Below are 72,089 nucleotides of genomic sequence, written 5' to 3'. Positions count from 1 at the left end.
ACACATCGTGGTGTCAACTACCTTGAACAATGGAGATGTTATTATGGTTCCACTGTTTGGTGTACCTAATGTACTACCAAAATGATAACATTGAATATTCATACGACATTTCAGTGTCTTGGCTACACTGATTAATACTTCAGGGAAGAGAACTTCAGATTGTCTCACTTGGTGTTGTGCTTCTGTAGAAAGATATGGACTTTCAGTGAAGCTACGAGCAACCTACTATGCTACAACCATAATGCAATCCTTCCCTTTCCTATCCTAGGTCTTGTAAAATGGTAAAAAAATACTACAGTGCGTATGCACTTTATGTCATTTGTTAATATGTTTTGTACTCATTGCGTATACATTTTGTCATTGCTAGATATGTTCTGTACTACAGTGTGTATGCACTTTATGTCATTTGTTATTAGTTTTGTACTCATTGCGTATACATTTTGTCATTGCTAGGTATGTTCTGTACTACAGTGCGTATGCACTTTATGTCATTTGTTAATATGATTTGTACTCATTGCGTATACATTTTGTGATTTCTTGATGTGTTCTGTACTCAGTGCATGTGCAATCTATTTCATTTCATGTTCTGCACTTATATATATATATATATATATATATATATATATATATATATATATATGGATATACTCTGACTGTAAACTTAGTTAATTTAGAAAAATTTGTTGCTCATGGCAAGTCCAATTGACTCACCATCGCTGCCAAATTTTTGCCCCCCCAGTGGAGGGTTATGTAAGAGGTTCGAGCAGATGTAATACAGATGTAATTTTATGTAAGAGGTCCGAGCAGATGTAATTTCGATGTATTGCTCATGCGCTGCCTGCGATATGCAAGGTGTAAGAGAATCGCTGACCAGAGAGCAGTGTTGACTGTACGAACTGTGTAGCTGTAGCTGTATGTTGTTGCCAGTGTGTGTGTCTGCTCTGGCCTGGTCTGGTGTATCATGTTGGCTGGGCCGGTCGCGGTGCAGCGATGCCGGAGCCTGAGTATTATTGTATAAGGTAAAAAAAGCAGCCTCGCGCATATCTAGTAATATTATGTAAACTCCCATGTATATCTTTTAAAAATGTCCTAATAATAACAAGCATTCATTTCAATTTAAAGAATTTAATATTTTTTTCAATGCATGATCATTCCGATTGTTGCAAAAGAAAAATCATTTGCTTCCTTTCATAAATAACAAATGTATAGGCCAGCATTGCATAGAGCTGTGCCGGAAAAGAGCTATTGTAAGAGCAGATAGTTGCCGACTTTATCGAGGTGAGAATTTTTGCTTTTCATTCAGAATGATCTTACAGGGCCATGACGCAGCACTGCTGTCGTCCAAATTTTACCAGGTTACTGAATTTATTTTTTATTACGAGGTTTAGGAATTTTTCTGTTTCGAGCTTATATTAAATGAGAAAAGAATTTTGAGAGTACATTAAATGGGAACCAGTTTTGTTCTGAGGTTACACTAAAATTAGAATCATTAACCAAATAATATTTAAATTATATATATTTTTTGTGGGGAGGTTACAACCTTCTCTTCAATCATACCCTCGGTTTTAGAGCCGTTTTCCAATTCCCCTCATCAGTCTTCATTTCTGACCTCAAATTTGAAATATTTGTTTTCATTTCTCCCACCATCTGCAACATGTTTGGAATCAGGTCCTCTATAACTAATCTTTCCTGCTCTGATTTACAGTTACCCGATAAACTATTGTTTTCTGAACTACGAGTGCTCGATTACTATCTGGTCGAGAGAACCTCCGTTTCCGACGTTGAACCAGCAAACTCGCACATGTTTACACTTTCTCTGCCAGTACTTTGCTTTTTTCCACGATGACTGCTTTTGCTGTACTACTGACGCAGAAAGTGAAGGATTCTGCCGACGTTGGAGCTGCTGCCGGTGCCGACGATGAAAATCTCTACGTCGTAGTAGTAACCACACTGCTCCGCCGTTTGGGTCTCCACTGCTGAAAGTGACATTTCGTACCCAGCACACCTTTGATTGCCGTCTTGTCTCTTGAACAGTGCTGCACGCCTGATTTCTATCACCTTCGTGTATTTTCCACTGCTGGCTATTTCTAAACACGGTGCCAGCACACAAACTGTCTACAACTCTCAAATGGTTCAAATGGCTCTAAGTACTATGGGACTTATCATCTGAGTCATCAGTCCCCTGGATTTTGAACCTAATTAACCTAAGGACTTCACATACATCCTTGTCCGAGGCAGGATTCGAACTTACGACCGTAGCAGCAGCGCGGTTCCGGACTGAAGCGCCTATAACCGCTCGACCACGGCGGCCGGCTCACTTGCAGCTTTAAGACGGAATGAATCTATACTGATATATAGAAGTGTTTGAGTTGCTAACAAGGGAACCTCCCCGTCGCACCCCCCTCAGATTTAGTTATAAGTTGGCACAGTGCATAGGCCTTGAAAAAATGAACACAGTTCAATCGAGAAAAAAGGAAGAAATTGTGTGAAAGTATGAAAAAAAAGCAAATTATGCAAACTGAGTAGTCCATGTACAAGATAGGCAACATCAAGGCTAATGTAAGCTCAGGAGCGCCGTGGTCCCGTGGTTAGAGTGAGCAGCTGCGGATCGAGAGGTCCTTGGTTCAAGTCTTCCCTGGAGTGAGAAGTTTTCTTTCTTTATTTTCGCAAAGTTATGATCTGTCCGTACGTTCATTGACGTCTCTGTTCACTGTAATAAGTTTAGTGTCTGTGTTTTGCGACCGCACCGCAAAACCGTGCGATTAGTAGACGAAAGGACGTGCCTCTCCAATGGGAACTGTAAACATTTGATTGCAAGGTCATAGGTCAACCGATTCCTCCACGGGAAAACACGTCTGATATATTCTATACGACACTGGTGATGGCATGTGCGCCACACAACAGGAATATGTTGTCGACCCACCTAACTTGTACACTTGGCGAATGGGTAAAAAGATTCTTCTACCTTGCCCGATTTAGGTTTTCTTGTGGATGTGATAATCACTCCCAAAAAAGTGATGAAAACATAAGAGTTTGTCACACAAACTGCAACAAATGAATGCAACAGTTTCACAGTCACATGGTTTTCCCTGCGCTCTGTCAAAACATATGTTTTCAACGTTTTCAAATTTTTCCGTGTGTAGACCGTCAAATCCTGCATTTGTGCAAGCAAATCTGAACATGTCACGGAATTTTGGAGAGCGAAGTTGGTTATGTGTGAGTGCCTGAACTTTGATAATTGTCTGAAAATAAAAAATTAAACTTTTCATTCGAGGGAAGACTTGAACCACGGACCTTTCGTTCCGCAGCTGCTGACGCTAACCATAGGACCACGGCGCTCCTGAGTTTACGTTGTCCTTGATGTTGCTTATTTTTCACATGGACTACTCAGTTTGTATATTTTGCTTATTTTTTTCGTAGTTCCACACAACTTCTTCCCGTTTTCTCGATTGATCTGTGTTCAGTTTTTCGAGGCCTATCCATTGTGCCAACTTATAACTAAATCTGAGGGGGGTGCGATAAGGAGGTTCCGTTGTAAGAAAAACGATGCAATGTTCCTTTGGACATACCGGGTGATCAAAAAGTCAGTATAAATTTGAAAACTTAATAAACCACGGAATAATGTAGATAGAGAGGTAAAAATTGACACACATGCCTGGAATGACATGGGGTTTTATTAGAACCACCCCATATGGCTAGACGCGTGAAAGATCTCTTGCGCGCGTCGTTTGGTGATGATCGCGTGCTCAGCCGCCACTTTCGTCATGCTTGGCCTCCCAGGTCCCCAAACCTCAGTCCGTGCGATTATTAGCTTTGGGGTTACCTTAAGTCGCAAGTGTATCGTGATCGACCGACATCTCTAGGGATGTATCTCTATCGGTTCTCCCTTCTATTCCAGTCTTGTATTGTTCGTGGAAAGAAGGATCGTCGGTATGCCTCTGTGTGGGCTCTAATCTCTCTGATTTTATGGTGGACATATTGAGCATTTCCTGTAAAGAACATCATCTTTGCTTTGTCTTACTTTGTTATGGTAGCTATTGCTACTCTGATCAGATGAAGTGCCATCTGTGGGACATTTTTTGAACTTTTGTATTTTTTTGGTTCTAATAAAACCCCATGTCATTCCAAGCATGTGTGTCAATTTGTACCTCTCAATCTACATTATTACGTGATTTATTCAGTTTTCAAATTTATACTGACTTTTTGACCACCCAGTACATGCGTGTTGCCTGTCGCAATGATGGCCACTGTACAATTCCATTATTGGACGTACGGTTTATTGGGTATTGTAGAATTATTTATCGCTCAGTAAGTGTACACATTTGTGGTATTATGAGGGGTTTAGTTGTAAAGATGTTTATTAGCGCAGTTCGTAATTTTTTATAGGATGTAATGCATTGAGTTGATTAACTTAATGCTCTTGCCAGTCTTCCTGGCCTCATTTCAGGTCATTAAAGTGTTCGCTATGTCTTTATCAGCCAGCAATATACGCTGTTTAGGGTCCAGCTCTCAGCAGTCAGTGTGGCTGACCTGTGGTCGCTTCTAGACGCACTGCCGGTAAAACACGGTCGCCCGCTTGCGTTAATCTTCTCATTGTCCGTAGTTCGTCTCTGTACTGGCAGCGGAAAACGCTTCCAAACTTCTAGGTTTCTGTTCATAGTTACTCGGTCTCAAAACTCAACTCAATTCTACTCTTACGTTCCACTGCACACTCGAGGTTCTCCCAAGACACATTAACTTACTGTCTTCTATTGGATCGCATTTTCTGAGTGGAAACTATAAATGTTCAAATGTGTGTGAAATCTTATGGGACTTAACTGCTAAGGTCATCAGTCCCTAAGCTTACACACTACTTAACTTAAATTATCCTAAGGACAAACACACACACCCATGCCTGAGGGAGGACTCAAACCTCCACCGGAGAGGAAACTGTACCTCGAGCGCTCTACAGACTTGTCATTTTAGTTCCAACTAAAGGTTTCCCCCTAAACACGTTACGTTATACGATTCACATCATTTTGTCATCCACAGTGGTATGTCTAAGGCTCAGCCGTAGTCTCATACCACGTAATCACAATTTCCTTACCCATTTTTGTCCATTCCTCATTCCAACGTGAGATCCACTTCTAGTGGCCTCGTCATCAGTGGGTCATTAAGTACCACTTTCCTCAACTGTGTATGCACCATCACTATTCGTTTCTCCACCTTAATTCCTACGATAGTAATGTGTCCTAAGCATGTCTTGTTTAACGTGGAAAATAATATGGGCTAACTGTTAAGTATGTCAAAAGTTCCATAATTGGCCATTGACTTATTTTATCTTAATTCATTTAGGCATTTTAGTGATGTACAGGAAAAAAGTTTCTGGTCATTTATCAATAAGTGACATGCTTTTCGTAACTCACTTAGATGGTTTTCTCGTCATGTTATTAATTGGCCACCTTTATTTAACTCCTTTAACAGTTTGATGTAATGCTGTTTTCGTTGCGTAACAGCCTACGTTAGCAGCGCAACACAATCACTTTGATATTTATCATAAATATAACATTATCAGTGTGTGTGATAAAAGAACAGTGCAGCTTTGATGGCATAGTATCTAGGCTTAATAATGATAGTATTGCCATATGGTTCAAATCATGGAGGATTGTGTCCGCATGTCGATCATTTACTCAGTGAGTGAATCATGTTTCAGTGTCTTCCAATGTAGATGACAGGTGTAGTCAAACCTACGAATATGAACTGTAAACTGGTATGAATAAAACATTAATAGAAAGAGTTACAGGCTGCTGAATACTTAAACATTACATCAAAACAGACATTTCAAAATCGGACACAGAACCGAGCACTACTGAATGACCCTTGAGTGCGCAGACTATAGTGTGTTCACAGTTCTAACAGCAGGACGCTCCGTGAGTGAAAGGAACTTGTTTGTTTCCGAACAAGGCACAAAGCACACACCGTCGACATCTGCACTTTTGTGCAGATATTTTAAGTGAAAATCAGATGCACATACAAAATGTGAATAAGAAAACAAACGGAATGCAATTACTCTGAAGAGCAAAACAAACTGATACACGTGTATAACATCGTGTAGGGCCCCCGCGAGCACGCAGAAGTGCCTCAACACGACGTGACATGGACATGACAAATGTCTGAAGTAGTGCTGGAGGGAATTGACATCATGAACCCTGCAGGGCTGTCCATAAATCCGTAAGAGTACGAGGGGCTGGAGATCTCTTCTGAACAGCTCGATGCAAAGCAGCCCAGATTTTCTCAATAATGTTCATATCTTGCTAGTTTGGTGGCCGGCGGAAGTGTTCAAACTCAGAAGAGCATTTCTGGAGCCACTCTGTAACAATTTTGGACGTTTGGGGTGTAGCATTGTACTGCTGGAATTGCCCAAGTCCGTCGAAATGCACAATGGACATGAATGTTTGCAAGTGATCAGACAGGACGCTTACGTACGAGTCACCTGTCAGAGTCGTATCTACACGTATCAGGGGTGTCATATCACTCCAACTGCACACGCCCCACACCATTACAAAACCTCCACGAGCTTGAACAGTCCCTTGCTGACATACAGTGTCCGTGGATTCGTGAGGTTGTCTCCATATCGGTACACGTCCATCCGCTCGACACAATTTGAAACGAGACTCATCTGACAAGGCAACATCTTTCCAGTCATCAACAGTTCAATGTCGGTGTTGACAGGTCCAGGCGAGGCGTAAAGATTTGTTTCGAACGAGTGGGCCTTCGGCTCTAAAAGCCCGTATCGACGATGTTTCGTTGAATGGTTCGCTCGCTAACACTTGTTGATGGCCCAGCTTTGAAATCCACAGCAATTTTCGGAAGGGTAGCACTTCTGTCACGCTGATCGATTCTCTTCATTCGTCGTTGGTCCCATTCTTGTAGGATCTTTTTCCAGCCGCAGCGATGTCGGAGTTTTGATGTTTTACCTGATTCCGGATATTCACGCCACACTCGTGAAATGGTCGTATGGGAAAATCCCCACTTCACTGTTACCTCGGAGATGCTGCGTCCCATCGCTCGTGCACTGACTATAACACCACGTCCAAACTCACTTAAATCTTAATAATCTGCCATTGTAGCATCAGTAACCGATTTAGCAACTGCGCCAAATATTTGTTGTCTTATAGAGGCGTTGCGGACCGCAGCACCATATTCTGTTTACACATGTCTTTCTTTGAACATACATGCGTGTACCAGTTGCTTTGGCGCTTCAGTGTACTTTGTAACGAGCCCTCAGAGACAATGGGTTCTGTATCACAGTACAGTCAGAATCTACCCATGAACAGTCTCTGAAATTTTTTCGACGCACTTCGGGTTCAGTCTGTTTTCTAATTACTACAGGATTCTCATACGAAAACCTGCCTTTTCTTTCTGATTCTGGTGACTTCAGGTATCATGCACATATTACCAAAAGCATTGTCATTGGCACTTCTGTGCCTCCATTTCGACAACGTTATGTCGCTGCATTTGGCTTCGTTTCTCATGTGGTCATACTGTTATTTCCAATATATTTTGCAGGGAGGGGATAGTCTCCAACTAGAAAAAAAGTTTTCATGGGCCAAATAGCTTCCATATTGCAGCAGTGTGTAGAAAATATGTTACTTATTTTTTACTAACACATTCTTTTTCCTCCTAACACAACAAAAATTTAACGAGGTGTAGCCTGTCTCTACTCGATTCAGCCTACAATAGATTTCTGCTGGAGTTTTTGTAGCGCATGATTCTTTCATTTGACCTTCGTAACTTGTCCGATTATATCATTATTTAAGTTAACGTCTGGTTTGACGTGCCGGAGGTCATTATCTACGCCTTCTCCTTGTTGAGTTTTAGTCCATATGAACAAATTTGAATTGGCGATGCCGTTTGCAGTGCTTTTGGTCGTACTATTGTTATCTTGAAAATGGCTGCTTCACCTGAGATCGTAAGATTCTTTAACTCCGATCCGGATTGTCCTTCAGACATTGTCTCAAGTATCTTTGCAGCAGTGCTCACAGCTCTGACTACTATTGGTTACAAGGCGCCTGCATGAAAACCCGTAGCCAAAAGAAATTTTGTTGAACAACACAAATCTCGGATAGAAATTATCATATGAAGCAGAGGATTGCCTCTGCGATGTGCGAAGAGTGCACCACATATATCTTAAATTACAGCATTACACCATCCCTAAAACAGCTTCTGTTTTCACTACTAGTTGCATTGATATTGAAAGGAAGGTTTGGCTATTAGTGCCTCAGTTTTGGCGGGACAAATGAAAATTGGAATAAGCCCGCGTTTGCCGTCGATGTGGTTTTAAAGAAGAAGGTATCGCAACCTTTGAAATGATCGTAGAAAGGGCCTGAACTGGGACTGTGGAAGATACGGAAGGAATTCGGCCGAGTCCTTTTCAGGGGAATTGCCTTAAGAGAGTTTAGGGAAATAATGAGGAGATGCTTCATCTTCTCTACTCAGCTCGCAGAAGTCATTCTTCCCACGTTTTCTACGCTATGTTTTCGTCTACCAACTGTTACGCTGTTCCTCCTTTCTTCTTTTAATAGCGTTCAGTGTTGTTAAATCGTCTTCCTAACTGGATTTAGACTAGTAGCCGGCTCGAGTACACTGCGAAATTTTTTTGACTCCAGAGAGGACAAAGGCACTGTGACGGTACAAACCCCTGTTAATAGATGAATATTTCTAGTATGCAAGGATTGCTTTGTAGAGAGCGAGCGTGATACATGGAGCGCTATTCGCGGAAGCGCGTGTCGCGCCCGCGCCAGATTTGCAACGTGTCCGCTTGATGGTCTCCGCCATCGGGCGGCTACATGGCCCGCAACTTGGGGTACTGTTTGGTTTTTCGCGCATTACGCGAAAACTAAGTAACTTACGGTGAAGAGCGATGCGGCAGTGGGTTGTGTTCAGCAATATGCGCCTTCTGAAAGATTCAATCTTTATTTAAAGTCACGAGATGCAAAAGTTACAGTAATCTCAAAATGGGTTAATATCACGAATACGGAAAGATTAATAAAAATAGTAAATAATAACTTACAGAGTTGAGCGAGCACTCATTAAAAACGTTTCGTCATAGCGGATCAAGTTCCATAGTCATATGTTAGGATTCATAAATAATTAAGCTCGTAAAGAGCAATAAACAAAGTTTGAGGGAAAACTGTTTATAAAATTCAATAGAAAAATCATGACGTAAAGAACGGCCCTATATAATACTTTGGGTGGCATCACACGTATTTTAAACTAGTTAAGTTATACTATACACTTAACTTGTAATATTGTTCAGTGTTTGCAAATCATTATTAACATTTATCGCCCATAATTAATTGATAATTATAGATATGAAGATTTTGAGCAGCGCAATGTGTAGATCACTATAGATTACGTCTAAAAACTGTGCTATATGCAGTTCTATGTTAAAACTTTGCAGCACAGATGTAAACAAACAAATCTGCGCTAAGTGGCGAAACTTTGCAAAAAACTAAGACTTGATTTACGGGCGATAGGATAATCCTAGAAATTAATGTAACATAGTGAATAAGATGTACTTTTTGCGCGGTTCCGATGGTGTACTTATTTCTATCGAGGGACTTATGTATCAACATTTGTAACCTTAACTGGTGAGATTGGTACTTGCGTAACCAGGGGGAGGCTGACGTCCGAGCCTATCGAGCGGCCATCTTGGCTAGGGGTCAGTAGTTGGTCAGTCGTTTTGGAGAGTGGATGGCGAGCAAGCCACTTGAGGGTGGCCCATGTGGTCGTTTGAGAATTCTTTTTCGCGGCGATTTATTTCAACAAAGAGTATTGTTTAATAGTGCAAGTGTGCAAGCATATATTTGGTGAACTGGAAGTGCTACGATTATTTGTGTGAGTACGGTTTACGAGGTATACATCGTCGTAAGTGAATATGTGGCGAACTGTGTTTTCGCGTCAAAACTGTTAGAACAAAGAGGACAGTGGGACTTGTGGTTCTGTTCGGACTGATTGAGTAATTTTCGTTTATAGCAGCCTACATTACTGCTGTTGGGGGCTCGGAGTCAAATTATTATTAAAGTAAAACTGTAAACCGTCTCACCAGTGCTAATTTCACGGTGTGAAAGAAAAGGACAACGCCAATAAATATTGATTGAACTGTGTCGTGAAAAACTGATTTTGCTATAATAATCGCCTAATTTTTGTTCCCTAGTATTAACTGTACTCATGTCTGAGTGAATGATTAATTCAAAAACTATAACTAATGCGCGGGTGTGGAACAGTGTACTCATGCACCAAGTGTGGAGCCAAAATTTGCAATAACATTTTTCAACCAACATTTGTATATGCACATTCGTGTGAACTCTTCAACCGCACTTCTTTATTTTTACCGCCCGTCGCAACACTAACGACGAACACAGCCGCAAACACGTCGCGAAAAGCGTCGGAAGCAGAGTAGGCAACAGGGATGGCGTTTGAGACAGAGTGGACGCGCCAGCTTAAACACTCAACTGCAATAAATGATAGAACGGCTCTACAGCATTCCCGTTAAAAGGAACGTTTGGCCATTATTGCCTCAGTTCTTGCGAGACGAACTGCACAGCCTACTATAATTCCCATAAAGCTGTGGCACATGCTGAGTAGTATTATTTTGTATACAACACCTCTTTTTGTAATCTGAAACGAGGAATTATTCCAACAGTTTCCTAGAAATCTCTATGTTTCATCGACAAGTAGACCATCAGAGGCAAAGCGCTGGTGCAGCAGGACAGGCGACACAGGCTTATCTGAAGAAACATCCTGCGTTCATACGAAATTATTTAGGGGAACCATGGAAATATAAACCTGTAGGACAGAACACAGATTGATTCTCATTCTTCTCGAATACTGTATACATGGGCAAGTGTGGCAACATGCGATAAAAGCATGTTTGAACATAAATGAAGATGCCAGCCAAGCCTGCAGGTAGCGCTGTTGTATTCGACCATGAATGGTAACTGTGCCATGTCCTCAATACGTTTCAAGTGTCAGTCGTGATCAGAATAGCGTTCCGTCTAGCTGTGAATGCAATACGTTGGAGCTAATTAAATTAGAACGTGGCATCTTGGTACTCGAATGATGGACGCTTCTGTAACCAACACAGCCGAATTGTTTGGTGTTTCTAGAGGCACAGTACCAGAGGTTTGTACCACACACAGCGTAAGTGGAAAAGCATCATCCAGTAAATCACAACGACCCCTTGCGATGTCGGGGACTGGAATAGACCCGCGGCCCTTCCTTGCCTGTTTAAGAGGCGACTAATATGAATTTTTTTTGGGGTACGTTTCTCACCTTGGTCTAGACTGTTCTTCAGACTTTTGAAAGTTTTCGGTGTTTTCATTTTTTTAACGCTTTTTCACTCAATTTTTTTGGCTTTTTAAATTTTGGTTCTCTTTTTGGGTTTTACCTCCACTTTCCAAATTTTCCCGAAAAGCGGGCCGTTTGGGGAAGGTCGCCTTACTGTGGTGTTCGCTGTTACCTTTTGCATCTACCAGTCAAGTAAATCTACCTCTGCACCCAAAATCTAGTGAGAAAGCCAGTCCGACTTGGTGGGGCTGTCATGTATCCTTCCAGTGGTAGCCCCATAACAACGCAAATATTGCACTGCCGCCGCCTAAAGTGTGACCTCCCTGTGTCAGCCAAGGAGTAGGTGCCTGTCACTTTGGGGTACTGAGACTCCAGGCAACGGCTACTGTGTTAGGTGCCCATAACATTGACTGGGTGGCGCCCAAAAGGAGAGCCTTCAATCGCAGTGAGTGGCATCGGGTCAGATGATCCGCAATGAAACGGATGAAACTTATTGGTGACCGTGCCAACACAGCCATCTCATCAGTCAGGAACAGTGATTGTAATGCAGAAGTTTACACTTCTGCGACATTTCCGTCATTGACCAAGCATCAAAACGGGAGGCAGGCAAGAAGAAATGGAAATGGGTAGTTTGCCGACTTCTTGGTTTGTTCCCGCACTGATGGTGGCTTCTTCGCTTGAACAAACCCTATTTCTTTCGTTGAAAATATTGAAGATCTGTTTGGGGAGGTTGCGACAATAGAGAAGAGGAGAAATAGATCTCTGCTGATCAAAACGTCACACGCTAACCAATCACTGGCACTTCAGGCCTGCGTGAAGTTAGTATATACGGGGTGTTACAAAAAGGTACGGCCAAACTTTCACGAAACATTCCTCACACACAAATAAAGAAAATATGTTATGTAGACATGTGACCGGAAACGCTTAATTTCCATGTTAGAGCTCATTTTAGTTTCGTCAGTATGTACTGTACCTCCTCGATTCACCGCCATGATTTCATACGGGATACTCTACCTGTGCTGCTAGAACATGTGCCTTTACAAGTACGACACAACATGTGGTTCATGCACGATGGAGCTCTTGCACATTTCAGTCGAAGTGTTCGTACGCTTCTCAACAACAGATTCGGTGACCGATGGCTTGGTAGAGGCGGACCAATTCCATGGTCTCCACGCTCTCCTGAGCTCAACCCTCTTGACTTTCATTTATGGGGGCATTTGAAAGCTCTTGTCTACGCAACCCCGGTATCAAATGTAGAGACTCTTCGTGCTCGTATTGTGGACGGCTGTGATACAATACGCCATTCTCCAGGGCTGCATCAGCGCATCAGGGATTCCATGCGGCGGAGGGTGGATGCATGTATCCTCGCTAACGGAGGACATTTTAAATAATTTCTGTAACAAAGTGTTTGAAGTCACGCTGGTACGTTCTGTTGCTGTGTGTTTCCATTCCATGATTAATGTGATTTGAAGAGAAGTAATAAAATGAGCTCTAACATGGAAAGTAAGCGTTTCCGGACACATGTGCACATAACATATTTTCTTTCTTTGTGTGTGAGGAATGTTTCCTGAAAGTCTGGCCGTACCTTTTGTAACACCCTGTATATATACCAGTCACCATTTCTCCTCAGAACAAGCTCAATAGAATTCAATTCGAATTCGGTACCTAATGCCACAAACTGGTGACATGCTGCGTAATAATCTGGTGTGGCATGGAGCCCATTTTGTTCACTGCACCCAGAAGGACCTAAGGATAATAAAGTGCAAATTGGAGCTTTTATCCATCCTAGCAATCGATGGCAACATTTTACCTGAGAAGGTTAAGGTCATGGTTTATAGTTGTGATTTCACGCCTTACTTTCCTCCCCTGATGAGATGTTTCAAGCTCCAAAGGTATTCCTGCTGATCTAATGAGGTTATATCTAGAGCATGTGGTCAGGCATCTCATGGGGGCAGTCTTTGTGACCAATCCCTCAATGTGTCAACTGTCAAGAACTGCACGCTCCTCGTTCACACAATGCTCAGCGTTAAATAGGGACAATAAAATTCAAGAGTGTAAAACACTCGACCGCCTCTTATCAAGACGCAATGAAAAAATTTGAAAGACTTCATCCAACTAATTTGGCCTCCAATTTTGCTACTATCGTCTCACAGTCCACACTTCACACGATGACATAGTCTTGCATGACACCTCCTGGCACTAGTTGTATTCCAGGGCATGCCCCACAGTTGGGGGAGGGAACGTCAGCTCCCTCATCCTCTATACCTATAGCACTGGTGGTCCCCAAACCACCGGTGCGACCACAGATGCCTAGTCATTCTCTGCCCGTCAGGGATGAGGACACCTGTCAGTGTGGCTCTCTCTCAAGACAAGGAGCAGTAGCCACAGGCTGCGGGCCGAAGAGAAGTATGGTGTTCGTCTTCCACGGAAGATAACATGATGAAAGCTTCACAGAGATCAATGTCTCAGTAGGATAAACAGAAAGATAAACTTCTTGCTGTGTCTTTGGATGTTCCACTTCCCAGCCCTGCATCAGTCGAGTCTACGCTCATGGATGATGGATAACGCAATCAAGTCGACTATGACCTGGTAGAGAAGTAATCACACCTATCTTTTCCATTCACCTCTTTCTCAGACTTGTCTCCAACGCTCCTTGAATGGAAATGTAGTGGCTGTTATCGCCAATTGACCGAACTGCGTCAGTTAGTGGCTACTTAGTCGGTAATTGGCATAGCGCTTCAGGAAACACGGTTTACAGCAGCACACCTCCCTACTGTACCAATCGCATGTGTCGAGAGAACGTGCAGTGGAATCTGTACCCTCATGCACTCTGATATTTTCAATGAGCAGGTCCCCCATACCAACGTACCAGAAGCCGTGGTCGTTAGGGTCTACCCGTCAGTTTGGATGACAATACGTAATACGTCTACCAGACGGACCTTTCCTTTGTCGTTAGCTATTCGATTTAGTCGCACAGCTCTCTGCCCCATTCCTCTTACTTGGGAGACGTCAATGCCCACAATCCTCTGTGGGGCGGCGATACCATGTCTCACAGAGGCCGAATACAACATCTCCTTTCAGAACAGGACGTCTGCCTACTCAACACTGGAGCTGGGATCCATTTCATTGTGTCCCACACAACGTTTTCTGCTATTGGTCTCGCAGTCTGCAGCCATAGTATCTTATCCCTGATTCAGTGGCGCATCCATGGCGATTTTTCGATAGCGACCATTTTCCTATTGTTCTCTCCCTCTCTACTCGCAGACATCTAGAATATGCTCCACCTTGGTCGCTTCGGAAAGCTGATTGGCAGGCTTTGTCCTCTGCAGTTACTTTTGCAGCCAGTTGTGTGACGGACATCGACAAACTGGTACAGAATACTATTGATGCTGTTATTTATGCCGCAGCAGCAACGATACCCTATTCCTCCGGCTCATCCCGCCGACCGCCAGTACCATGATGGTCTCAAGATATAGCCACAGCTATCGGGGAACGCCGCAGGGCACTTCAACGGCACAAGCGCCATCCCTCCATTGATATATTAATGGCATTCAAGATACAGCGGGCGAAAGAAAAGGTAGCAAGAGTATTGGGAGCAATATGTCTCAACAACGATCTTACACCCTACTATCCCAAGTATGTACTAAAGTGTGTGCATTTGCGGCCATCCACCACCCACGACGCTTTCTGGCATCCTTTGAAATGGTAACATCTGCGCTGATTCCATGGTACTTGCGAATGTTTTGCGGCACACTTCGCTAAATTGCAGTAATTACGAACCTCGTTTACTGCTCACTAACATATAATGTGCCTTTTATTGAAAGGGAGCTTCACAGCGCTTTGGCAGAGGACCGCGATACGGCCCCTGGACCCAACAAAATCCACAACCAAATGTTAAAACATCTTCATATGCAACTGCGTAAAATACATCCTCTGACTTTTTAATCGCATTTGGCGGTGGGGAGAAATTCCCTCTCAGTAACGGGAAGGTATTATTATTCCTGTCCTGAAACTTTGAAACGACCCACTAATTTTAACTACCTGCCTACCAATCTCTCTTACGAATAGGCTACGTAAGCTATTCAAACGAATGGTCAAGCGCCGTCTTTGCTAGTGCCTTGAAGCCAGAGAGCATATGTCATGATTCCAAAGCTGCTTTCTGGCTTTCCGGTCCACCACAGATCACCTTGTTCATTTGGAATCGGTAGAGCGCAATGCCTTTGCGCATCAACATCATCTGATTGCTGTATTCTTTGACCTGCAGTAGGCATACGATACCACCTGCCGACATTACATCCTATCTACACAGCATGAGTTGGGTTTCCAGAACAGTTTATCCTTTTTTTTATCCAGAAATTCCTACTATCAGATTTTTTCGGGTCCGAATTGGTTCATCTCTCAGTACCAAATATGTACAGGACATTGGAGTACCTCTGGGATCGGTTCTGAGTGTAATGCTGTTTGCTATCGCCATCAATGGTATCGTAACTGCAATGTGCCCCACAATCTCTCCGTCTCTGTGGATGGATTATCTTTGCCTGTGCTATGTTTCTGTACCACTGAGGTAGTGAGATAGATGCCTATGTCAGGCACTTGAGTGTGATTTGCAGAGTATCCATGTAGGTGTAAGGGTGAGAGCGTGTCGCAGATCGCCCAGCAGGGCATACTCAACAAGAACATGCGCTATCGTCAATAGTCTACCGTAGCTGCAGTGAGGAGGATCCTCTTGACGCAGAACGAACTCGTCGGCGACTCTTGTGTGGCCGATGAGTAGTTGGCACAACACAGTGGTATCTTTCCGAGAGGCCTAGCGAGATGTATTCCACACCTCAGTGGACCCTTTAACCGCTCTCTATTTGTTTTGGGCCGTATTAGCCTGCCATTCCAATTCTCAGAGTCTCAAAATATTTCATCTAAGTTGTAATCTTAAGTCTATGCCCCGTATCCCGACGACAAGTTGATCTGCTGCAGTTGTATCTTTAGCTAAACGGTCGGGAAGTTCATTACCTGGAATGGCTATGTGGCTCAGTATCAAGATGAAGGCACTGTCTTTCCAGCCAGTAGGTCCTGGATGTTTATGACCAAAGATTTTTGGGATAGCACAGTGTAATCTTACCCACCCACACATCACCAGTAGTTTTTCAGTATCTTCAAAATAATTGCTTTGATTCACACACTTCCAGAGGAGTAAGATGTACAAATAACTTTTTCCATTTATCTTCATTTCTCGTTGTGGGATGCAGTTCGTCAGGTCTAAGGGTACAATCTTAAGGCTGCTTATTTTTTATTATGTAACATTCTTCTATGTCACACTGACTTTACACTCTCCGCTTCCATAAAACAGAAACTTACGTTGTTATTTCCAAACATTAAAACACGTTCGATTCCATCAGATGCATGCCCATTACTCTTACTCATTCTGCGGTACTAACAATATACCTGAGAGTTTAGCCGGCCGCTGTGGCTGAGCGGTTCTAGGCGTTTCAGTCTGGAACCGCGCTGCTGGTATGATCGCAGGTTCGAATCCTGCGTCGGGCATGGATGTGTGTGATGTCCTTAGGTTAGTTTGGTTTAAGTAGTTCTAAGTCTAGAGGACTGATGATCTCAGATGTTAAGTCCCATAGTGCTTAGAGCCATTTGAACCATTTTAACCAGAGTGTTTACACAACAAAAGTGTTTACAAACCTTCTTGAGAAAATAAAAATTTTCACCAAGTTATATCATTATTTTGTAAATGAATCCAGAATTAAATTTAATAGTTAACGCCAGATTGCGTAATTAATAATAGGAATTTTTAAGAGTGCCAGGTATTTTAAGTATTTCTAAAAGAAGAATAACTTTAGATATACATACAGAGTTAGTACATATCCATTATAAGAAATTAATTTCTATTTACACTTTTTAGCCTGAAATATAATACATCATATACAAAATCATATGAAATTCTTTTAGTGAAACAGTGGAGATAATGTACACCTATTTGAGATTCGAAAATATTCCTGGTATCGGCTATTTATATTAAAGAAAGGTAATGTTAGAGGAGGATGTCCCATTACAACGGGGTTATGCCTTTTAAGTAACTCGTGGAAACGCTACAGATCAGGAAGTTGGTCGTGGCCTCGGATTTGACGTACTGCAAAGCCCGAGAGATGACAACCAATTCTGCAGTGTGTAGTCTGCGCGCACTTGGCACAGAGTGCTTCTCGTGTCTCCTTGCAGGTGCAAAAGCGTAACCGATTCTGTTATTGACTTTCGATTCACCTGTGTATATGCGTACAGAGTTAAAATAATCGTGAAGGACTCAAAGAAATAGGTGTCAGAAAAGGGTAGGTTCAGCATCCTTCTTGGGGCCAGAAAAGTGGTCCACCAGTCTCACAGGGCAGGGTACAGCTCACGGGGGGTGTCGAGGGGGAACTATAGGAACGCAGACTAACGGACGGTGTTGGAGGTCCTTCAGTAGAATATCAGTCGGGATCCCAGCTAGTCTTCCCAGTTTTGGGCGACGCACAAACAATGTGAACTGCTCGTCGTGGAACAGAGTTGAGTGACATGGGTGGTTAGGCACCTGACAAATAGGCACTTTCGAGAAGGTGCTATCGTTTAACCCAAAGTGGTGGGATACTAGCTGTCAACAGGGCTTGTACGGAAGGCCCCCATTGCCAATTGCACGCCATTGTGGTGAACAGAATCCAGCATGCTCAGTACGGACGATACTGCCGACCCATAGGCAGCACATCCATAGTCCATGTGCTATAAAATCATCGCTTTGTGATCTCAGAAGAACTGTGCGGTTTGCGTCCCACGAAGAGTGGCTAAGAAAACTGAAAACATTCAGCTTCTTCGTGGCACGCGTTGAGCCGGCGAACATGCGGCAGCCAGGTTAGCTTGTGATCAAATAAAATACCTAAGCATTCGAAAGTTTCAACGACTTCAAGTAACTGGTCACCAAGATAAATTTCTGGATGCTGGTGCACAGTCTGGAGTCGACAAAAATGCATAACTATGAAATCAGTTTTTAGTTAATAACTTAGACATATACAAATTCCCGAAACAGGAAAAAACTGATGCTGAAGCCATAAAAAGTGTACTATGGACCAATGGAAGAACGTGATTTGGTAGGCTTGCTGTTGCACACTGTTTCCAACTTCTTGCCGAATTTACATCCCAAGACTGAAACATGGTGGGGATTCGGTGATGCATTGGGGAGCCATATCGCTGTATTCCATGGGCGCCATGGTTGCTCTGAACGGTCGCATTACTGCCAATAATTGTGTGACCCTCTTGGCTCATCGCGTCCAATATTTGTTCTCCAATAGCGAAGCTGTTTTCCAAGGCAGTAGAGTCCCTATACACGCAGCTCGCATTGTCCAGGACTGGTTTAGTCATCACGAGGATGAATTAACGTTTGTCTCCTGTCCATCAGTCACCAGATCCCAATATTATTCTGCATTTTTACTATGGTTTCAGAGAAGGATTCGTGACTGCTAATAAGCTCTATCATAGTTACCTGAACCAGCATCATTTTTCAGGATGAAAGGTATACGATTTCCTTGAAAACCATAACGTAGTTATATTTATCCATTTCGAAACGGCTGAAAGTTGTCTTGAATGCCAACTGTTTTCCTTCACCAATCAAGCATGGTAAAAATTTGTGTCTGTGGGGATTCCACATTTTATGCCCCCCCTCCCGCCCCCATTATGTCCAAGGGCTCCATTTCGTGCTGTCTAGATATCATGAGGAAGCGCACAGTTTTGAAATATGGCTAAAGAGCTGGTTCAGATTCCGACACCATAATCCCAAGAAAGGAGCACCTCGTGATCCAGCTGTTTCATTTAAAGAGTATAAAGAAAAAAGTATCCAGCAGAAGCACCACGGAGAGGCTACGAGTCAGCCTCATCACAAAGGATTTGTGCAAGTGATACAAATCCTAAAACGAAATACATGGTTTTAGCCATAAATTAGACTTGTTAGACGAACCTTGAAACTTAACCGCCCCGTTTTATGACTTGTAAGTTACCTTCTGCCTCATCCCTCATGATGAATATTAGTTGCTTTTGTTAAAAGAAAAGAAAAAATTCCTTGGCGTCTCTATTTATGTGCTGCTCCATGACTCTGCTGTCAATATCTTTATTCTTGGCTTGTGTGTAACTTCTGTGTTTTTTCTTACAGTAAATGTGTTTTTTTTCGTATCCAGGGTGTAATTACAAAGCTAATAAAATGTTTCATTGCCTTTAAATAGTATTTTTCATCAGGTTATGGGCCCAGTACACGTGTAAAGGCAAACAACACAGTTTAATTAAAACAATATTTGAAATGAGCGTATGTCTGTAAAGAAACATGACTGCTAGCGGCGATTATAAGGTCAGCATTGATAAGCTTGAAGGACCTGACGACTGGGCCAAATGGAAATGGCATATTTCTATGGTGCTACGTTCATATGGACTAGAAGATATTATTAACGGTACACGTGAACGTGTAGAGTTGCCGCAAGATGCGACAAGTGAACAAAAAGAAGCGTATGTGGAATGGCTCAAGGACGACGCAAAGGCAGCAAGTCTTATAGCAAGTGCGCTAAGTAAACCTGTTGCAGAACTCGTCTTAACGTGCAAGAATGCTAAAGAAATCTGGGACAAATTACGCGCACGATTTGAACGTAGCAGTACTCAGCGTTTGAATATGTTGATTGAAACATTTTTCCGTGTTAAACGTGATGAATCGGAAGATATTAGTTCACATGTGGCCAAACTGCAAAAGTTATTTGTGGACCTGAACGATGAATTATCAAAACATGAAGAAAATACGCTATCTGAAAGAATCTTAAATGGTCGAATTTTGTCTACACTGGGAAAGACTACGACAATTTTAAGGATCTCTGGGATACGATACCGACAGAAAAGCAAAGCTTGAATTTATTGATTGAAAAACTCTGTACTATTGAACTGCGTGAACAAGACGTTAATGGAAGTGCAGCTTTTGTCGTTTCTAAAACAAGAAAACGGCAAACAAGTAATCAGCAAGTAAAGATGACGAAGTCACAATTAAAACAGAAGTTTCCGTGTAATAAATGCAAACAATTAGGTCATTGGGCAGCAGAGTGTCCACAGAACACTCGTGACAGCAATAAAAGAAAAGAGAAGAAGCGAGACAGTGAACACGCTGCATTTACTTCATACGCTATGGGTGTGTATACCAGTAATCACAGTGACCCAAATAAATGGTATTGCGACAGTGGCGCTACAAATCATATCACTCCCAACAAACAGTATTTTGTTTCGTATAGTGAATTTGATGTTCCTCAAGTAATTTCATTGGGAAAACAAAATGTGAAAATGTGTGCGTACGGTCAAGGAACAGTTTACATCCAAATCCGACGAAACAATAAATGGTGCAATGCTAGAATGGACAATGTTTTATACGTCCCTGATGCAAGTGCTAATCTGTTCTCTGTGAGAGCCATTGCCTGCAGAGGCTACAGTACTAATTTTACTTATAATAATGTCTGTGTTCGAAAACAAGTCAGTGGCAATATTGTTATGACAGGTTATGTGAAAAATGGACTTCATGTGTTGAACATGCGTGTTGTTAGAAATGCAAAAATGAATCATATGAGCTTGATGACTTCATCCGAAACATTGCAAGTGTACCATGAAAGGTTTGGTCATCAGAATAAACAACATGTGAAGAATATTTTAAAAGGAATGAACATTAATGTGGAAGATGCCAAGAGTGAATTTTGTGACGGCTGTGCGGTTGGAAAGATGCATAGGCTGCCATTCAAAACACGAACAATACGCGCTACCAGTACTGGTGAATTAATCCACGCGGATGTAAATGGACCAATGAGCACGAAATCTTTTGGAGGCAAGCATTATTATGTATGTTTCAAAGACATTTTAGTAAATTTCGTCGAATTTTCTTTTTAAGATACAAAAGTGATGTGTGTACTGTGCTTAAGCAGTTTTTAAACGAAGCACGAACTAATGGACATGTTGTCAAACAATTTAGATGTGATGGTGGCAAAGAATTTAACAATTATAATGTCAGTGAACTGCTTGCAGACAGGGGAATAGAGCTACTGATTCCTCCTCCTTACACTCCTGAACAAAATGGTGTGGCTGAACGGGAAAATAGGACCATTGTTGAAGCTGCCCGGTCAATGCTAAATCCGAGTAAATTACCTAAAGGGTTGTGGGCAGAGGCATGTAACACAGCAGTCTACCTAATAAATCGTACTGGAAAATCTTCAGTTGAAAATAAAACCCCTTATGAACTATGGTAGGACGACTTGATCATCTCAGAATTTTTGGTACAGGCTGCTATGTTCACATTAACAAACAATTCCGTTCCAAGTTTGATGATAAGGCAGTTTTTGGACGACTTGTTGGATATGTTAATGACAAAGATGGGTTCAGAGTTTGGATTCCATCTAAAAAAAAAGTGGTGTTGAGTCACGATGTAAAATTTAAGCCAGAAATTGTTTGTGATTTACATAGTGATCATGTTGAATTTGAAGTCCCTCGGGAAGAATTTAATGATCCGAATTCATCTAAAGATGACCAATGTAAATCTCCTAGGCTGTACAATTCTGGAGGAAGCCAAACTCAAGAAAAAATTGGCACTCTCTATTCTAGAGAAAGTCAAGAGTCGAGTGAATCTGAAGAAAATAAAGAATTAACAGAATTTCTAAAAGCAGAAGCTGCTGAATCTTCTAATGAAGAGAAACAGAAGAATAAAAGACAACGAAGAAAACCAACCTGGATGGAAAGTGGTGAATTTTGTATGGCAACAAAAGTTGATGCACTTGGATCAAAGATCCAAACTGTTTTTCAGAAATATGCAGTCAAACGAGAAGGAAGAATGGATGCAAGCTATTAGTGAAGAACTTCAATCACTTAAGGAAAACAATACCTGGGTGCTGGTTGACCGTCCGAAGAATGCCAAAGTATTGCAAAACCGCTGGGTTCTACGGCGAAAGGTCGCAGTCAATGGAGGTACTCGCTTTAAAGCCAGATTGGTTGCAAAAGGCTGTATTCAGAAAGCAGGAATTGATTATGACGTCGCCTTTAGACCTGTGGCACGTTATGACACCATACGAACTCTGTTGGCTGTAGCTGCTTCAAAGAAAATGCTGCTAGAACAATTCGATGTAAAGACAGCTTTTTTGAATGGAATACTTGAAGATGAAGTATATATGGAACAACCAGAAGGTTTCGAAGATGGTACAGGCCGAGTATGTTTCTTAAAAAAAGGTCTTTATGGGTTGAAGCAAGCGCCACATTGCTGGAACAAACGTTTTGTTGAGTTCATGAAGAAAGCTGGTTTTTCAAACAGTGATGCAGACCCATGCCTATTTTATCGTAGACAAAATGGAAATAGCCTTTATGTGGCAATCTACGTTGATGATGGCCTGATTGTCGGCAGTAACAAGAAAGAAATTGCTGTTTTTATGGATGTTTTACAACATGAATTCGAAATAACAACTGGCAGTCTTGACAATTTTCTTGGCATAAAAATAAAGCAATATGAAGATGGAGCAATAATGATAAGTCAAGAGAAATACACAGAAGAAATTCTGCAAAGATTTCGAATGGCAGAATGCAATACAATCTCAACTCCTATTGGACGTGAGGACAATAATCAAAACGAAGAAGTTTCGTCATCTGTACCCTACCGTGAAGCAATTGGTTGTCTCATGTACCTTTCAACAGTAACTTCACTTTTGCAGTCAATAAAGCTGCCCGAGCTATGGAGAAACCAACCACTGAAGACTGGAATAGAGTAAAGCGCATTTTCCGGTATTTGAAAGGGACCTTAAATTTTTGGAATTGTATATAATAAAAAAGAAGAGTTAAAGATTTTCGCTGATGCAGATTTCGCAGGTGATAACCGGACAAGGCGCTCAACAACTGGAATTCTTGCAAAGTACTCAGGTGGTGCAGTGTCATGGACAAGTCAGTTGCAGAAAATAGTGGCCACATCCACAACCGAGGCGGAAATAATTGCAGCTAGTGAAGGAGCAAAAGAGTTAGTTTGGTTACGTCGTCTGCTATCAGAATTAGTGAAAATGTCGGGGCAGCCTCCAGTTCTTCAGATTGACAATGCTAGTGAATTGAAGTTGGCAAAAAATCCAGAATATCATCGACGTTCTAAACATATAGAGGTCCGAAATTTCTATGTTCGTGAAAGATATCTGAACGGTGAGATTTTCTTGGAACACATTGATGGACACAATCAGTTGGCAGATATTTTGACGAAACCTCTTGAACGAGTTCGATTTAATTTTCTATGTTCAGAAATTGGCATGCAAGAGACAAAGCAATAATTTCATGATTTTTTCTTTTGGAGGAAGTGTTAAAAGAAAAAAAAAATTCCTTGGCGTCTCTATTTATGTGCTGCTACATGACTCTGCTGTTAATATCTTTATTCTTGGCTTGTGTGTAACTTCTGTGTTTTTTCTTACAGTAAATGTGTTTTTTTTCGTATCCAGGGTGTAATTACAAAGCTAATAAAATGTTTTCTTGCCTTTAAATAATATTTTTCATCAGCTTTAAACAGTTAATAATGATTCAACACAATACTAGCGATTAAACTTTTCCCATAATTCCCATTTATTGTTTTAGGCACACGAAGATCTGTTTTCTACTTAGTAACTTAGACATATAACGCAGGTCAACATCTTACATAGGCTATAAGCAGGCCAGCAAAATTTGATTCGTGGCTGTTCACAACTAAAGAGATGTTTAAATAACATACCTTTGACTATATTTATCTTCATGATTGAACATGTCGAGTAATGAACTGAAATTCTGACTGATAAGAGGCGCACACACACTAAAATAGTAGTTTCGCCTCTTGAACGCTAGTTGCCGACTGACATAGAAGTTTGCGAATTGAATGTCGGATAACAGCTCATTCCTTCTTTAATCCATGAAGCGTGTTTAAGAACCACAAGGGCTAAATACTCGTATTACAACAGGTTAAAATACGAAGTTATTACGTTTTAGATATCAACATAGAAGACTGAAACACTATAGGCATGTATATTTACATTAATCACAGACGTTGTGGTTAACAAGTGGTTGGACGTACTCTAAATTAGTACAAATAATAATTCTATATTTTGATGTGAAAGTTTTTGCCTGCCAAGAATTTTCTGGAAACTTGAATTTAATAATTTAAATATTTCGCAAATTAATACATTATTCAAGGAAAATTATACTTTTTTTAGATAGAAAAAATCAGGGCTACTAAATCATACACTGAGTACGGGAAGAATTACGTTTTAAGGTTCGAATATTGTAGAATAGTATTATTGTGCATGTGAATAACTTTTGAAACATACAATTTTCAGAGAAGGTAATGCGTCCTTTGGAAAGATGGGAATAACGGATTTTAAACGAGTTATGTACATCCTAAATAAACAGTTATTAGCTGTTATGAATTTTGTTGTGCGCGATAATTACGTTACTGTAACATTGTGAATATCTGTTAAACTGAAATGTTCCAATACAAAATATTTGTAGCTTTATCATCGGTAGTCTAAAACGTACATTGTGTACAATCAAGCTTAGCAAAAGATGGTGTAATAAGCATTTAACATTGTTGTGTAATAATGATATTATGCGTTATGTTTGGACAATATGTCACAAAAGAAAAAGTGTTTATTAAAGGACTGGGATTATGTCTACATACTTGTGAACAGTCTACCATAATAGTTTTTATATTTGGGTGGAACTTTTTCATGTCTGGAAGAAGCTGCTGTATATTATCTTCCCTCATCAGTCAATAGCGCCACAAGGCGTTTCGATGTAGTTATGGTACAGGTGAACTATGAATTTGTACATTGACGGGGCGCTGAATCCCAGTCGAAGGAAGTGAACTCTCAGTAGTCATATCAGTGGCATTTACCGGCGTCGTTTTAGCCCACTTACGAAAGGAAATAGAACAGTTCTCTGAAACTACTGCCCGTACGACTACAAGTAACACGTTTTGCTCATCTCTGACGTCGACGGGTCCCTGGCGCGAAAATAGTCGTAAGGAAGAAACGTTGAGAGAGATTCCGTACAAGCTGTAACAGGGTGTAAGGACATCTTGAATTCCAGAAAGTCTGTTAAAAGCACCGACTGAAATGCCTGTTGCACGACAGAAAGAAAGATTATGGAAAGTACAGTTCAGACCCAAAGCAAAATGGAACTTCCACGCTGCCTTACTGCAGCCTTAACCTCGAAATTTCCAGAAGTTTAATAAATGAGGTTCGCTCCACACACTAACGTTCTATGTATCTCCTGGTGTAAATTAACGTGGTGGGAGCCTCTCTCTAACTGCTGAGATGACACATGTGCAGCGAACAGTCGCGTCGTGTTTCTTTAGTGGTAGACAGGAGTCACATCTGAGATACATTGCACGCGCCTGCCTCATGCGAGGGGTCTGCGAAGCCAGCAGTCTGGTAGTCCATTTCTCAATACTGTTACCGCAGATTGTCGTGAATGTGTCGCTTATCCATAAGTCGCTTTACCAGAGTAATATTACACAACCTGTAGTGCCAGAGAGTTTCTGCAGTACGTAATCCATTCATTCTGTATCGTAGTATTGTGTAGAATGCAAGGAAATCGATCCTCCAGTTTTCGTATTTCTGAGTAATATACATGCGTCTTCCTCCGTGCCGGCCGCGGTGGTCTCGCGGTTCTAGGCGCTCAGTCCGGAACCGCGAGAGTGCTACGGTCGCAGGTTCGAATCCTGCCTCGGGCATGGATGTGTGTGATGTCCTTAGGTTAGTTAGGTTTAAGTAGTTCTAATTTCTAGGGGACTGATGACCGCAGCTGTTAAGTCCCATAGTGCTCAGAGCCATTTGAACCATTTTTTTCTTCCTCCGTGAGTGTGCTGTAGCTACGAACGTTACACAGAACGATAACACGGAGTACTTAAAAGATCATTAGTTGGACCTTCCCCATACCCACTGAAAACACGACGACTGTTTCCTCAGTTTGTTTTACGAGAATGCAAGTTGGTACATCAGATATATCGGAACGAAAACTGCAGTTATTACTGGAAAGCGGAACGTGCCTGAATCTCGAATCTGTTACGTAACTTGTATTGATACGTACACCAAGGCTTACTGCAAAACGGTTACACAACACTCCGGCAGCTGTGACTATTTTATTGTACTGTGTGTTCATATTGGTGTGAATGTAGTGGTGCGTTACTGGCAGAAAAAGTTTACGAAGAGTGAATATGAACAATAGTCCAATAATCCTTCATCAATTCCGAGCGAGATAGCGCAGTAGTTAGGACACTGGTATCGCATTTGGGAGGACGACGGTTCAAATCAGCGTCCGGCCATCCAGAAGTAGGTTTCCCGTGATTTTCCTAAATCACTCCAGGCAAATGCTGGGATGGTTCCTTTGAAAGGGCACTGCCGATTTCCTTCCCCATTCTTGACACAGTCTGAGCTTTTGCTCTGTGCTACGGTCGCAGGGTCGAATCCTGCCTCGGGCATGGACGTGTGTGATGTCTTTAGGTTAGCTAGGTTTAAGTAGTTCTAAGTTCTAGGGGACTGATGACCACAGATGTTAACCCCATAGTGCTCAGAGCCATTTCAACCATTTTTTTTGCTCCGTGTTTAATCACTTCGATGTCGATGAGACGTTAAACCCAGTCTTCCTTCCTGCTTCCTTCCTCAATGAATTCCCTGCAATGAACGCTGATTCTACAACGCACCTCAAACGTGCATTTTTAACTATAGTCTTCTTTACAGATGGTCTTGGCATTTGTTTTAAGTTCAATAGTCTTTTGTTCAGCATCAATATTTGGGTTGCAAATCTTTCATGATCATTTTATTGCTCCTGATTTCTTCCGACAATTAGAATAAAATACCAACGATTGGTCAGAAATGAAGTGCTTCATTTACTTGTAATTTACGTCCTGACATCATCTAACGGATATGATTCACGCACAATAATGGTCCATCTCATTTTAAACGTTTGGTGATTTTTTATAACCAGTTTTCAAATCGATATTTATCGAGGGGAATTCCTGCATAGCCTGCCCTACCTATTTCAGATTTTAATACATTGGATCTTTACTCGTAGGGTCATTAAAATCCTTGGTATATTAGCTTCTTTACCTAATATTGATGTTCTGATAGAGTGTATCTAAAACTGATTTCACCAAATAAGATGCACTCCAGGAATTTTCATTACCGGTGGGCAAAGCGTGTAATATAGGCTCAGGGCGAGCCTCGAAGGAGGAGTAGGTCACTTCCAGCAATTTTTGTAAACGTATGTTGGTGAATTATTAGAAACCTTTACGACTCACTAAGGAACGATTTTCGAACCTAAGTTCATATGGACTTTTTATTCTGTTGTGGTTCAGAAACACATTCCATACATTTACGGACATCAATTTTTAAACACATTGTATAATTATCCTGATGAAGGTCACGTGCAGTATTGGTCAGAATGCTGATTCAACATTTTACAATAAGACACAGTCTACAAATCAGATGAAATCTGTGGAAACTGACTTTGATATATCCATGTATTAATATCTGCGTGAGTCGATCACATTGTGAGAACAGTCGTTATAACACAAACTGAATGTTGTACATCAAAAGAACCCATTGCAGGCGTCCACATGATAGAACTACAAAAATCATACATACATGGGAAGATGATAATGACTGACTACCTCTGCTAGAATATTGCCAACACCTCTTCGAGGGAGTCCAGGATTGTTTACACATATCAAGTAGTATAGTACTGACAATGAACAGAGGTGTACTTAGGGTTAACTACGAAAGTCACCATGTCCACTGTATGTTCAGTTTATATTTTCATTCTCGTTAGTGTTTCCTTCGTCGTAACTTCTCTTCGGATTGTAGTGAACGTTCATACTATCGGCAAGGAAAATCGTGTTCTAGTCGCCAAGCCCACATTGTAATCCAGACGGAAGACCGTGATGCAGCGATCGTCCGGTATCACAGGCTTCCCTAGCTTGTCCACCGATTATACCTCACGGTCCATCGCTTGCACTTTTTCCTTTCCCATCTCTCAGCCGAAAGTCAAGGATACTGCCGACGTTGGAGCTGTCGTCGATGCTGACGCTGAAGTTCTCTATGTCGTAGTAGTAACCATAGTTGCTGCCGAAGCCTGCACCGCCGTTTGAGAGTCCTCTGCTGAAGCTGCCGTTACGTACCCAGCACACCTTTGGGTTGCCATCTTCTCTCTCGAACACTACTCTAAGCCTAATTTCTGTCGCATTCATGTATTTTCCACTGCTGATGATTTTTAAAATCGGTGCCCCCGCTGAACCACGAATTCCTACTTGCAACTTTAAGATGAAATGAATTTATACGACACTGCAGTGTCGATATTGTTAAGAAGAACATTGCGATGTTCTTTCAGACGTGCATGCATGTTACTTGTCACGATGATGGCTATTGTGCAATGGCATTATCGGACATATGGTTTATTGGGTATCATATACTAATTTATCACTCAGTAAATGTAAATATTTGTGGCACAATAAAGGGCTTTATTGCTAATATGTTTATGAATGCAGTTTGTAAAAATTACCAACATATGGTTCAAATGGCTCTGAGCACTATGGGACTTAACTACTGAGGTCATCAGTCCCCTAGAACTTAGAACTACTTAAACCTAACTAACCTAAGGACATCACACAACACCCAGCCATCACGAGGCAGAGAAAATCCCTGACCCCGCCGGGAATCGAACCCGGGAACCCGGGCGTGGGAAGCGAGAACGCTACCGCACGACCACGAGATGCGGGCAACCAACACATGAATCTGAAAACATGAACTGTAAACCAGTATGAATAAAACATTAATAGAAAGACTTACAAGCTGCTGAGTACTTCAATATTATATCAGAATAGTCAAATATTTCAAAATCTGTATTTACTGCAAGTTTGTTTGACAAGTTGAGAAGTTTTATTTTCACCTCACATGTGCTGATAATTTCTCCAGAATCAGAAGACCCATCAGGCAGTAATAAATGTTAACTGCGACAATGTAGATACATTAGTTGTCGAAGCCTGCACTGTCTACGTGGCACTGGCTTTCAGGTGACTGAGTTCCTTGCCCTTTAAGAACAATGGAGATACTTGGCAAAAAATCCTTAACCCCAGAACCCTAAAGATGGAAAAAATGTTACACTGCTACTACACTAGAGTCAAGTTAACTGCTTCACATTTTATTCACAGGCAGTCATAATTTACAGGTTACACACTAGTTAACTGCAACTGTTGGAGCTCCAGTGGTACTTTGCATAAGAGATTAACTACGTTACATAAGAAATTAACTAGAAAACATCCTTTTTATACACTACAGCAATCTTAAATTTTTTGTGGATTGGGATATAGAGTTAAAATCAGCCGTTACCAGGCATTCCTTCGACTATGATGTTTTACATGAACTTGAGCAGTGAAAGAAGATATATTTACAAATGACTACTTATGAATTATGAGTAACAAAAATACAGTATACAGGCTGTTACAAAAAGGTACGGCCAAACTTTCAGGAAACATTACTCACACACAAATAAAGAAAAGATGTTCTGTGGACATGTGTCCGAAAACGCTTAATTTCCATGTTAGAGCTCATTTTAGTTTCGTCAGTATGTACTGTACTTCCTCGATTCACCGCCAGTTGGCCCAATTGAAGGAAGGTAATGTTGACTTCGGTGCTTGTGTTGACATGCGACTCTTTGCTCTACAGTACTAGCATCAAGCACATCAGTAAGTAGCATCAACAGGTTAGTGTTCATCACGAACGTGGTTTTGCAGACAGTGCAATGTTTACAAATGCGGAGTTGGCAGATGCCCATTTGATGTATGGATTAGCACGGGGCAATAGCCGTGGCGCGGTACGTTTGTATCGAGACAGATTTCCAGAACGAAGGTGTCCCGACAGGAAGACGTTCGAAGCAATTGATCGGCGTCTTAGGGAGCACGATATATTCCAGCGTATGACTCGCGACTTGGAAAGACCTAAAACGACGAGGACACCTGCAATGGACGTGGCAATTCTTCGTGCAGTTGACGATAACCCTAATGTCAGCGTCAGAGAAGTTGCTGCTGTACAAGGTAACGTTGACCACGTCACTGTATGGAGAGTGCTACGGGAGAACCAGTTGTTTCCGTACCATGTGCCCGCATCTCGTGGTCGTGCGGTAGCGTTCTCGCTTCCCACGCCCGGGTTCCCGGGTTCGATTCCCGGCGAGGTCAGGGATTTTCTCTGCCTCGTGATGGCTGGGTGTTGTGTGATGTCCTTAGGTTAGTTAGGTTTAAGTAGTTCTAAGTTCTAGGGGACTGATGACCATAGATGTTAAGTCCCATAGTGCTCAGAGCCATTCTCCTCCGTACCATGTACAGCGTGTGCAGGCACTATCAGCAGCTGATTGGCCTCCACGGGTACACTTCTGCGAATGGTTCATCCAACAATGTGTCAATCCTCATTTCAGTGCAACGGATGAGGCTTCATTCCAACGTGATCAAATTGTAACTTTTCACAATCAACATGTGTGGGCTGACGAGAATCCGCACGCAGTTGTGCAATCACGTCATCAACATAGATTCTCTGTGAACATTTGGGCAGGCATTGTTGGTGATGATTGGGCCCCATGTTCTTCCACCTACGCTCAATGGAGCAAGTTATCATGATTTCATACCGGATACTCTACCTGTGCTGCTAGAACATGTGCCTTTACAAGTACGACACAACATGTGGTTCATGCACGATGGAGCTCCTGCACATTTCAGTCGAAGTGTTCGTACGCTTCCCAACAACAGATTCGGTGAGCGATGGATTGGTAGAGGCGGACCAATTCCATGGGCTCCACGCTCTCCTGACCTCAACCCTCTTGACTTTCATTTATGGGGGCATTTGAAAGCTCTTGTCTACGCAACCCCGGTACCAAATGTAGAGACTCTTCGTGCTTGTATTGTGGACGACTGTGATACAATACGCCATTCTCCAGGGCTGCATCAGCGCATCAGGGATTCCATGCGACGGAGGGTGGATGCATATATCCTCGCTAACGGAGGACATTTTGAACATTTCCTGTAACAAAGTGTTTGAAGTCACGCTGGTGCGTTCTGTTGCTGTGTGTTTCCATTCCATGATTAATGTGATTTGAAGAGAAGTAATAAAATGAGCTCTAACATGGAAAGTAAGCGTTTTCGGACACATGTCCACGTAACATATTTTCTTTATTTGTGTGTGAGGAATGTTTCCTGAAAGTTTGGCAGTACCTTTTTGTAACACCCTGTATAAATTATGATAGAGATTAGTGCCGCGATGTACAAGGGCAACGAAGTAGATTACAATTAGTAAAATTCTCTGAACACACAGCATGGTTTTAACGCTCAAAATTACTTTGCCTGATTGAGAACGCATCCACACATGCCACCACCAAATAGTATCACAGGAAATAAGAGAATGTACATTCTGGCAATGACCCAAAAAGTTGTGTAGCCTACATTATTAGTAAAGTATCGCAAATAAACATCTTTTCTGAGATCATGAGCTACAAAAATATGATCAAAGCAATCCAGTCTTTGGTGATGTCAAACCTGAGTCTGAACAACTAGATCAAACTAAATTCTTGAAACTGGAACTTGATGAGGCAGAAGAAACAAGGACAACTTAGCTGTATTACTGAATAGAATAGTGTGTTGTGCCAGGTGATACAGCAATAATTTCGGCGCTACAGTATTCATTTACATTGAACCACTTGTTCCTCTAGATTACTGCTTTCAAGCTCTGGCGTCTGAGTTGGCACTAAAACTCCTGTTTTGGAGTTATCAGAAATTTAACAAATTTTATTTTTCACAGAATTCATTTCATAAAATGTTACAGATAAACATCTCTGTCATAATCATCATCTCAGTCCACTCAACACATGTAGATAACATAGCAAATGTATTTCATTTTTCTTCCTCTAGTGGTAATTTGTTGTAAATGTTGTGTGTTGTAGGCAAAAATCTACAAAAAAGAAAAGTTTAAGAATGAAATTAGATATAACGATACCAATGAGCGGAAATTTAATAATGGAGCTATGAATTTCTTAAAGGAAATGGTGAGAAACAGCGCGACAGGAGATCATACTTTGAGTTAACATCTCTTCATTTGCAATATCGCTGAGGCGAAAATTAGTATCTTGAGAGTTGATAGACTCTTCTGTATGCATCCACTCAAACGATGCACATGACGACAGGCCAACATGATGTGTTGTATGGTATAATGTGGTGTGGTGTGTGACGTGTGTGTGACGTTAAGGTCTAATGTTGTCAAGTATCCAGGTGAGGAAGGACGAGACACGGGTGTAGACAGTGGGAGCGTCCACTTTGATGCACGCTGTGGGGCCAAACGAGACAACGCCGATGAGGAAACCCCTGGGCGGTTGGCCCTCGAAGGCCATGAGTGGGCTGCCACTTCTGCCGTAGCAGGAGTTGTTGCCTTCCTTGCTGCCGGCGCATATGTGAGATGGCATGATGTGCTGGTTCCAGCGCGAGTACCTCTGCTGGCAAGTCTGCTCGTCCACCACCGGCTGTTGTATATACAGCTTCACTGGGGTGATATAACTTGTAAACCAACATGTACTTTTTAACCAAAACATGGACATATAAGAGACTTCCTTGAGACACTGAAACGTCTTTTGATAAATCAACACGAATTTAAAAGCATCACTTATGCGAAACTCAGCTGGCCCTGTTCCCACACAATATCCTGTGAACCGTAGCTGAAGGGCAACAGGGAGATTCCATATTCCAGGAATTCCTGAAAGCATCTGATACAGTGCCCAACTGCACACCATTAAAGAACGTCCAAGCAAACAGAATTGGTTCCTAGATACGTGAGTGGCTCAGATACTTACATAATATAACCTAGCACAGGGTCCTGGATGTGAGTGTTCGTCAAAGACAAGGTTACTGTCAAGAGAGCCCACTGGAAATTGCGACAGGACCAGACTGAATAACACAATGAGCAGGTGTCTGGGGCTGTTCACAGATAATGCTGTAGCATAAGGGAAAGTGTCGACATCGAGTGACTGTTGGGCGATTCAGGATAAGTGAGACAGAATGTCTATTTGGTGTCTCGAATTGTACCTGGTTCTAATTGTAGGAAAAATGTGAGTTAATGTGGATAAGTAAGAAAAACAAACCTGTAGTATCAGTGGTGTGCTGCTTAAAGCAGTTACGTCGATTAAATGTCTGGGCGTTGCAAAACGGCATGAAATAGAATAGAGACCTCACGTCAGTAGCAGGGAAGGCGAATGGTCCTTTTTGCTTTACTGGGAAAATTAGATGAAAGCGTAACTGATCTACAAAGGAGACCGAGAATACAATATTTGTGTGACCGATTCTTGAGTATTGCTTGAGTATTTGGGATCTACATCAGGTCAAATTAAAGAAAACATATTCAAGCAATTCAGCGTTCTGCTAGATTTGTTACCAGGAGGTTCGATAAAGATGCGTTACAGACATGCTCTGTGAACTCATACACCAATCCATGGTGGGCAGACGATGTTCCTTTCACGAAGCACCATTCAGACAGTTTGGAGACCCGGCATTTGCTGCTGACTTCAGTTCTAGTCTACTGAAGTCAGTTTAGATTTCGAATACGGACCGCGAAGAGAAAATGAGAAGTCATGGCTCGTATGAAGGCACAGACAGTCGTTTCTCCATTGCTCCATTTGTGAAAGGAACAGGAAAGCGAACGACTACTAGCGGTACAAGATAACCTACGCCATGCACTTTACAATCACAGGCAACTGCCTAGAAGCAGTACTGTGTAGTTTCCACTAAATAATCAGATGTGCTGTCACAGAACCTTTCAAACGTCCTCGCAGATTCTTAATAAGATTTCAGTTTGGTGTAAGGATTATCAATTTGCTTTAAATGTGCGACTGAGAAAGCATAAAATGTATATCTCTGCACAGTAATATCATTGAGTCACAACAACAACCAGTCATCTTAAAACTGGGTGTAACAGTTTGTGGGGTCTACAAAAGAAATTAGTTATAAATAACTCACTCGACCCTTCTTCCATTACTGTTCAACAATACTGCATCCACAGGAAATAGAACAGAGGATACTGGACGTATACAAAGAAGGGTAGCACGTAACGGGACAGGTCTGTTTGGCCTAGGCAGTGAATGTTGAGAATGCCGAAAAACCTCAACTGACAGGCGCTTGAAGATAAACAACTCTCCCGCTAAAGTTTGCTAACGTAGTTTCAAGAATCCGTATTAACTGAGAAATCTGAGAATACGCTACAGCCTCCTACGTACCGTTACCGTTGCACAGGAAAGGCAAGTTTAGCTCAACTATAGACCGCACAGAGCTACGTAGCCAGTCATCCTTCCTGAGCTCCAACACAGATGGAGAGGGAGGAAACGTTAATTGGAGGTACAATGCAAAATACCTTTGTTATATGCTTTACAGTGGTTTCCGGAGTATAGATGCAGAGGCAGACATTAACGCTCCGTTCAGACGTAACTTAGTGTTCCGGCAACTCTCTGTTATACTATGCCTGAGAAATTAGTTGTCATTACACTCTTCTACTATCAACATTAATCTGCATTCGAAGGACGTGGTACAGTTTGAGTTGTGTCATTGGAAAGCTTGATTTAACACAGGACCGTGATTCAAAAACTGTAATATACTTCTAAAAGTTGCTGTGGTGTTGTGAGGAGCGAATATACAGACAGGGTGTAACGAAACGACACCAACCACCTTCGACAGGTTGTGAAGTGTGTCTTGAGGAGTGCTTTGGGGATAAGAAACCATGCCTGGAGCGTGTAATGTCGCTACAGAACAGGGATGAACACCTCGCGCTGTCCCACCTATTCTGCAGCTATTGTATGTTTGTGCCCTAACAGACCTAAACGGAACTTAAAATTTTATCTTTGTGGTGATCCACAGCTTCCACAAGCTTAGTAATCGTAAACATGGCCCGTTGCAGGCTGTAATGCGATGTTTATTTAATCGTGCGGTTAGCTAATTTCGATTGAACGTCATTGTCAAGCACATTTGTAACATCTGTGTTTCATATTATTTTCAAATCACACTTAATTACAAGTAAGAAATAGTCATATTCCGTCATTTTACGAAAGGATCCGTACTACAGGGACACCTTCTAACATCGTATTCAGAAGTTCTCTCTATGTACAACAACATGTTGTTGCACATAGAGCAAACTTCTGAATACGATGTTAAAATAAAGGGAAAATGGCTACTTCGTACTTGTAATTAAGACAGATTTGAAAATGACATGAAATACAAATATTACAATTGTTCTTGACAATGACGCTTAGTCGAAATTAGCTTATCCCACGATTAAATGAACATCTCATTGCAGCCTACTATGGACCAAGTTTACGTTTACTTAATGGGATTCCTCACGATGGGACTGTCAGTATTGAAGTCGTCGGATTGCAACAATCGCGCCTACGCCCGTCACAATACTGTAGAGCATAAGAATTCTCCTTTGTAGTCGAAAGGGACGTTTAGAAGTAGCCGTTGTCCCCTATGGTTTGGATGCTCTTTACTCTATAGCATCGTTAGATGACTTTCCGGACATGGGTCCCTGTCCTCCGTTAGTTCTCCAAGACAGCAGGAATCAGTCTTTAGGGAAATTTATATATCTTGCTGATTTTTAATAATACAATAATAAAACGGAAGAAACTGGTTAGTAGTTGATTTTCTTTTATTTAGTCCTGAACTAATCAAATGTTCTTGCGACCCTTTGCATGCATGAAGAATACTTTCTCTTGAACAGCAGTAACGACATTGCATAAAACATACAGTGGCGATGTTTAGCAAAAATCTTAAGCTACGAACTACTTAGATTAATGTGTGTGTTACTTATAGCTGTGTCACAAACAACTTTGGAAAGACAAGGTGATTTCCACGGTATTAAATAAAGTGCACCTACGCAACCAAACCAGCACATCGGTGTTTCTGATTAAGTGTGCACAGAGTGTGACATCGTAGATTGTACCACCCCACTAGCTGTTTCGATTGCCTCATCTTCCTTGGAAGAACTGACTTTAGGTAATAATGTGACGTATAACCATTGCTTTACACCCACAATGTACCAGTCACATGGAAAAATTTCGAAATTTATGGTAAGTTCTGATGGGACCAAACTGCTGAGGTCACCGGTCCCTAGGCTTACACACTACTTAATATGACTTAAACTAACTTACGCTAAGGACAACACACACACCCATGCCAGAGAGTGGACTCGAACCTCCGACGGGATAGCTGCGCGAACCGTGGCAAGGCGCCAAAGACCGCGCAGCTACTCCACGTCGCAACTCACGTGGAAAGCAGTGGTTCTGTGTGACTGAGCTTCATCTGCTACGTACTCTGACATTAATATATTATGTATCATACTGCACAGCATAGAAGAACTGTTACCTAAACGTAAGAACGACAAGAGACAGAGTGCAACCAACTAAGCTTAAAAAGAAATACAAAAAGTCTCAGTGCACGAAAAGGCTATTCCTGACGATGTGTAGAAGTTACCACAAATGCTTCAATTACTTTACGAAACAGCTTGATTATAAAAAAACTCTTCCAGACTTTTTGTTTTATTGTCCAAGTGATTTCGGGTCCAGTGAAAAGATGTACAAAGCCTTGCTGAAAAACAATGCCTCCGAACTTATAATTCGAAAGCTTTCGAAATAAACCAAAGATTATTAACATCACACATTTTTGTTCTTGATGTCTACATATTTGCAGCCCTCAGCCGCTACAGGGCTCTGAAGTGTAAGGCGTAACATGAGGGGGGGGGGGGGTAGCGAAACTGTGTCAGTGCGTGATAAACAGCTCAGAAAACTGGAAGGACGAATTCGAACTATTCTTTTACACAAGGCCCTTCAGCATGACAAAGCCACGCCACGCACGAGCACTGCGACATATGCAACAGTCAGACGCCTTGGCTTCAGTTTCACTGATCGTCTTCCATACAGTTCCGACTTGACACCATCTGATTTTCATTTGTTTAGAAATCGTAAAGAACGCCTTCCAGGGTTTCACTTGATAAATCCGCGCAAGCAAAGGTTGTGACTCCATCAAAAACTTAAATATTCTACCGTGACTGGGTCAACAAACTGGTCTCTTGTTGGGCGAAATGTGTTCGTCGCCAGAGCACTAAATTGACAAATAAATATATAGACTTGAAGAATAAAGATGTAATATGTTAATAACATTTTTTATTTAAATAGATTGAAGAGTTTTCACATAAAAATTCAGAGACATTATTTATCTGCACTCCCTCTAATTTCACCGCACTGTCTACCAAAGACTTGCTGCTGTCTTCAGTCTAAAGATTAGTTTGATGCAGCTCTCCTTGTTACTCTATCCTGTGCAAGCCTCTTCATCTCTGAATAACTACTGCAAACCAGATTCCTTTGAGCCTGCTTATCGTATTCATCTCTTGGTCTTCCTCTTCAATTTTTGCTCACCACACTACCCTCCAGTACTAAATTATGTTACCTTCATTTCTCAGAATGTGTCCTATCAACAAATCCTATCTTTTCGTCAAGCTATGCCACACTTTTCTTTTCTTACCAATTCTTTTAAGTTATTCCTCGATTTTTATATTATGAAGCCATCTAAACTTCATCATTCTTCTGTAGCACGACATTCATACATTTCTATTCTCTTCTTGTCCAAACCGTTGATCTTCCATATTTCACTTCCATACTACTCTCCAGATAAATACCTTCAGAAAAGACTTCCTAACAGTTAAAATTGTTTTAGATGTTCACAAGTCTCTTCTTCAGAAAAGCTTTTCTTGCCACTTCCATTCTACATTTTATATCTTTTCACTCCCCAGATAGTAAAACAAATTTACTACTCTTACTGTCTCATTTCCAGATCTAGTCCCTTCAGCTTCAACTTATATCCTCCTTTTAAAACACTGCCACGCTCCATCCAATTGCTCTGTCTCAGAATGACAATATCATCAGATAACCTGAAATTCCTTATTTCTCTCTCTGAACTTTAGTTCGCTCTCCAAATTTCTCCTTGGATTCATTTACTGCTTGCTCAGTGTACAGACTGAAAAACGCTTGGAAACACACAACAACCATGTCTCAGTTCCTTCTGAAGCAATGCTTCCCTTTCATGCCCCTCAACTCATAACTGCCATCTCCTTTCTGTACCTGTGTATGGCTCCCCGCTCCCTGTATTTTAGTCCTGCCATCTTCCGAATTTTAAACTGTGTATTCCATTCGACATTGTCAAAAGCTTTCTCCAAATCTGCAAATGTTATGAACGTAGGTTCACCTCTCCTTAACCTGTATTCGAAGGTAAGACACAGGGTCAGTATGGTCTCGCGTGTTCCTAATTCTTCTCCAGATTCTGAACTGATTTATCTACTCTGAGGTTAACTTCTACTAGTTTCTCAGGTTTTTTTGTAAAAAAAAAAAAAAAAAAAAAAAAAAAAAAAAAAAAAAAAAAAAAAAAAAAAAAAAAAAAGACGGCCTGAGCACTATGGGACTTAGCATTGGAGGTCATCAGTCACCTAGAACTTAGAACTACTTAAACCTAACTAACCTAAGGACATCACACACATCCATGCCCGAGGCAGGATTCGAACCTGCGACCGTAGCGGTCGCGCGGTTCCAAACTGAAGCGCCTAGAGCCACTCGGCACACCGGCCGGCCTTTTTGTAAAAATTCCTGTTAATGTTTTGCAGTCGTAACTTATTAAACTGATAGTTTGATAACATTCACACCTGTCAGTACTTCCTTCCTTTGGAACTGAAGTTATTACATTCTTCTTGAAGTCAAAGCGTTTCGCCTGTGTCATATATCATACACACAAGATGGGATAGTCTTTGGAAAGCCAGCCTTGACAAAACTATCAGCAGTTCTGACAGAGTGTCATCTACTCCAGGGGCCTTGTTTTGGCCTAGGTCTTTCACTGCTCTCTTACTTTCTCGCAGCATCTTGCCTCCTGTCTTGTCGTCTAGTTCCTCTTCCCTTTTTGTTATACCGCCCTGAAGTCATTTTCCTTGTACAACCCTCTATATACTGCTTCCAACATTGAGCTTTCCCTTCTTTGCTTATCACTGTTTTTTCCGTCCGCCCCCGGTAACTGAGTGGTCAGTGCGACAGAATGTTAATCCTAAGGGCCCGGGTCCGATTCCCGGCGGGGTCGGAGGTTTTCTCCGCTCAGGGACTGGGTGTTGTGTTCTCCTAATCATCAACATTTCATCCCTATCGACGCGCAAGTCGACGAAGTGGGGTCAAATCGAAAGACTTGCAACCGGCGAACGGTCTACCCGACGGGAGGCCTTAGTCACACGATATTTACTGGTTTCCATCTGAGATCTAGATATTCATACATCTGCTTTTCTCTTCTCCAACGTCTCATTAATTTTCCTATAAGCAGTGTCTGTCTTTCCCCCATTTATATGTACTTCTACATCCTTACATTTGTCCTCAAACCATTCTTGCTTACACATTTGGCAATTCTGTCAATTTCATTTTTAGGCTTTTTATTCCCTTTCGTCTGCTTCGTTCCCTGCCTTTCTGTATTTTCTCCTTGTGCTGGCGTAAGCTGTCGCCAGCACACCGGTCAGCAAAATTTTTGCGCGAAGATCGATAGTAGGCGCTGGATGAAGCACGTCTATCAGGGGAGAGGCCAAGGACACACACAACTGCAAGTATCACAACGCCCTCTCGACAGCAAGTATTTAGACCACCGCCGCTGACTGGAGGGCTTCTGGCACTAACTCACTGTACTGGCTCACTGGCTTAGCCACTGACGCACTGACTCGCTCTCTGGTTTGGCATCTGTCAGTCCACTTGCGGAGCGGGTATAGTTATTGCAGTCTACAACAGTACATAGTGTCAGATTATAGACAGATTGCCTATATTGTCTGAAAGAGGACTATTACGGATGAGCTTGTACCACAACACTACACTCTATTAAAGTTAAGTAGCAGCTATCTGTTCATGTAAATAAAGAACGTGTTAATACACATGTGCATTTGTGTTGCAGAAAGAGGATACCGACCACTCATAATAGCATCCTCTCCCTTTCTTCCTACAGTAGAAGACTTTAAAGTAGCGACGAGGATACTACAGTGGCAATGAGATTACTACAGTGGCGTCGAGGATAATTCAGTGACGATCGAAATAATCAACTTGGACGATGAGTTTGCTTGCTTCTCTTGTGTTATAGCTTGCTGAGGTGCTCGTTTCTATTTGCTGACTCGTTGTTTTCTTGCATGTATTCCAATGGGAGAACCGATGAACTGATGTAATTTCTCTTTTCAGAGCCTTTGCTTGCTTTTTGCTGTAACGTATTTTTGTGAATCATGAATTCCCCGCCCATCCCACCTCTGCCCTCACGCCACAGCCGCAGGCGGCCCATGTGGTGGATGTAACATAAGCTTTTCAGTTTCAGAACCAACTACTGACGACGGTACAGCGACTACTGGCTGCACAAACTGCGTCGGCAGCACAACCGACCAACAAGCCAGCCCAACAAGTGCCGCCGACCAGCATACCACTGTTGGATGCAGAAGAGGAATGGCACGAATACCTGACCCATTTCCAAGCACATTGTCAAGTTCACTGTGTTCAATACTTCCTTTCGATAGCGGGATCTGCAGTGTTCAGCTTAATACAAAAGCTGTTCCCAACTACGTCTCCCGACGAATTCACCTACGATCAAGTGATCGTTGCATTAACTCAGTGTTATGACCAGCAAGTCCAAGTAGATGCAGCTAGATATCAATTATTTCGTTTGCAGAAAAAGCCGGAACAGATGTACCGTCAGTGGTACACAAAATTAACGGGGATGACTAGAAAGTGTAAATTTAAGTGTGGTTATAGCAACTTTTACAGTAATCTCATGATACGGGATGCAATAATATTCAGCATCCCAGATAGAAGAATATGGGAAGAGATCTTTAAGTACTCTGATTCATCACTTCCCAAAGTATTGCAGATCTTAGTGCAATGTTTAACCAGGCCCCGATTTGTCAGGTCGAGTCGACCCTTGCTCGATCGCGGCCACTTGACGTCACAGTGTCGCGCATGCGCAGAAAACCAATCCCGTCCGCCACAAACAGACGCAATCGCCAGGGCAACGAGTGCACATTGACTTTGCAGGGCCGTTTTGGGACATTCATTGGCTCATAGTGGTAGACCCTTTTAGCAATTTCCCATTTACTGTGCCTATGGCTCCCACCATATCACGTAGCACCATTGTGTTCCATATTCTGCATAGAAGGTTTACCAGAAGCACAAGTGTTGGTCAATGGACCACAGTTCACTTCGCGCGATTTTGCACAGTTTTGTGAACAGAAAGTGCTCCAGCTCTTTCTCTCCTTTTAACGCTCCCACCCACGAGACGGACTATCACCGGCGAAACTTCTGTATGGGCGCCACCAGCGGACGCTGTTCCACTTGCTACACTCACCGTAGCATCTGGCGGTGCCAATTGCCCACAACTATCGCTTTGCGCCGCGCGATCTTGTTTTTCTCAGGGCTTATGGCAACTGTGGGCGCTGGGAAGGAGGCATGATCCAGGTACATACTGACTCTGTTATATACTTGATTGCAGGTTCCGATGGTTTGCTGAACCGCCACCAGAACCAAAGTCGTGGGTGTCATTTGCCTCGTGATTCTGCTGCATTTCTTCCCCCAGATTCATGGCCTTATGGTCCCATACGGCCTTCGTACGCATTTTTGTTATAGAAAGAGGATACCAGCCACCCATAGTAACATCCACTCCCTTGCTTCCTATGGTACAAGACTCTCGACAAGGATACTACACTCCTTACATCAATTACATTCAATATCTCCTGTGATAGCCAAGCATTTCAACTAGGTCACGTCTTTCACCTATCTGAAACTCTACTGCCTTCACTACCTCTCTCAAAGTTATCCATCGTCTTTTACTATATTTTTTTCCCTCTTTCAGTCAATCGTTGCCTAATGCTCCACCTCAAACCCTCAACAACCTCTGGTTATTTCAACTTATCCAGGTCCCATCACCTTAATTGTCTACCTTTTATTAAGTTCTTTAGTTTTAATCTCCAATTCGTAAACAATAGATATTTTTCAGATACCACATCAGTCAGTGCAAATGATGAACAGTTTAAAATGTGATTCCATAATCTCTCTTTAATTAATCCGAAACCTTCCAGGTCTCCAGGTCCCTTCCACATACACAATCTTCATTCAGGATTCATAAACCAAGTGTTAGTAACGACTAATTTATGCTCTGAGCTAAATCCTACCAGGTTGCTTCCTCTTTCAACATACAGCCCAGCCAGTTTCACCCACTCTTTTTCCCTTTCTTATTCCTACTAGCAAATTCTAGTTCCCCATGACTATTGAGTTTTTCTCTCCCTAACCTATCTGAATAATTTCTTTTATCTCTTCATACATTCTTTCAATCTAGTCATTATTTGCAGCGCTAGTTGGCATGTAATCTTTTACTGCTGAGGTGGGTCACAGCTCTATGTATTCACGGTGTCATTCATGGTAGCTTACCCACATTCATATTGTCGTAATATTTTTTTATGATCCTGTTCTCACCTGACCAGAAGTCCTGTCCAGTCTGTCACTGAACTTATCTAACTTCAACTTACCTGTTTTCATTTCCAGATTTTCTAACTTACTTTCCTATTAGCTTACAGGATCTATCATTCCAAGCTCCGATCCTCAGAATTCCAGTTTTGTTTTTCCTGATGACTAAATCCTCCTGAGTAGTCCGCACCTGGGGATCCAATAGGAGACTGTTTTATCTCCTGAATATATTACCCAAGTGGATGCCATCATAATTCAATCATGCAGTGGAACTGAATGCTTCCAGAAAAAAAAAATTTAGGCTGCAGTTTCTCCTTGCTTTTAGCCATTCACTGTACCAGCACAGAAAGACCATGTTGGTTGATTTTACGAAAAAAGATCAATATATCATTAAGACAGATATCAATGCAACTATTGGAAATGCTGCTGCTCCCTCTTCAGCAACTATACATTTGTCTGGTCCCTCAGCAGGCAACTCTTAATTGTGGTTGCACCTTTGTTATCGCTGTTTGCAAGGCTGAGGTGCACAAAACACCCACCACAGCAAGGTTCGTAGTTCATGCGGGTGCCCAATATTATGAAACAAAAATGATGTATTAATGAAAGTTGAAATAGATTTGTTACACTAATGTGGAAATTACTAAAGAGTGTACGTAAGTTAGCTGAATAGTTCTGCAAAGGATTTTTCCTGATAGGAGGCCAACAGAGTGCACTCAGCCTTGTAAAATGTAGTGGTTCTGGTTCAGAATTACTTGCGCTGGAGAGATGTGTTAACCAAAACAATTTTCTCGACAGCCAGATAATGCTGATGGATAACAAAACAGTGTTACGAAATGTACGAATTAAATTTCATCATTTGCACAGTCAGTCAACCTGCATGTGAGGTCATAAAATGCGTATAATGCAATGTCCACAAATTGGTTAACGCGCACTCGGCCTGACAATTTAGGTTCGAATTTTCTAATTGGATTTAGACATTTTAGGATTTTATTGCAAAACAGTGTAAGTAGGAGCCATTCAGATCACATGGAGAGTATGTAAATAGCACCAAATTCAGTGAACGACTAATGACACACATATAAATTGTGAACTAACCTTAACTCTCACTTCGCTTTGTACCTTTCATGTTATGGAAGGGAAGTTAAATATAACAGCAGCCGGGAAAATGGTTTTCACTGACTTCTACATAATCTAATTTTTGTTCAGAATACATCTCTGGCCATCATCCTCTGAAAATACACCACATAAATTTCTTTAAGGGCAGTTAAATCTTCTTGGTAACTCTTTTCACAGCATATAATCTCTTAAACAGATGTAATACTACCTATGAGAAAAGTTATTCTATCTGCGAAGAGCTATGATGTAATCATGCACAACGTACAAAGAATGTATTAAAATTCTGAGCAAATAAACTTTCATATTATAACATGTCTTGTTAATATCTATCAAACACTTCACAAGAACAATGAAAGATTAGTTGTGCCTGTTTCACCACCAAGAAGTCTTTTATGTCAAACACAGTGATGGTCATTATATAAGACTGCATTTCAAGATGGTTGCACAATTGGATTTATCATACTAGGATCAATAAAATCAGTCATGAACTAAGTTGAATAGAGCTCATTAAAAAGGAATATCAGTGAATAACCAGAAGCTTTAAAAATACCATCACCATTGCAGTTCTAAATCTCATGTATTCTGATGATCGAGCTTTACTTCACGGACCAGAAATTTCATAAAAATAATTTTCTATTTACCCTATGCTGACAACAATAACTTACAATATACTCATATTATGTTGTCCATTTTACCCATAAGGATGATGTCAGTAGGAAAAAGAGAGAAAGATGTTCTGAGGGGTTGAGAACCGTTTTAAAATTTGGAGCATTTGTTGCCAATCTTCAGAATGGCGCCATACCGTACGTTTTGTTTTGTTATTATTTCAGTCAATAAATAATGTCTGAGCGAGGTGAGTAGCTAACCCAAAATAAGAGTGCCGAGGTTTACTCAAGATGACGCTACACAATAATATTGTTTCCAGAATCAGATTTTCACTCTGCAGCGGAGTGTGCGCTGATATGAAACTTCCTGGCAGATTAAAACTGTGTGCCGGACCGAGACTCGAACTCGGGACCTTTACCTTTCGCGGGCAAGTGCTCTACCATCTGAGCTACCCAAGCACGACTCGCGTCCCGTCCTCACAGCTTTACTTCTGCCAGTACCTCGTCTTCTACCATCCAAACTTCACAGAAGCTCTCCTGGAGCAGTGGCAGAAGTAAAGCTGTGAGGACGGGGCGTGAATCGTGCTTGGGTAGCTCAGATGGTAAAGCACTTGCCCGCGAAAGGCAAAGGTCCTGAGTTCGAGTCTCGGTCCGGCACACAGTTTTAATCTGCCAGGAAGTTTCAATAATATTGTTCGTTTATTGAGAATACATTTTCCACAGCAGTTGACAAATGGAGGCGCTTACCTTCTCTGGTGTCACCCCATCCAGACACAACAAGATTCTTCCCAACGAATGTCGCGTGCCTCATCTCAGGAGCCACCGGCAAACAGATTGGTGTGATAAAAGCTGGAATTTTAAGAAATGTGTCACTAAGAATATTAAATTAACAAAGTTGTTAGCAAATATTCCAGCTATAGACATCCTTACTGTATACAACAATTCTAAATTTTATCGATACTGGATACAAAAAATAATTGACAATTTTTATACATTAGAAAATGAAAAAGAGGGAATACATAAGGTGAAAACGAAAGCTGCTGACACCTAGTGAATTATGGGCTTCCCAACCCCAGTTCGGAACTATAAACAGAGAAAATTGAATTCATAGGCAGCTTTGAGGAGAGGACATCAACGGAAAAGTTTTAAATGTATAAAAGAAAGAAAATTATTTACAATACTTCCCCTCCATTGACTGATTTGGATTGGCAATAAAGTGTCTAGAAAGAATTTTAGGATGGTACAGCATACCTGCATACCCATTTGATGGAGACACACAAAAAACCAAACTTAAAAAACTGCATAAATTTGCAAGGGTGGGACAAAAATATGGAAAGACCGGGATAAATGCGTGTTTTATCATAAATGCAGACGCTAGCCAAGCCAGCGGGCTGCGACGCTATGGTTGACCGCAGGAGGCACCTGTGCAACTTCCTTACAATGCTACAACTGTCAGTCGTACGCTGAACAGTGTTCTGTACGGTTGTGAGTACATCATGTGAGAGCTAGGTGGATTCGCATGCGGACAGATCGTTATTGTGGGTGCTTCCATAACTAAGTAGAGGCGAAATGTTTGGTTTTTCAAGAGGCACCTTATACAAAAAGTGGAGAAACATCATTCTCTAAGTCACAAAACGGGCGAAAGTGTGTGTTGAGTGACAGTGGCGGACGGTCATTGAAGAGGACTATGACAGAAGATAAGAGAACGACAGTCATAAATATCATTGTAGAACTGAATGTCGCCCTTATGAACTCTGTCGGTAGGTCAGCTAGAATTCCAAAACCATGTATCAATGATGAAAATGTCTAACAGGAAAACGTTGTGCTGAAACCATAAACCCTGGACTATAGAGGAATGGAATAAAGCTATTTGGTGGGATGCTTCTTAGATCACATCGTTTCCAACTTTTGGCCGAATTTACGTCCCAGAGTGGAACATGGCTCGAGTTCGGTGATGATTTAGGCACCAGTCTCGTTCTGTTCGACGGGTCCCGTGATTACTCTGCAAGGTTGCGTTACTGCGAAGGATTATGTGATTATTCTGGCTGATCAGGTCCTCCCCATAGTACACGTTTCTTCCCCGAAAATTATGCTGTGTTCCACGACGAAAGGGCTCCTGTTCACACAGCTCACATCGCCAAGGACTGGTTTTGTGAAACGTCACATGTGTCCTGGCCGCCTGAGTCATCAGCTCTCGGTATTATGGAGCCTTTGTGTTACAGTTTACACAGAGGGGTGCGTGATCTGTATCCAGCTCTGGCATCGTTACCTGAACTTGACATTGTTTTGCAGGAAGAACAGTGTAAGAGTCCTTGAAAACCACACAGGACCTGTATGTATCCATTCCAAGTAATCTGGAAGGTATTTCGAATGCCACCTGTTTTCCTACATCGAATAGGCGTGGTAATGTGGGGTATTTTTGGTATTTCTATATTTCTGTTCCATCCCCTGTATTTCGCAATACATACTGACATGGCTAAAAGCAAAATTTTATTCGTGTAACTTCTTGACATTTCTCTGGACAGAGTTTCATGCAGACTTCCTAACACTTCTAGGTCCATCCACAATGTTAACAGTGGTTCATCGTCAATAGTTTGCTCAAATTATCAAAACACATTGTTTTGGTTACTATTGTACACAATGAGTTGCTTATGGGGTCAGTGAATGGAGCCGTCTCAATTTCAACTCGTGTGATAGTCATTTCAGGGTGTATCTCTTTCTGCAGCTAGTACTGGCAATGGGCTTGGTGGCCGTGTTTATGTCTGACACACTGTACCAGTCTGACACGGTAAATTACACTTCTCTTTTCGACAGTGCTACTAAAGAGGCGTTGTGAGGACGAGTAGCCAGCAGAAAAACACTCACGCGAATAGGGAGCGTCGCGGTCAAGTCTGAGCAGCGCGATGTCGTTGGAGAGCTTAGGGGTGTACTCCGGGTGCGGAATGGACTGCTCGATTCCGAAGTCCTGTGCCGGAGGCACGCAGAAGTCGCCGTCGCAGTCCACGTCTGTGCGCTGGTCCCACTCGCCCAGCCGTACACTCACCCTGACATGGAGAAAAAAAACATTGGCCACTGCCATCATTCAGAGAGAAATACTTTTTACCAGACATAGTGTCCCGAGTTTTGCCATCTTCTGCTAAGTATGGAATTCGTTTGCTGTTACCGCTGGTGCCTATGTACTACTTCTCGTGTCAAATTTACCATCTTACAGTCCTATATTGGAACAAATAAGCCCTCGGTCACAAATATTAAGTCAAAATTGACCTGGTTTCGACGCTACCATGAGCGTCGTCGTCAGAATTAGACTAACTGTACTAAAACATATTAGGTATATAGTACATTAATAAAATTAAAGTTTGTACTGACTCGAAAAGATGCAGTACTTACAAGTCACATATTAAAAAAGACTAAGTTTTGTTGTAACCCTTGTTCACAATACGAGCAGCCCTTAGCGGCTCGCCATCTCACAACTGTTCATGACGTCGCCTTTCCAGCTTAGATCTTTTTTAATATGTGACTTGTAAGTACTGCATCTTTTCGAGTCAGTACAAACTTTAATTTTATTAATGACCTATATACCTAATATGTTTTAGTAAAGTTAGTCTAATTCTGAAGACGACGCTTATAGTAGCGTCGAAACCAGGTCAATTTTGACTCAATATTTGTGACCGAGGCTTATTTGTTCCAATATAATTCTGACACGGCCACTGAACCTTAGCAGCTATGTTCAAAGTTTTATCTTACAGTCCTTTTGAAAGTTCTCTTTACCGTTATGTGTAGTCTTCTAGTTAAAAAAGTTATCAGTCATGAGAAAACTGAACTACTCACAAGGCAATTTTACATAACCTACTATTTCTTTAGAGATGTCGCGCAATACTCTTTTCTTAGTTTGGTAATAGATACGTATACAGGCAAAGCTCGATGATTATATTGGTTTCCGTCCCCAAGATATTTTTAAGCGAAGTTCTGTAAGAAATGGTAGACGACATCTCTTCAGGCGCGCGGAATGGCCTCGCGGTCTAGGCGCCATGTCACGGAATGCGCGGCCCCTTCCGCCGGAGGTTCGAGTCCTCCCTCGGGCATGCGTGTGTGTGTGTGTGTGTGTGTGTGTGTGTGTGTGTGTGTGTGTTGTTCTTAGTGTACGTTAGTTTAACACTCCGTTGCTCGTGCGGATGACACTCGTCATCCAGATGACTTTCCCGCTCAATTTTGTCTGACAGTGCTGGATTCAGGTCGCGCTATTTCCAGTATCTTTCTGTTAACTCTGCGGCTGTTAACTACAATCAATGTTGTCTTTCAGTTACGAAAGATACATTGTTTATGAAATATTATTATAGTCTGGAAGACACTTGTCATCCGCGTGAGCCTTGCTGTCACAATCTGAAACAAAGTAAGTCTGTATTACTTTATTGCTTGCTGCCTAGTATTCTCTTTATTTTTAAATTTCTGAAGAAATTTCAAAGGCAAAAAACCTCGGACAGAGTTTAGTAGAGATCGTAATGCATGGGTGGAATGGTTCAATGAGCTGAGTGATGAAGATGCTCATAGTGATAGCGCTGACTCAGAGACTGAGGATTATGTTCATGAAAACGGTCATGATTCAGGAACAGAACAAGAAGTGTCAGAAAATGATGAATATGAATCACAGGAAGAAGTAGCTCAAGAGGATGCATTTGTTTAGGAAAAGTTGGAATAACTAAACGGAGGAAAAATAAATATCCTACCAGTGTCAGAAGCAGATCCAGGCATTTGCCTGGACCAAAACATCAAACTCCTATAAAAAAGATAGAAATAGAAATTCTGAATTTGTTCTGGGATGAAAACATAATAAGCATTATCGGCAATATGCACTAATATATACAATAATTAAGTTCGTGGTAAATTCTCTGGGGAAAGGGACGCTAAAGAAACAGATGCGATAGAGATCAGAGCTTTCATTGGTTTGTTATATCGATGTGGATCTTTGAGATTTTCTAGGAAGAGTATATCGAAATTGTGGGATAACTCAAAGGGAAACTGACTTGAATCGTGTTATTTAGGCGCAAGGGAAAACCGATTCAGGTTTCTGTTGAGATGTCTGAGGTTTGATAATATTGGTTCAAATGGCTCTGAGCGCTATGGACTTAACAGCTGTGGTCATCAGTCCCCTAGAACCTAGAACTACTTAAACCTAACTAACCTAAGGACATCACACACATCCATGGCCGAGGCAGGATTCGAACCTGCGACCGTAGCAGTCGCACGGTTCCGGACTGCGCGCCTAGAACCGCGAGACCACCGCGGCCGGCAATAATATTCGTGGTAGAGGTGTTCACAGAGAGATTGACACGTTGGCTGCTATCAGATAAGTACTTGAACTATTCACGAACAATTGCCAAAAATATTTTTCACCTAGTGAATGTCTTACTGTTGACGAAAAGCTTTTGGCATTTAGAGGAAACTGTCTGTTCAGGCAAGGCAATATATTCCTAGCAAACCAGCAAAGTATGAGTTAAAAGTGTTTGAATTGGTTGATGTAAAACAGCTTACACTTTGAATTTAGAACCGTACGTCGGTAAGCAACAAGAGGGACCATGTAATACCAGTAATTCAGCTGAAGATATTGTTCTTCGAATGGTCAAACTGTTTCAAACGTTAGAATATATCATACTCTGTACAAATATTAAATGTATTATATTTAGATTTAATAAAAAATTATAAAACCAGTCATAAAGACCGTTCAAAGTGCACAAATAGACCGCTTGCTTTGTGGGTGACACCAGTCATCCGCGCAAGTTATGATGTCACGAATTTTCGCGCGAGTAACGGAGGGTTACGTAGTGTGTAAGTCTAGGGACTGATGACCTCAGCAGTTTGGTCCCTTAGGAATTCACACACATGTGAACATTTGACATCTCTTTACAAAACGACACAAACTACAAGCTACTAGTAATGTGTGTCTAAAGGGTTGGAACACAAAAATTTCAGAATTCCTTAAAGTGTGTCTCGCATTGGAAAAGAATTTCTTAAGCTTTGGTCTTATTTACATGTCAACCTGTTAGTGAAATGAAACAATTGTCCGCATTGTTAGCCGGGAGTCCTCACCTGGGGAAGTTCAGCAGCTAAGTTACAAATCTCCTCAGTTGGCACCACAATGGGCAACTTGTGTGTCGATGATGACGAAATGATGAGGCGAACAAAGCAATATCTAGTCCACTAGCGCAGAAAATCTCCTACCTGGCTTGGAATCGAGCTCTCGCCGATTGTATGGCAGTCAAATCCACTGGCCACTTAGCTAAGAGGGTGGTATCACTGAACAAGATCTTGGGGTATTCTGATGAAGCTGTTTCAAGAATATCTGTATAGCTACCTGTGTCACTGCTGGTTCATAAAGTTTTTTTTTTTTTTCGAATGATGTACTTACTAATTTGGGTATAAAATACACTCAAGTTTCAGATTAATATATCAGCAAGTTCTTTGTAAAAGACAGAAGATGCTCTTAAGGATCTAGTTCAGAGAACTTAAATAACAGCAAATAAGTTTACAATGCATTATGATATTAGTATACACGTTTCCTAAGTAGCTGTTTCCAGCTGTGTTTTTTGGACCATATAACACGCATCTTGCGCCTGCACGATGCCATGGCTGAAAAATTTGGAAATTTGTGGTAAGTTCCTATGGGACCACACTGCTGAGGTCCTCGGTCCCTGGGCTTACACACTACTTGATCTAACTTAAACTTACGCTAAGGACAACACACACACCAGTGCCTGAGGGAGGACTCGAACCTCCGACGGGAGGCTTAAATGATTTGCACGCTGTTACTAGTCAGACGCCCAGGCGCGCCACAACACTGTCTCACTGTAGACTAAAACAGCTCAGAATTACACTTGGACTGGCCAGACAGGCTGTGATGGAGGCTCCAAGAGCAATCACCAGTAGATCACAGCGACTCTGAAAATCCGAGAATAACCTCTCATAGAAGATATATTTTAAGAGATCTTTGACGTTACAAATATTTAGTAGGCTTGACGCACAACTCTATTAAGAATTGTACATTTAGTCATCTTACAGAAGGTACACCCAGCCTGATTACGAGTGTATCTTACCGCTAATTGGCATTTAAAACGTTTCCAATTGACCAGCCATTTATGAAAGCATCGAATCAAGTGTCTTTATCACCATAGGCGCTTGCAACTTGATGCACAAGACAAAGCATTGGAAAAATCGAGAATAAAGGGCTACCACTGCAAAATTTTTGCATATACAGTTTTACCCTCTCTAACGGCATGTAGGAGACTATACAGGGTGAACATTAATAAACCGACAAATTGCACGGACGGATTTCTCACTGTAAATGGAGGAAAAAGGAAAGTACAAACAGAAATGGACGACGTGAGTGCAATGACAACGAATCGTCCCAGAATGCAATACAGAGCTTCATCGCATCCATGTCAGAACAGATGTTCAAATTGGCCTCCATGGAATGCAATAGTAGGGGTTTTGATGGAGGACACACATAATCGTACTCTGGCTTACACCATATTGGCTGAACACTTGTCTGGAGCTTGTACTACAGTTCGTCTCAATATACTGTACAGCCCTGTCCTCCAAATGTCGTGTACGTACAATTCGCCGATCCCTGCACGTTCATCTCTCTGAAAGTCCAAAAAGGACTTGAAATGATGTGTGATGCAGTTGGTGTCTGTGAGGGTACTCGTTCTGGTATAGCTGTACTACCTCTCTTCCATTTCCATTTGCTTCACCATCTCGGCTTGTTCCCGACATGAATACCAGACCATTCCATGCTGAATCAATCACACAGCCTACAACACACGACGAACACGTGGCACGTGGTCAGTTGAACTTTAATTCGTCAGCGTCATCTACCACGGCAACGATGCATTTCTGGACACATGTTCATCTGACCTTTTTTCCTCCATTTCCTGTCAGAAATCCGTCCCCGCAGTTTGCCGGTTTTATTAATCCGAAGGGGCATTCATCGCCCCTTTGAGGAAGTATGGCGGCTACCTGCACCTCAACTAACTAGTCGGTGACCCTACACCCGACTGGTTAGTGATTGTTGATGGATTTGATTTTCACATAGGAATGATAAATTTCCAGCAGCTTCACATGGAAATCGCTTCATTGCATAACCGTCATGTCCAGCCCTAGCATTAAAAGAGCATACAGCGTTTCAAGCAGTCAGAGAATCCTCATGGCATTCAGCAGATGCCCCGCCTTAAAAAGAACTTTCGTACGACACGTAGTCAACGGCATTGTCACATCTAATGTAGCAACCCCACCAAGAGTTCAAATGTTTATCTCTCTTTGGTAAGCTTACGGACTCCCAATGACGCCACACGGCTGGGAATGAGAATAGTGAGGAGTACTCACAGCTTGTAGCGGTTGAGGTTCTTGTGGATGACGCACTGCGCCACGGTCAGCACGTAGCGCCTGGTGACGAGCGCGCCGTCGCACAGCAACACGGGGGGGCCGTCGTCTGAAAATGCTCAGCCTCACAGCCAGTGACAACACTAAACCAGCACAACTTTTAGAAATTATTTTATTAGGAGATTGAAATCATGACATGGCAGTTTACTGTTTATGACGCAACCATTAACGATATCTTAGAGAGACTTGACTCTCTAATTAATATACATTAATGTATAGCAGAAAGTCTGACATTCTTCATTATGGCTATACACCAAAACTTACCTTCTAGCTTTAGTGCTAAGTACTAAGTGGCTCAGTGCCCAGTTCATAATTACGAATCCAAAAGTCTCTAATTAGATCTTTAATCAGTTCTGAGAGTTTTATCTGTCACTTATCCTTCCTTTAGCCTCAAGCTATGATTGTTAATGTGAAATAATGCCGAGTTTCAGCGTTTCTAGGAGTCAATGTTGAATTTACGTTCCTCTGTAACTGGTCGGTCAAGTCTGTTCGAAGCTCTGGAGGAAATCAACAGGATACTGCGGTGGTGGTGGTAAGTTCCTACGGGACTGCTGAGGTCATCAGTCCCTAGACTTAACCGCTACTTAATTTAACTTAAACTATCTTACGCTAAGGACAACACGCACACCCATGCCCGAAGGACGATTCGAACCTCCGAAGGGGAGGAGCCGCGCGAACCGTGGCAAGACGCCTGAGACCTCGAGGCTACCCCGCGTGCCACAGGATACTGCCTCCAATAGGACTGTTCCTAGTAAAACACTGTGGTTCTGAAACCATCCTACAGACTGATAACATTTCTTTCTTTACTGTTGCGTTGTTTCATTACTTGCTCGGTTACAGCTAGTACTATCGAGAACACAAATACTCTGCTTGGGAAAGGCAGTTAGAGGTGCACATAATTACTCATGATTTCTGTAAGCTCAACTAATCCCATCTGGGAGAACGTAGTAGCAATATCGGATCAAGATCGTATCTCACACTCTCTCTCATTAAAATCATTACACTGAATAATGTGAAAAGCGTATCACTAAAAAAGTATGTTTATGAAGCAGTAACACTGCTCTGGCTGAGATTGAACTACTTTTATTGGTAAACTACTGGTCGTATTCAACTATACAGCCATTATTAAGTGGTAGATGAAGGCCATGAGTACCGGCCAAAATCTCGACTTACGGTTATCAGGCTACAGGATAAATGTGAGCTTCTTCGACAAATAGCTGCCCATAACGTCATACAACCAGAAATCATAGCAAACACGAAGTATATAAAACCAATGTACTTCATCTGACCAAGCTGTACTGAAATAAAACGACTGGAGTTGCTCATAGGTCAGCCCCCTGGACTCACATTCAGAAGGACGCTGGTTGAAATACCCGTCCAGCCATCCAGATTTAGCAAATGCTGGGATTGTTCCTTTGAAACGTGCGCAGGATATTTCCTAGCACGTCCCATCTTAATCAGCGCTTGTGTTTGTGTCTACTTACGTCGTTGTTGACTCAACGCCAAACACTAATTATCTTTTTGTCGTGCAATAGAAAATGTGAAGAGTACTACCGTAGTTCACTATGTTAGTGAGAGGGAAAATGGAGACAACGCAATGACTATGAGAGTGACAGCAGCCAAAGTAACATCAGTGACGTGAATATCAAAATCAACAGAAGCTTTGTTCACATGTTCAGTGACGGGAGAGATTCCACTGCTGCGGCAGTCTTCTTATTCCAGGAAAATTATTATTTGTGAATTGAGATGATAGACCGAATCGTTGCTTCCGAGAACTTCCTGTGCATTCTGGTTTCGTTCTGCCACATCCCAAAGATGTAAAAGCAGTTCTTTATTATGAAATTCCTAAGCTGAAAGTTATTAACTTACATTGGTCTTGACTGAAGATAGGAAGCACAATAACTGGTGAAGTAGTCATGCATTAATCTTTTACGACAAACGTAGTATAAATGTGTAACTATTGCCATGAATCAGTGAGCTGTTGGGATTTTAAACCGAAATTCGTACTCACCAAATAAAACTAAATTTCTTGACTGGAATACTTTTGCTAAGGTTTTATTTGTATGTTTTGTTTATAACCGAGCAACCGTTGTAGGTTTTAAAAAAAATGTTGTGTCCTATTGGAGACAACTTCCTATAGTTGCCTTCTACTATCCGCAGGTTTAAAGTAGGATAGCGTTGGGACACTCACATTTCCTTGTCACGTTAAGACTGAATGATAAATGAAGCTACTGACCACTTCCTCAGTGATTATAGTAGGAGTTGTCTATTTTAAACGATGTTCTTTTATTTAATGTGTATCAGTTGGCTGAATACGTCGTGATAACCTTATGAAAAGGCAAAGAAATTTACATCCGCTACCAGCATCAGTAAGTTCCTGATGACGAAAATAGAGGAAATCGTATGAAGCTTAAGATTTGCTGGCAGGGGAGGCATGCCAGCCCCAGATCGAATACACCCAGAGGATTACCGACGAGGGTCAGTGTGGTCACCTGTCTGGCTAGGAATTTTTGGTAGATTCTCACATCCCACTAGATGAATTCCAGGGTGGTACCCAAGTTACGCCTAAGTTACACAAATCACGGACATTTCTTAAGCTTTTGCTCACTTTCACATGAATAATAAATACGACATGTAGATACTTGGGGTGCAAATAAGTAGTGGAGAAAGGGGGATTCTGGGACACTCTGCATTGTTGGCAGATGTATCCAAGATGACGGCGATGACATCATCCAAGATGGCGTCATGTAGTCTTGGCAACAGCACATGACAATATCCAAGATGGTGGCCATGACATCATTCAAGATGGCGGAGTTTGGCTGGAAGTTTGAATTTTTGAGGGAAAGTGCCATGACCCCCTCCCCCAGAAAATTGGCGCTAAGTTCAAATTCCAATGGGATAATGCATCACACCACAGTTATCTCTACTAAGCAAAGAAAATCGTGGGAAGGTAGCTCACTCGGCCTGCCTCCACTAACGTATGTCACCCGCCCGCCACTTCCTGCTATGAACTGGCGCTAAACTTGAATTTTGGTAGGAAGATACGCAACTTGTGGTTTCGCCGCTACTCTAAGAAAATGGCGTGAAGGAGAGGACATTTTTACTAACCTCAGTTGCTCGATCACCACCTCCTCCTAAGTATTTGTGGGAAAAAAGGATTTGGAGATAAGTCTTTATTTAAACAATTTCATGCAGGTGTGTTCTCCATGAGGTCCAGAGCCCAACTCACTTAGTACACATCACCAACACCAGAGGGCGTTCTCATCTGTAATGTAATCCAAGATGGCAGCAAACAGAGTGTTCACCATGACGTGTGGAATCCAACTTACTTAGTACACAGAGCCACCACCAGAGGGTGCTACCGTTACATCAGGTGATGACGCAATTACCGTTATCCAAGATGGCGTCAAATAGTGTGTTCACAACAAAGTCTGGACTGAGTACACAGTACCACCAGCAGAGTGCACTGTCCTCCATTTCATATCGTAATCCAGGATGGTGTGGGTAAATACCAGGAAAACGACTCTTCTTGTGCTGGACATATGTTTTTATTTTGCAGGCAGTGTCTCCACCATGAGATCTAGACTCAAACTGGCCTAGTACACAATACTGTCACCAGAGGGTGCTGTTGTCCGTTTCCTGATGTAATCCAAGATGGTGAGAGAAAATGGCGGGAAAATGACTCTGGACACAAGTCTTAATTTTGCAGACAGTCTGTCCACCACAAGGTGTAGACTCCAACTGAATTAGTACACAGTAGTTCCACCAGTTGGTGCTGTCAGCCCTCCTGTGATGTAATCCAAGATGGTGGTCTGTAGGGGGAAAATGGAGCCAAAATGACTCAGCCTGCGCTGAGCTGCTGTTTAGTGTAAGGAAGGACTGCACACTATTTATTCTGGAACATTTTATTTAGGGATGGAGTACATTTATCACACTCCAGAATGAGATTTTCACTCTGCAGCGGAGTGTGCGCTGATATGAAACTTCCTGGCAGATTAAAACTGTGTGCCGGACTGAGACTCGAACTCAGGACCTTTGCCTTTCGCGGGCAAGTGCTCTACCAACTGAGCTACCCAATCACGACTCACGCCCCATCCTCACAGCTTTACTTCTGCCAGTACCTCGTCTCCTACCTTCCAAACTTTACAGAAGCTCTCCTGCGAAGCTTGCAGAACTAGCACTCCTGAAAGAAAGGATAATGCGGAGACATGGCTTAGCCACAGCCTGTGGGATGTTTCCAGAATGAGATTTTTACTCTGCAGCGGAGTGTGCGCTGATATGAAACTTCCTGGCAGAAGTAAAGCTGTGAGGACGGGGCGTGAGTCGTACTTGGGAAGCTCAGTTGGTAGAGCACTTGCCCGCGAAAGGCAAAGGTCCCGAGTTCGAGTCTTGGTCTGGCACGCAGTTTTAATCTGCCAGGAAATATTTATCACACTGTTTCAAACCACTAGACCTCACCTAGGTGCTGATGATGACGCGATCGGGCGGGAGTGAAGACTTATTTACAGAGCATAGACCCTACAAGCTGGGTCACATGCACATCTGGTCCACGCAGCCGACATATAGGGTGGGCGCGCAGATGCTCCAGGGGACATGCTCAGATGCGATCCGCTGCCAGATGCAGGGGAAATTTGTCTCTATTTCCGAGTATACAACCACGGTTATACCGATGTCACAGAACTGCAAGGTGCATACACGTACACTTCATACTCAAGACACCTGAAGACAGCACTTGTCTTTACTGCTGATGACAGACTAGCACAGGCTGCCTTCCCCCTAGTATTTGTGGCGGACCAAGTGTTATGTGTTCGGCCATGCATACCTGCCCCAGCATGGTTCACACCTCACCTTGCCGCGAAACGTCTGCGTGGCAACTCGCCATCTAAAATGTTCTCAATGTTGTTCTTATGTTACATGGCTTTGTAAAAAATAGCTGCCAAGTCGACCTCGCAGGAATTGTATAGTGTCCCAGAAATAGTTAACACTCGCTTTCTTGAAGTCTCAGCTTGTATGCACGAAAATTCTTACCCTAACAGAACCTGTTTACTAAAATAACCCCGAATACAGGCTTTCTCGATGACCTAACATGATTGCCTTCCTGCTCTCAACATACACAAATGATCTCACCACTATGTAGAGGCTCCTATATCCCAGAGCAAAGGATGTGGATGAATCGAACTTTATGATTGGCTCTTATCGAATTTACGCACTGAATTACTGATGCCGCCGGTATCGAAGCACAATCCACCTTTTCTTCAGAAATAAAATTATTTTGCAGAGGTCGCTAAATTGCATCAACAGTTAAACCCGCGAACTTGTCTACAGATCATCAAATACATACAAGACGTACAAGAATATTGGAAGCCAGGAAGATATTTACCTGTGTAACTACAATTAAATATTACTATTGCTGCTACAGTGTGACACTGATGAATGTACAGGTAATGTCTCCTATTGACAACTGGGCTTCTGGAACGAATCTCAGTACCTATAGCGCATATAATTTTCCACTTGAAATTCTCTTTCATAACCTCACAGTTATCAATGTGCTGAATCTATTCATCCCTCATGATAGGACACACAGTCATCCTTTCTAGTAATGCCATAACAAACTGTAGTAACTTTACAATGCAATATATACACATTTTACACAATGTAAGCCACAGTAACTTTAGAATACAATATATACACATTTTACACAAACAGTGCAGTTACCTTTTGTATCTGTACAGCACCCAAAAAATTGTGGTATGCATACACACACACCAGCTATATGTCATGATGCTCCCCAGTCCTAGGGAAGCACCGTCAGCCTTTTCTTTCTTTCTACAGATGAGACTTTCAGCAGCAATAAACTATTTTGCACTGAACAATATTGCACCAACAACTAAACCTCGCAAAGTGTCATGGATATCGTCAAATACGGGAAGACTCTTACTCATTTACACTGCTCTCCCACCAAGGACAGGAGCTTGAATATTAGAGTGTGAAACCGATCTCAAATCCATCAATATATCACCGTCTACCTTGTCGATGTAATAAACATACAATTCAGATCCTCCACCATACAAAATCATCCCTTTTACATCATTTGTACATATACCGTGGAGACGGACAGTTTCGTATATATACTCCTCTCAGCACTTGGGCATCTACGTCCGACAGGTGCCCATGGCACTTCAGAACTGGAATACATCACATAAATCAAAGTTGTTTAGAGGAATGTGTCAAATTTCATCACACATGAGATGGAAGTCCTCTGATGACCGACAGGTTAACCATTAACAATCGAAAGTAGACAGTGCTTTAAACCGCATACAGAACAAGGGGCTGTATATGAGTAGAGTGCAGGCCATGTCACATGACAGATGCACATGGACAGAACACTGGAAAAAAATTGACCTTCACCAACTTCTCCTTCTTTAGAATCATTCAGTCAACCATTAAATCATACCTCATTACAGCTCTATCTCAATCGATCACCCCGTCCACTCCATGTTAACCTTTAACGGAGATGCAAGTAAGTTTAGAGGTGAATGGTTCTCTGTCCTCCTGAAAAGCTTCAAATACTCACGTGTATCACTGGTACCTCAACAGACATACACCATAATACTGCCTCATCGGAAAAACAATTGACTACCCCCCTGATTCCCTTCGTTTCGATGTTGACCTTTTCCCGGATCCCTCCTGTTGCCGCATACTTGTTCCCATGCATAAATTGTTTGGCAGTTTAACAGACCTCTTCCTATGATTTCCACTGTATATAAGCTGTCCTACTCCTTTGTCCACATGGTGACTTCAGGTACTACAGGAGATTCAAATTTATGGTCCGAGGTCGTTAACAGGTACAAACAGTTTGGTACTTAACTCATATCGATGGCTGCGTTGTTGTCTTCGTGAAGTCTAGAGGTGATTCCACTGCGATGTTCCCGCGGTTTTCTTTGTGTTTGGATGAGACTAACTGGTTTGTAGGGTGATGTGGTATTTTGATTTTTAGAGAGCAAACGTTACATTAGTTTTGCAAATCACTATTTAATTCATTTATTCACATTTAACACTTCTACAATAATATGCAATAAGACATTGTTTTACACCACATCTGTATTCCCACCTCACGCTTTCTCTCCAAAGTCCTTTAACCACCTCTCCCAAAGATCGACCTCCTTTCCGCATGTCCAAAGATAACTGTCTCTTAGTCGTTAAACTCGCAGTCAAAGGCTATATTTACATAAAACATTACACGTAAAGAAATTACTGACATACACGAAAATTACTGACATACACGATCTTACGTTCTGTTACAATACCCCCCCCCCACACACACACACAAGTCCGTGCATGGCATGCATGGGATTGTGTGTCACTATGGAATAAAATATGTCTAATACACACATCATAATAAAATTTCCAGTTCCGAAAGTTAGTAATAAAATTGGTTCCCAAGTGATCTTAGTTATATATATATACACTTTCCATGATATACAATTTGAAAGTTACATTGGCTGTATTGAGCAATAAGTGTAATGAGCTTATAACTAGCAATAAAATATGGCACCTTATATTTAATTGATCATGGTAGCTGAACAGCCGTGTTAAGATGGGTACCTAATTATATAGTATATGCATAAACTCAAGTTTACTTCAATACTGACTTAATGCATCTTAGTTAACCTCATTCTTCTGATTGTCAGTGGTTTCTTTAGAATATATTAAGTGAACTGTGGAATGCAGGCATCTCTCACAATCTTTTAATATAAGTGCTTCAATAAAATACCTTATGGCATGGATTGTGCCCAAAACAACCATTAAATCTAAAGAAATCATTATTCTAAAATACACAGGTTCTTTTAACCACATACATAAAATAGACATAATTCAAAATATTGTAATACTTATACACAATGTTAAATGGTTGTCTCTTAGGGAAAATTCATGTATACAAGATGAATGGAATCACATGGTGAATCCAGTGCAAATTCAATTATGTGCGATCAGCACTGTATTTTCAGAGTCAGTTTGGTTTACATATTTATGATTTAATGTTTCCTTTATAATGAGATAGCTGAGACGTTCCATATGATTGCGACTATAATTGCAGTATCCTCACATTGTACATCTATTTCAGCTTTATAGGTCAAATTATGACAAACTCTACACTTAAATTGTGTAAGATTGTTAGTATTTATACCTTAACTTTACATCATTATTAAGCAGCATTTCATTTTTATTTACTCTCCTGTGCTCAAATAGTATATTGCCATGAATAGAAATTATTCCAATTTGTGTAACAGGGTATGGGATAAATTCCTAACAGCTCTTCATTCACTTTAACATTAAATTATCAAAACTATTACAAAATATTCTCCCACAACATAAACTTCAAAATTAGTGTCACATAACCTTCAATCCATCACAAGTGTTTCAAAAGTAATACACCAACATCTGTTTCCATAATGCTCTAAACCTCAATACATTCTTAATTTGCATGATTAAATTTCATGACTACCCACTATATTTTTAACACACTATAACATACCTGGTCTTTCAAAGTACACTCTCATAATCTGACAAGTACCTCCAGTTTGCTTTATCCATTAAATAACGTTCCATCTGACATAGCTTACAAATGACAAGGTTTTGTCTTCTTACACACAATCACTATTCATATCTTATTACTTTAAAAGTGTCCACATCATTAACTTTGGTTTCTGTTAAGAGACATTACTATGACACTGTAGACTGGTTCGTAGCCACACACACTGATCTCGTACCAAATTTAATGAATGGGTATACTAGAGAACAAAGAGAAATTAGTACAGACATAATTCACATTAACACAAAATCTACTTCATACTTTTAGCTGACATAGTCCCACACTTTGACATGAAGTTTTCCTTGAATGATAAAACAATAAAGTGATGTAGTTGGGCCAGTCAACTAGTTCTTTCCGAGCAGCATTTTACTTATTAAAGACTCTTTTATGGGTCATGTTTGTAGAGTTTTAACTCTGTAACATTGCGCAGTCCAAATAACTTCTTGGATTTTGGGTAGATTAGCCTATAGGCGTTAGGGTGTGGGTTTTCCTTGATTTCAAAGGGGCCTATATAGATGTCAAAAAATTTCTTTATTTCAGAACTCATCAATCTAGATTTTTCCTGTGTTTTTACTAAAACCAGATCTCCTGTCCTGAACTGTACTCCTTTACTTCTTGCATCATGTCTCCGTTTTCTTACCTCTCCTTGTCTTTTCATAGTGTTCCTAACAGCTGTCTCTCTTTCCTGGGGTGTCATAGTTTGACAAGGTGGGAAATCAACATTCTCAGAAATCAAATTTGCAGGTCGTCTATTAAACATTACTTCGTAAGGTGAAAAACCAGTGGATGAATGCTGTAGGCTGTTCATTATATCCTCAAAGGCAGTAACATTTTCAATCCAATTAACATGATTTTTACTACAGTATGTTCTGCAGAGCCTTCCAATTTCCCTCATGTACCTTTCTGCTGGGTTACTTGATGGGTGACAAACCGAAATCAAGATATGTTTTATTCCTGTATCTTCAATAAAAATTTTCCATAATTTAGATGTAAACTGTGACCCATTATCAGACATGATGGCCTGGGGAATACCAACATTTGTGAAATAATGATTCGTCAGCTTGATGATAATTTGTTTACTGGTTGCTCTCTTTAATGTATACAATTTTATAAATTTAGAGAAAACGTCAACTATAACGAAGATGTAACTATACCCTCCCCTTGACCTTGGTAGTGGTCCATATAGATCAATAGCTGTTAATTCAAGGTTTTTATTTGGTAAAATGTTTTGCATCAATCCTTTAGATGTTTGGTTGCTCACTTTTACTCTCTGACAACGATCACAGGTTTCAAGTTTTTTCTTCACTCTCCTACTGATATTATAGAAGTATACATTTTCCTGTATCTTCTGTATACATTTTGTTGCCCCGCAGTGTCCGAAGCTTTCGTGTATGTAACTGATTAACGTGTCAATACATTGCTCAGGCCAACATAGTTTCCAATTGTCTAAGTCAGGTCTAGGTCTCCTAAACAAAATCCCTTTTTGTACTTTATAATACTGATCTACCTTTTCTCCTCCCTTTTTCCCTATATAACTTTTAACCAACTTCCAATTTTCATCATGGTTTTGGTTTCTACGAATATCATTACAGATTTTCAGTATTTCAGCTTCATCTTTTACACCCTTTAAGTACATAAGTTTGAACTCTTTCTCCTCTTTTCCATAAGTATTTTCAACATCTGCACCTACTGGTAGTCTGGAAAGGGCATCTGCAATGACATTATGTTTACCCAGAATAAATTTGATCTCGTAGTCAAACTGTTGAAGGAATAAAACCCACCTTGTTATACGGTCATGATAGAGTCTGCACTCCTGAATGTACGATAGAGCTTTATGGTCAGAGAAAACAATTACCTTGTGCCCTAAAAGATAACTTTTAAACTTATTAAATGCCCAGTGGATGGCAAGTAGTTCCTTCTCTGTGACTGTATATGATTTTTCATACTTTTGTAAAACCCGGCTAGCAAAAGCAATAGAATGGTGTTCTAATTTTCCTTCTACTTCTATGTTTTGAAACAAGTGTGCCCCTAAACCTGTCTCACTACTATCTGTCATTATACAGAATGGTATTGACATAACAGGTCTATACAACATTTGACTTTGGGACAGTTGTTGTTTTATTTCCACGAACCCATCCTGACATTCTTGTGTCCAATCCCAAACAGTATTCTTTTTTATTAAGTTACATAAGCAGTTTGCATTTAAAGCTTGGGTACTAAGAAATTTTCTATAGAATCCAGTGAGACCAAAAAAGGACTTGAGTTGTTTTTTGTTCTTGGGAGTAGGGAAGTTTACAATGGCCTCAAGTTTATCCTTACCAGGTAAGATTCCCTTTTCTGAAATATTATGCCCCAAAAGTTTCAGTTCATTAACTCCAAAACAACATTTTTCCAATTTTACGGTCATTCTCCCTTCCCTCAATTTTGAACAGACTTGTCTCAGAAGGTTTAGATGATCTTCCCAGGTTTTTCCAGTTACAAGAATGTCATCTACATATACTATTAATTTTGAAGACAATTCACCACCTAATACAAAATCCAGTGCTCTGATAAATTCAGCCACCGATACATTCAATCCAAAAGGGACAACACAATATTGGTAACTTTTGCCACCATACAAAAAGGCAGTATACTTCCTAGAATCAAGTTCAAGTGGTATTTGGTGAAAACCAGATGTCAAGTCTAGGCTACTCATAAATTTTACATTATCAAATTTGTGCAGGAGTTCATCCATATTGTCAGGATGGTCATTTTCTCTAATCAAAAACTTATTAAGGTGCCTAGAGTCAAGTACAAGTCTAACCCCACCATTTCTCTTAGACACAACTACTAATGGGTTGTTGTAAGCACTTCTACTCCTTTCTATAATCCCCCAAGTTTCCATTTTTTGGATTTCCCTTTCTACATCTTTTTTCCTGGAGAATGGAATGCCATATGGTTTTAGGAAGAAAGGATGATGATCTCTGAGTTGAAGTCTGCACTGATAGTCTTTTACCTTCCCTGGTCTCTCACTGAATGTATCCTGAAATTCCCATAACACTTCTCTTAACTGATTTTTCTGACTTTCACTTAGATTTACAGCTTCCTTCAATTTTACTTCGACTAATTCTTCGAAATTTTGTTCATTTATAAGATCAAAGGATGTGTTATCACTTATGGCTTGATTATCTACCTTGCTTACAACAGCTTTGATATGGTTGCAAGAATTACTACAGTTAAGGATGTACATTTCTGTTTTCAGAATACTATTTTTCTCAGGTTCAGAAATTATAACAGTCTTATCTTCCCAAGAGAAGCTTACACCCACTTTTAAGACCCAATCCATGCCAAAAATGATATTTTCTTCTAACCTTGGGACCACAAGGCAACCCTGCTCAAACTCCACATTTTCAATTTGAAACGTTAACAATACTTGACTCTTAACTACCTTACTTTGCCTACCAGTGGCACCTCTGATTTTTACCCCTACAACCGGCATTTCTACAAAGTTCTTACCATCTCTAATTTTATCTCTACATTTTTCTGAAATTGCGCATATGGGGCTTCCTGTATCAATAAGACAGTGCCCTTCCCACTGATTTACTCTTATTTTAATGTATGGACAGCCTAATTCCTTTTCATCTGCCTTCCCCTCGGGGACTTCATATAATAAATCTTTTTCAATTTCTTTATAATTTCCATCTCCTTCCTCCCTTTCAGTCTTCATCAGGTTTACCTGATTTTCAGATTCTAAGTTACTAGTGTCAAGTTTACACTTTGGCTGCACACAAAATATCTCCTTACTGTTTATGTACCTTTCGCTCAGACTCTTTCTTTTACCCTCCCACCAGCGTGGGCATAAAACTCTACTAATTATACTTAGACGATACCAAAACACTTTGCTACTACAACTCTCATTATACTGGTTCCACAGGATTTCTAAGAATTGGCTTCCTTTATTTTCAATAATATCACGCAAATCTAATTCTTTCACAATATTTTCACTTTTGTTATCACCACTTTGATTAACCATGAGCTCATCAGGAAAGGCATGTAGCAATTGATTTTCAGCTGTCACTTCATTATTCTTATCATATTCCTGTACTTCGTCACCACAACTATCATCAAGTTCCAACACTTCATTATTTATTTCAATAAAAACATTGTACTCACTTACTGGTTTGCTTACCATACTTTTCACATCAAAAATACTAACATCATCACTACTATGGTATACTTTACTGCCAGTTTCATCTATTTCTCTCTGTTTTTCACTTTCTATGGTTGATTCTTTTTCCTGTTGCTTAGGTTTATCATCAGCTGATTCACTATTACCTTCTTGTGTGAACAACCCCCCCAATTCTGAACTAAAACATTTGTTACTCTCTTCATTATTAGCTTGCTCTCCCCTTTTTGCCCACCTGTAAAAATCATTTAACATCTCCTCATCCAGAATTGAGTCAGAACTTTGGTCTCTCCATTGTTTATTTTGTGGTGGTCTACTGTGCCACATAGCATCCCAAAATTTTTTATCAAAATTTATATAATTCACTTGGTATTCCTGGTTTTTAACCTGTTTGTTAATGGTACAGTTATTTACAGTATTGGGTTTTGTGTGAAAGTTAGTGGTCCTATTATGTTTAAATCGGTTCGCCCCAAAGCTGTGGACCTTCATTGAGGCGGTCCGGAGTTTTCCGGATGTCTACCTCTATTGTCACTCCTCCAATTTGTATTCATTCTGTTGTTACCTTCCCATCTGTTGTTCCTAGTTACACCATTGCTTTCCCAGTTACTCCCTCTCCAATTAGCATTGTACTCTCTTGTTCTATCATATTGGTGTTCATTCCGAAAATCTCTATCGTCCCTTCTAGGGTTCTCTCCACGGTAATCAGAATTCCACCTCCCACTGTAATGGTTTCCGTTACTAAACTGTTGCACATTTCTCTCCATTGCCCTGTCTAATTTGTCTATATATTTTAGAAACTGGTCTAAATAGTCGTCAGGTCCATGCACTAATTCCCACTGTATTCTTTCAGGTAACCTCCTTTTAAGGGCATCAATTTGCGTCATTTCGTCGAAGGGTTTATCTAGATGCACCAATTTCCTAAGTTGATCCCTGCAAAAGTCTTTCATTGAGTGGTTTCTGCCCCTGAAGCTAGGCCCATTTAAAAATTCACTTTTTATTCTACCCTGTTCAGTCTCAGACCAAAACTTATTTAAGAAACTCTTCTTAAAATCATCAAACGTTTTCCACTCATCAAAATGTTGGTTTGCCCAAGACAAAGCTTCTCCCTCAAGAAATTTTTTAACAAATTTAATCTTTAGATTATCAGACATGCCAGTAACAAGGTTGTCAGAGCAGTGTTGTAAAAAATCTACAGGGTGTAAATTATCACAAGGAAAACTTTTTACAGGTGAATTACTCCACACACTTCCACCATTCATACATAAATTTCTAGACACAAAATTATCTTGCATTTCAGTGAATCTCTTGTCTATTACACTTAAATTACATGTTACAGACTCTTGTATCTTATTTAATTCAGCATCTAAGGAGTTAACTTTTGATTCTGTATCTAGACTTAATTTGTCTACCCTCTCCTCCACAGTTCTTTGAGCTGCAGTTAACCTTTCAATCTCTTTCCCTTGACTTGAGCTAACTGTGGCTAACTTATTTTCTAAGGTCACAAACTTATTCTCTATAGCTTCAATTTTGGAGTTCACGCCCTTCAAACTTTCTCCTAATTGAAGTTTTAAATTTGAGATCTCTTCTTTCAGTACATCCCCGTTGCTTTTCATTTTTGCTTCCAGCGATTCACTGGATGCATTTATTTTCGATTCTAGGAATTCACTATTTGAGTTCATTGCCCTTGTTAATTCGGACTGCATTTGTCCCATTCTGGCAAAGAGTAAACTTACCCAGTACTGTTGATCCGGTTTTCTTTCGGTTTGTGAGTCATCTGGATCGTCACTTACACCACACACGTTCGAGTCTAACATTTCTCCAACTTCCTTTTTAATTTCTTCTGATAGCGTCATGATGACACCGCGTGTTTGGATACAGTTTTGACGAAAAGTTTAAAACAAAGCAGAATTGTACTTATCTTTTCACACCACGACGTCGATCACAGGTCCACCTCTCCGATAAGCCAGCACTTTGTTGGTTCTCACACTACTTTTTCTGGTCCAGGAAACGTGTACAATGTTATTCACGTTTTACGAATTATAAAGTTTGTAATGTTCCGCAAACGAAGCGCAATTAGTCCCATCGCATTTAACTGTAATATCCCGGACGAGCCCCCAAGTTTAACAGACCTCTTCCTATGATTTCCACTGTGTATAAGTTGTCCTACTCCTTTGTCCACATGGTGACTTCAGGTACTACAGAAGATTCAAATTTATAGTCCGAGGTCGTTAACGAGTACGAACAGTTTGGTACTTAACTCATATCGATGGCTGCGTTGTTGTCTTCGTGAAGTCTAGAGGTGATTCCACTGCGATGTTCCCGCGGTTTTCTTTGTGTTTGGATGAGACTAACTGGTTTGTAAGGCGATGTGGTATTTTGATTTTTAGAGAGCAAACGTTACATTAGTTTTGCAAATCACTATTTAATTCATTTATTCACATTTAACACTTCTACAATAATATGCAATAAGACATTGTTTTACACCACATCTGTATTCCCACCTCACGCTTTCTCTCTAAAGTCCTTTAACCACCTCTCCCAAAGATCGACCTCCTTTCCGCATGTCCAAAGATAACTGTCTCTTAGTCGTTAAACTCGCAGTCAAAGGTTATATTTACATAAAACATTACACGTAAAGAAATTACTGACATACACGAAAATTACTGACATACACGATCTTACGTTCTGTTACACATGCATAAATTGTTTGGCTCGAACCAGAAGAGACTCTAGTATTTCCTCAATTTCACAGCATTTCGGCGTATACTCTGTCAATCTATCCTCTATTCCCTCGCCATTTTTCGCAGTTCCATCCATTTTAGGTCAGATCTATCCATGCGATCGCAAAATAACGTCTCGTTCCGTGTTCTAAAACTGTCTGTAAAAGTTGAACAGCTGCCAACACCTAGCCCAAATGAACTGATCAGGAGGCATAATATAGCACCGTACTCAACTGTATCCAGCCACGTCCACATTCAGCGAGCGTTTGCTCTGTTTTCTGTATGTCTGTGTATATGCACACCTGGGGCAGGTACGCACGGCTGAACATGTCACGCATGGTCCGTTACAAACACTAGGGGGAAAGCAGCCTGTGCTATTCTATCATCAGCGGTAAAGACAAGTGCTGCCTTGAGGTGTCTCGAATATGAGATGGATGTGAATGCGCCTTGGAGTTCTATGACGTTGGTATAACCGTGACTGTATACTCGCAAATAGAGACAACTATCCCCTGCGTCCGGCAGCGACTCGCAGCTGAGCATGTCCCCTGGAGCATCTGCACGCCCGCCCATTCACGTTGGCTGTGTCGACCAGATGCGCACACAGCCCAGCTTGGAGTATCTGTGCTCTGTAAATAAGTCTTCACTCCCGTCTGATCACGTCATCATCAGCATCTAGGTGAACACATATTGCAATAGGAGTTACTCTGGTGTCAAGTATGAAAGGGCTGTCGCCACCTGATGCCTGAGGGCACCTGTGTGTAGTTTGACAGCTGACGGCTGCATCACTTCGCGGGGGGATGGGGGGTGGCGGAGGGTGCTTGCGTGTGTTGATTGCATTATTTTGCGAACAGGTCTGTAGGCTGTGTTATACTTAATTTGGACAGTTTATGAGTACTGAGCATGTTTACATGTCACTGTGATGCATTATTTAGGATGAGTTTACCAGTGTGTACTGAAATTATTTGGTTAATTTAGGAGTTGTTTGGGTTTATTGAGAGCGTTATTTAGTTTACAGGTGCGTGGGCTGTGTGACATGGCCCCAAGCCCTTGAGGCCTAGTGTTTTGTATCAGTGTGATAAACATACTCCATCCCTAAATAAAATGTTCCAGAATAAATAGTGTGCAGTCCTTCCTTCAGCAATACAGCAGCCCAGCGCAGGCTGAGTCATTTTGGCGCCCTTTTTCCCCTACAGACTACCATCTTGGATTACATCACAGGAGGGATGACAGCACCATCTGGTGGAAGTTCTGTGTACTAGGTCAGTTGGAATCTAGATCTCATGGTGGACAGACAATCTGCAAAATGAAGACTTGTGTCTAGAGTCGTTTTCCCGCCATTTCCTCCCACCATCTTGGATTACGTCAGGAAACGGACGACAGCACCCTCTGGTGGCAGTATTGTGTACTAGGCCAGTTGGAGTCTAGATCTCATGGTGGAGACACTGCCTGCAAAATAAAAACTTACATCCAGCACAGGAAGAGTCGTTTTCCTGACATTTACCCCCAACCATCTCGGATTATGTCACAAAATGGAGGACAGTGCACTCTGCTGGTGGTGCTGTGTACTCAGTCCAGACCTTGTTGTGAACACACTGTTTGATGCCTTCTTGGATAACAGTAATTGCATCATCACATGATGTCATGGTAGCACCCTCTGATGGTGGCACTGTGTACTAAGTCAGTTGGAGTCTGCACCATGTGGTAAATACGCTCTTTGCTGAAATCTTGGATTATGTCACAGATGAGAACGCTCTCTGATGGTGGTGATGTGCACTAAGTTAGTTGCGCTCTGGACTTCATAGCAAACACTCCTGAGTGAAATTGTTTAAATTAAGACTTATCTCCAAGATCTTTTTTTCCAAAAATCCTTAGGAGGAGGTGGCGGTCGGGCGACTGAGGTTAGTACAAATGTCCTCAATTTCATGCCATTTTCTTCGATTAGCAGCAAAACCCCAATTGGCCTATTTTCCCACCAAAATTCGAACTGTGCCAGTTCATAGGAGGAAGTGGCACTCAGCTGACAGGTCAGTGGAGGTAGGCCAAGTGAGCTATCCTTTCACGATTTTCTTTGCTTAGTAGAGATAACCATGGTGTGATGCATTATCCCATTGGAATTTGAACTTACCGCCATTTTTCTGGGGGAGGCAGTCGCAGCACTTTCCCACCAACATTCAAACTTCCCGCCAAATTCCGTTTCTTGAATGACGCCGTCATCATGCACTGTTGCCAAGGCTACACGACGCCATCTTGGATGATGTCATCGCCGCCATTTTGGATACATCTGGCAACAATGCAGAGTGTCCCAGAATACCCCTTGCCCCAATACTCACATATTGCATCTCAAGGGTAATGTGGCAGCAGTAGGAAGGGCATCCAGGAGCCGCTTAAACTAACCATGCCATATCTGTCAATAAGTATGCCGACACTGTGCCGATGTAGGTCAAAACCACAAGAAAAAGAAGAAGGAGTGAGAGAATTTTATCTATGTATGTCATCGAGCTAAATTATGTTTCCAGAAGATAAGAAATCGTTCACATTGCTTATATTAAGTAGGAACACGATAGGGACTGTCAGCAGCAATGAATATGAGTCGTAGTAGAGCAAGACTTAGAACTTACCTAGCGAGTATGAGAGCAGTGCCAACCACGGGTACCTGTTGATGGGAGTGACACCATCCGTGATGCGGTCGGAATAGTCCTGTCCACATGTGTCCCTGCAATACATGAGTACATCAGCACAAAAATGGAAAAGTGTCTTCCTGTCAAATGTAAGTAATGATGATTTTAGTGACAATACATATTATTCCCTGTCGAATGCATGGTATAAGTTTAAAAAGCACATTTTGATAGTGTACATCAAATGCACTGTCCTGTTACCTTCGGAGAAAATCGCTCTCTTGTAAGCTGCACTGATTGCGCAGGTTTACTTTAACCTCTGTTACACATGTGCCTATACATGGCGATTTACTAGGGTCAAAATCGTGTTGAGAAAATGGTTTCTGATGAACGAAGAACGTGTACAAGTTTTGACGGTGGCGATAAACGTTTTTTAGTTCTCCTCGGACAAAATTTCATACATTGTTCTGGTATATTCTCTCAGTAATGTGACGTAATGGGTACGTACTCTTTGATTGCTCGTTATAGAGTAATTGCATTTTGTTTGATTTCATACCCTCCCTCGTTCCTCTCATTTATCCTTGTATCTGTATTCCACTGCAAAATAAATTGTAAGGTAGGTGCAACATGTTTGTCTGCGAGTTTTAGCACAACAGTAAGGAGGGGTGGGCTACAGAGTGGTGCAGCAATGCCATCGTAGGAAAGCTTGACAGAAGCAGAAAATAGTAGCGAACAAATTATCACAAGAAACAGTGGATTTGCTTAACTTTTATTTTTCGAAGTGTATAAAGACTCATTACGAATAATACAGCAAGAAACAGAGGCACAGTGCCAAATAGGAGGTGTCTCTTTCTACCAAAGCACGAATGATAGTGCTGGAACCGCGACTGGAAGGCGCAGGCGTAGCATCCCGTCATAAAGTGG

General features: G+C 41.4%; 1 protein-coding gene across 1 annotated transcript; it reads right to left on the bottom strand.

Annotated features, from left to right (window-relative positions):
- Positions 1–32,625: 32,625 nt before the first annotated feature.
- LOC124728347 (CLIP domain-containing serine protease HP8-like) lies at positions 32,626–66,157 on the bottom strand. The gene is made up of 5 exons (XM_047248487.1): positions 65,557–66,157; positions 53,016–53,121; positions 47,505–47,683; positions 45,387–45,488; positions 32,626–32,921 (listed from the first exon to the last, which is right to left on the bottom strand). The coding sequence occupies exons 1-5, from the start codon at positions 66,155–66,157 to the stop codon at positions 32,626–32,628; spliced, it is 1,284 nt and encodes a 427-aa protein (XP_047104443.1).
- Positions 66,158–72,089: the final 5,932 nt, after the last annotated feature.

The sequence above is a fragment of the Schistocerca piceifrons genome, chromosome 1 (assembly GCF_021461385.2).
Source record: "Schistocerca piceifrons isolate TAMUIC-IGC-003096 chromosome 1, iqSchPice1.1, whole genome shotgun sequence".
NCBI classification, from domain to species: domain Eukaryota; kingdom Metazoa; phylum Arthropoda; class Insecta; order Orthoptera; family Acrididae; genus Schistocerca; species Schistocerca piceifrons.
Note: the sequence above shows the minus strand (reverse complement) of the source record. Positions and strands in the feature narration are given on the sequence as shown.

Bases quoted from the DNA above. Each gene is read 5' to 3' on its own strand.
- LOC124728347 (XM_047248487.1), bottom strand. From the start codon at position 66,157: ATGTGGCACAGTAGACCACCACAAAATAAACAATGGAGAGACCAAAGT. The intron at 53,122-65,556 runs GTTGTAGTAGCA...GAGCATTTTCAG, and splicing joins GTGGAACCAGTATAATGAGA to ACGACGGCCCCCCCGTGTTG. The intron at 32,922-45,386 runs GTAAGCGCCTCC...ATATCACCCCAG, and splicing joins ATGGGGTGACACCAGAGAAG to TGAAGCTGTATATACAACAG.